Source organism: Coccinella septempunctata, chromosome 8 (genome assembly GCF_907165205.1).
Source record: "Coccinella septempunctata chromosome 8, icCocSept1.1, whole genome shotgun sequence".
Taxonomy (NCBI): Eukaryota; Metazoa; Arthropoda; class Insecta; order Coleoptera; family Coccinellidae; genus Coccinella; species Coccinella septempunctata.
Window position 1 is genome coordinate 28,804,307 of NC_058196.1, and position 66,605 is coordinate 28,870,911.

At 36.8% G+C, this 66,605-nt stretch overlaps 7 protein-coding genes across 9 annotated transcripts; all 7 read left to right on the plus strand.

The window, feature by feature from the left end:
• Nucleotides 1-13,236: 13,236 nt before the first annotated feature.
• LOC123319368 lies at nt 13,237-16,166 on the plus strand. 2 transcript variants are annotated; one of them, XM_044906286.1, is made up of 3 exons: nt 13,237-13,381; nt 13,773-14,088; nt 15,847-16,166. In XM_044906286.1, exons 1-3 carry the CDS (start codon nt 13,328-13,330, stop codon nt 15,882-15,884), a joined length of 408 nt encoding a protein of 135 aa, XP_044762221.1. In that variant the 5' UTR covers nt 13,237-13,327; the 3' UTR covers nt 15,885-16,166. The 2 variants fall into 2 exon arrangements, with proteins under 2 accessions (XP_044762221.1, XP_044762220.1); XM_044906285.1 differs by lacking the exon at nt 15,847-16,166 and adding an exon at nt 14,309-14,440.
• Nucleotides 16,167-16,680: 514 nt separating this feature from the next.
• Nucleotides 16,681-18,218, plus strand: LOC123319369. Its single transcript, XM_044906287.1, has 3 exons — nt 16,681-16,782; nt 17,381-17,698; nt 18,113-18,218. The coding sequence occupies exons 1-3, from the start codon at nt 16,729-16,731 to the stop codon at nt 18,128-18,130; spliced, it is 390 nt and encodes a 129-aa protein (XP_044762222.1). The 5' UTR covers nt 16,681-16,728; the 3' UTR covers nt 18,131-18,218.
• A 915-nt stretch (nt 18,219-19,133) lies between these two features.
• LOC123318399 lies at nt 19,134-19,943 on the plus strand (the record flags this gene model as incomplete). The annotated part of the gene is made up of 1 exon (XM_044905010.1): nt 19,134-19,943. A coding segment is annotated over one exon (357 nt), but the record flags the coding sequence as incomplete, so codon positions are not given.
• Nucleotides 19,944-20,785: 842 nt separating this feature from the next.
• LOC123318953 lies at nt 20,786-22,565 on the plus strand. Of its 2 annotated transcripts, none has more exons than XM_044905734.1 (2): nt 20,786-20,942; nt 21,487-22,565. In XM_044905734.1, the coding sequence occupies exons 1-2, from the start codon at nt 20,889-20,891 to the stop codon at nt 21,808-21,810; spliced, it is 378 nt and encodes a 125-aa protein (XP_044761669.1). In that variant the 5' UTR covers nt 20,786-20,888; the 3' UTR covers nt 21,811-22,565. The 2 variants fall into 2 exon arrangements, with proteins under 2 accessions (XP_044761669.1, XP_044761670.1); XM_044905735.1 differs by having other exon boundaries at nt 20,789-20,939.
• Nucleotides 22,437-28,972, plus strand: LOC123318400. Its single transcript, XM_044905011.1, has 5 exons — nt 22,437-22,490; nt 22,946-23,263; nt 23,632-23,949; nt 27,613-27,927; nt 28,819-28,972. The coding sequence occupies exons 1-5, from the start codon at nt 22,437-22,439 to the stop codon at nt 28,840-28,842; spliced, it is 1,029 nt and encodes a 342-aa protein (XP_044760946.1). The 3' UTR covers nt 28,843-28,972.
• Nucleotides 28,973-29,326: 354 nt separating this feature from the next.
• LOC123318952 lies at nt 29,327-30,411 on the plus strand. The gene is made up of 3 exons (XM_044905733.1): nt 29,327-29,504; nt 29,630-29,944; nt 30,264-30,411. The coding sequence occupies exons 1-3, from the start codon at nt 29,451-29,453 to the stop codon at nt 30,282-30,284; spliced, it is 390 nt and encodes a 129-aa protein (XP_044761668.1). The 5' UTR covers nt 29,327-29,450; the 3' UTR covers nt 30,285-30,411.
• Nucleotides 30,412-32,258: 1,847 nt separating this feature from the next.
• LOC123318915 lies at nt 32,259-33,755 on the plus strand. Its single transcript, XM_044905696.1, has 3 exons — nt 32,259-32,415; nt 32,722-33,036; nt 33,605-33,755. The coding sequence occupies exons 1-3, from the start codon at nt 32,371-32,373 to the stop codon at nt 33,611-33,613; spliced, it is 369 nt and encodes a 122-aa protein (XP_044761631.1). The 5' UTR covers nt 32,259-32,370; the 3' UTR covers nt 33,614-33,755.
• Nucleotides 33,756-66,605: the final 32,850 nt, after the last annotated feature.

Consider the following 66,605-nt stretch of genomic DNA (forward strand, 5'->3'; position numbering starts at 1 on the left):
CTCAACTGAAAAAAGGTTTGAAAGGTCGTAAATTTTCTTCCACCAGGAGGTAATAAAAGCTGTGGAGGTCTGGTTTGCAGAACGAAAAGAAACATCTTTTTTGAAAGGTCTAGAGACGTTGCAGGTTCGCTGTAATAAATGTATCCAATTAAGAAGAGAATATATTTAGTAATAAAATATTTTGACATTAAAATTTTGTTTGGTTCTATAGTAGGCCTCCGCACAGAACGTCTTGGTGACTGCTCGACTACTACTCGAACAGCATGCACTTTTTTGGTCTTAGGTAGTCCATGTTCTCGTCCTCGTCGTCTACTTCCAGTTTCCTCAAGTTGGCGATCCCAAGTTTCGATTGGGACAGAAAAGTTGACAGGAATATCCAAACGTCACGGTTACAGAATGGTTATTTTCGTAAAACGGATGAACAGTGAAGCCTCTATGCATTTCGATCCAAATAATGGGGCAACTAAAAACTACAGACCCTAAGGAACACAAAGAGCCCTTTTGCACCTACCTGGCTTCGCCATAGCCCGAGCAATAACCCTTTAAAACTCATCAATTAGCCCTATCGCACCCTGTATTCTGTATGATTTTCGTTTCACTGTCAAATTAGGTTTCTTCTTTCTTTCTTAGCTTATTACTACTGCTACTATTTTAAATTCAGACAATATGAATGCAAGTGTTACTTCGAGGGTGTAGCTTTCCAATACACTTCAGCATTCCAAGGAACGAAGGAACACCTTGAAACCTATCATTTTCCCACAACGGAAACAACTTCTCGAAGTGATAACTCTTCGACAGCTTATAGCTCTCTTTTGAAAACACAGAAATTGATTCAATATTTCCCGCGATACACGTATGCGATACAACGAGTCGTGGGACAGGAACTTTTTCCTGAATATCCTTATCGTTCCTGAGAGCCAGAGACACCACTCAAACCGATGTGTTAGGTTCTTGTCCCCAAGGCTGGAAAAGCACTCAGCTATCGAGAGTTGGAAATTGAAAATCCTCGCATCTCTCAGGCTCTCTCAGGCGGTGAACTCGCCCACTATTTTAAATTACTCTGCCTGGGTCCCATATTGCGTACAATTCATCATGGACTCGATGTATGAAGCGAAATAATATTAGGGACCCTGGAAAAGTTTTCACAAAAACTCGATATCCTTTCATTGAGATTCGATATGTCAATTCGATCTTCTCAATATTATAACGTAGAGGAATCTGATGAAAGAAATCTAAGGAGGCTCTGAACCATTAGCACAATTATTTATTTCGAATTTTTAATATTGATATCATAATGAGAAAACTGGAAGACGTGGGTGATATCTTGTGAAATTCGGTGCAAAGGCACATTAGGATCTGGTTCCTAATATGAGCTCAATCGACCAAATCAAGTGGAACTGCCTGCCACGAATGGAATTAAAAAAGAATTCTCGAAACTCACCGAAGATTATCATTCCTCCTTTCCACTGTTTCACAGCCTATCCTCCTCTCCTTTCGGGTCCATTTCATATTCATAACGAGGATTGGAGCTGTGAAAAGTTCAAGAACGAATGGCTTATAGCGAACCGGAAAAATCCGGCTATCGAGAAATCATCTTAACAGCAGCGGCTCCTTCTGAAGATGGATAATGCTATTAGCTGTGGATTATCGTTCGTGGGAATCCAGGGAGGCTGCGGTTTGGCATACAAACGCCGCAATTAAAGGCGTTACGCTTCAGTGAGGGGGTTATGTGAGAAGTTATGAATATATAAGTTGGGGCGATGAATTAATTTGTTGTAAGTAGACGGGTTTAGTGGCGGACAAAATTGTAGAGATTTCGGAATTAGAATAACCTAGGGAACGCGTGTTTCGAAGGCTTTTACTGCAAATCTGGAGAGAAACTGACAAAAACTACTTCAAAAATCTGATCAAAAGTATACAATAGCGTTTTCAAGCTGTGGTCATACAGTATGACCATAGCCATGTTGAAAAGTATATATTCTCTTAATCTGACAATTTAAGCGTGACGAAAATGTGTGGGAGAGCGCCGAACATGCAAAAAAACAACGTCACGTATATATTCTCCAGGCCCTAAATGTCACGATAATCAGTTTTTTTTAATTATCTCATCTCCTGGGATTCGAATCGTTTTCCCATTCATTATAAAAGTTGTAGAGCATAACATTCTCTACAAATTTTGTCTGAAGCATTTTTTTCTACGTTTGAACGTTTTTGAGATATATGGCGATGAATGAACTTTAGACTGGGTTTCTACATTGACCTTGGCCTTTCGTATGTGTGGCTAAGCTCCTTGCACTTATCTCGCTCTAGCTCGAAAACGGTTGAGAATAATTTGCCATCGTCGGGACAACTAAATGGAGAACGTTACACCAAGAAGAGCAGATACTTCTACCAATACTACAATTCAAAGCGTTTTTTCATCGCAGGAGGAGCTGTGTTGCTCTGACGAGGTCATATGGGAACGAAACTGTAGTAGTTTCGATCTCAATACATATAGATGTGGAGCTCAAGAGGGAAATTCGGGATTCACTCGAGAGATTCAGGTTAATATAAGGGGAGAAAGCTCTACCAAAAGTTAGAGCTGTATATAGGGGGAATTGTCTAGGTCAGCTTGTCAAAATAGTAAAAAAAAACGATCATTGAACGTACTTCAGCGTGTCAGATTGAGTTATATTTGGCCAATTACATGTTAAAAAGTATATATTCTCTTAATCTGACAATTTAAGCGTGACGAAAATGTGTGGAAGGGCGTCAAACTTGCAAAAAAAGTGTACATTCTCGAGCGCGGTGGCTTTTTTTCTTATATCGAAGCTATTGATTCAAGAATGACGGAAAAAATATAATCTGACAGTTTCAGCAAGCCGAAACAATAAAAATCGGCCATAAATGTCACCAAAATCAGTTTTATTGAATTATCTCCTCTCCTGGGCTTCAAATTGTTTTCGTATTCATTATAAAAGTTGTAGAGCATATCATTTTCTACAAATTTTGTTCGAAGCAATTTTTTCTACGTCTGAACGTTTCTGAGATATATGGCGATGACTGTACATTAGACTGGGTTTCTACATTGACCTTGGCCTTTCGCATGTGTGGCCTAGCTCCTCGCCCTTATCGCCCTCTAACTCAAAAACGGTTGAGAGTAGGCAAAATTGCTTCAGACAAAAGTTGTATAGAATTTTATTATCTACAACTTTCATAATGGACACAGAAACGATTAGATGTACAGGAAGGGAGATATTTTCACAAAATTCCTTGTTATCATCTTCAAACTGTCAGCTTAAGCAAACCTCGCCTGATTAGTGTCAGATTAATTAGTCAACACGTCTGCAACACCCAGATTATCCATCTATATGGCAATCTGACACGCTCGAGTATGTACAAGTAACTTATTTTGCATTTTGAAAGGACCACTGTTACCTTGCGTCAAGTCCGAATTGTCAGTCCCTTGAAAAGTAGCTTCCTTTCGTGCAATTAACATATCCTCTAAAAATCTGACACTTTTTTTACCATTTTCAACTTTTTCACACGGCCAGCCCCACCACGCAAACTGTCAGATTAACATGAATTTATTATCAGAGACACGTAGAGCATATACAGTATCTTAATCTGACACGCTGGAGTATGTACACCTGACGATTTTTTTCTACATCTTTGAGAACCTGCAGATTCTTTCTCCACCGCTAAAAGTGCATACATCATAGAGCCTTTTTTTCTTTCTATCATCTAATCTTCAAAATCCACTAGGTCTCCACGACGATCGAGTAAATCCTGATTTAGCATCGTCGGCGTTCAGTATTCAAAAAATTGGTGAGAAAAACATTCACAATTGTTGAAATAGTCTCAAAATCTCTACATTTTCTCATGTTTTGTGGAGCAGTATATATTCGAACCACAACGAATTGGCGCTTTATAAACCTGTACTGAAAATCTCCCTCCCCAGCCCGAGCTCATTTTATTTCATAAACGAAAAATGAGCGACTGACGTACAGGAAAAAAATAATTGTGACGGACAGCCCGCAATTCGTTTATCCTACTTTGTTTTCCGAATTGTGGCACGAAACTGACGTTCGTGTTCACCTCGAGATGCTGAAATTAGATTATCTTCAGGTCGGGACATGCATAAGTAAATATTTCGGAGAAAACGAGATATTCATCTTGAAACACGAGGTTCTCAGCTGAAGAAAATTCGATTTTCCGAAAGAGACTTTTCTCGTGACTGAAAGAATGTCCACTTTTTGTTCGGATCGAATAATAAACTTATCCCTCCATGTTTCATCTAATTTTTTCCGACTGGTAATCCCAAATGTTGTGTTGTGTTACTTGTAGTATGGCCAGAAGATTTAATTCTTGTCACTTCTTTCATATCCTTCATATCCCCTACTTTTCGAAAGCTTCCGAGTTCGGAAAACGCTAAGTATATAAAAATCGTGGTTGTTTTGTGAAAAAAACTACTAGGTATTTCAGATATCTACAAGATATATAAAGATATATCGTTCTTTTTTCGCAAAATCTCTTTAACACCATGTTATTAATCAAATAGACCTAAATCTCACTCTGGGGATAGAACAGAGTCGGGTTTGCAAGTTTATTACATACTTTACGTCTTTGGCGTTCGCCCTTTCATAAGGTTATCGATTAGGAGCCCATAAAATAACCCCAAGGCTCTGCTGTTCAACAGAAAAACACAATGTATGATAATTCAGAATGTGTGAAGACCATTATCCGAGTTTCTCAGTTCGTACAAACATTTTGAACATCCCGTTTCATCCTGTAGGAAAAAACCCGCACCATAAAATTTTCCCGAAGTAAAAAAAATTCCGTATTGGTTCGCTACTGAACTACAGCATCTGGGATAGTGTGACACAATATTGTTAGTGTTCCGAACTCACATCATCTAAGAAAAGCAACGTCCTATAAACCATGTTCCGACTCCATCACAGAAAATATGCCTAGTCGCCTAGTAGAGTGCAAAAGCCATCAAATCTGATGGAGCATAAGGAGATTGGAACAATCTTTCTCCCGATCAGGATTTCACCAAGAACTGAGGGGTCGGCGCCTTATTCGTAGTTTGGAGTTGTTATTAGTGGATTATCTCGAGAATGTCTCAGAATATTATAAGGTTTGGGGTTAATTTCGCTGAAAGCATCTTCGCGTTTTACGATCTCGCTTTCCTGTGTGTATATTCCGGTTCATCTAGCAATTCGAAGTTTCTGTGTGTTGTACTCGAGTTGAATTAGTGGCGATAGGGTATCAGCGAGGATCGTTCCTCAAGAGGGTGATGTTGAAGGACGAAACAGAGTAATGGAGTCAATATTTTCTACCTGACTGTTGACTATATCGTGTGAAGGGGTCAGGAACTGGCTGCGTCAACCACACTGATGATTACATCAGTCAGTTCCTGAGGTAAACACGAATATTTCTGAACAGCTTTTCTCTTTAAGTTTTTCCTTTAGAGTGGTCAGTAATGTCGAATAGTATTCTCTGGTTATTGTTCTACCCTCATCCAAAAAATCAATCATGATTTCTCCATGGCAATCCCAAAAAACTGAAGCAAGAATTTTTCCAGCAGATTTTTGGACACGAAACTTCTTAGGTCTTGGAGAACCAGAGTGTCGCCATTCCATCGATTGTTGCTTTGTTTCTGGATCGTAGAAATGTACCCAAGTCTCATCCATAGTAACAATTCGGTTTAAGAAGTCTACATCGTTTTCAAATGGAGCACAGATCGAACGCGATGCTTCTACACTTGCACGCTTTTGGTCAACATTCAAACATTTGGGGATCTATTTTGCAGCAATTTTTCTCAGGTCCAAATTGACGTGAACTATATGATAAACGCGTTCGTATGAAATATTCAGTGCTTCAGATATCCGTTTTAGCCCAATTCGACGGTCTGATAAAATCATGTCATGAACTGCATCGATATTTTCAGGGACTGACACAGAAACTTGCCTTCCCGATCGGTCATCATCTTCAATGGAAAATTTACCTCTTTCGAAGCTTGCAGTCCAATTTTTCACAGTCGCATACGAAGGACATTGATCACCAAGGATATTATGCATATCTTCATAAATCTGCATATCTCTTAACCCTTTTAAATACAGGTACTTGACGATGGCTCGATACTCCAATTTTTTGATTTTCACAATTTCCTTGGACATCTTATTTCTTTTAATTTATTGTGAAACTCTGGTTTACTTTTTTGACCTCAAACTTCACACTGACACTTCTAAAGAGTTATTGTTCGTTGATATGGTAACGCATTATTTTTTTTATTCATGGAACTAGTCAAGGCTAACTAGATATCAATACATCTTCGTAGACAGGACCAGGCTCCCTGACTTTCAATTCTGTTATTACCTATACCCTCCCTATTTATCACTAGATGTTATGACCTCAAGTACTGATATGATATAAGTGGCAGCACTGGAAACACTGGCTTCACCGCAACATGGCAATTGGTCATTTCCGAGTAACGAAAGGTTTACAATTCATTCCAACGGTGGTTCATGGAAAACTGCAGTTCACCCTTCGCGAAGAAAGGATCTGCCACTGGCAGAAGCTTGCCTGAAAGTTATCTCTTAAATGCTGTACCTACTTTTGAAATAGATGAGGCATTTACTGGGTAAAGAGCGTAGAGGCTAGTCTGTAACCATATACTTCGTGATGTGGAAGTGAGATCGATACACAAGGCTAATGAGATGTGATATATTAGAAACGATGAGAATTCGTGGACCGATAGGAAACCAGGGTATTGTATTCTATTGTTGTTCTAAATATTGTTGTCTAAAATATGAAACGTGATAGTGAAATATTAATCAGAAGGAGGATAAATTCAGATGCATACCACCCGCTGTTATACTGGGTGGCGCTCTGGTAACTGTATAGTACTCAGTAGTCGCTGTGTTACTGGATATTACTCAATAGCGCTTGCCAATATATAATAAGAATAATGCTCCTCAACAAGAGGTTTACAGGCTGGAGTACCCCAAGGGTCAGTGCTTGGGCCACTTCTGTACAACATATACATTCCCGATATTCCGAAGAATCCAAGAACCCTGCTAACGTTATATGCTGACGACACAGGCATAGCAACTCGACACCGAAACCCAGAAGTAATTGAACGAGTTCTACAAGAAACGATTGACGAAACAAATGACTGGTGCATAAAGTGGAAAATCAAGCTCAATGGACAAAAGAGCCAAGCAATATTATTACAGAAGAGAAGACTGCGACCGACAACGAATCTAGAAGTTGACGGCGAAGAAATCGACTGGAAAAATGAAGCCAAATATTTGGGAATAACGCTTGACAAAGGACTTACCTGGAAAAGTCATATCAAACAAGCAATCGACAAAACGAAAGCAGCGATGAATAGACTCTACCCTTTAATAGGAAGAAGAAGCCACATGTCGAAAGAGACAAAATTGAAGATAATCAAAGCCGTTGCTAGGCCTCAACTGACTTATGGATCAATTGCCTGGGGCTTCGCGGCAAAAAGCTACATCAAAAGAATTCAGCCCACTGAAAACAAGCTGCTACGATGTGCAATAGATGCACCTTGGTTTGTCAGGAATAGACAGATTTATAGGGACCTAAAATGGGAAACCATAACGGAATTCATGAACAGAAAAGCAGAGAAATTATTCGAAATAGCGAAAAACCATCAGAATCAAGAACTCAGGAGACTAGTGGACTACGACCCAGAGGAATACAAAAGGAGAATGCGAATTTACCGAAAGAGACCAGGAGATCAATTAAAATAAGATTAAAATAACAACAGAAACTTATTGAAAAATTCAATAAAGTGTTAATCCAATAGAGGATAAACACATAAACCCCAGCACGATAGTGTGCGAGAAGAAAACCGACTAAGAGATGAACGGTTTATAGGCAAATGCCCGGAACCACAATTCAAGAAGCAGTTAAGGGTTTTTGGTGGGTCTCGAGCTCAGAAGAGTGAGAAACCCCACACTTGTTCCCCCTCAGGAGAGGGTGGTTCGTCTGATTTGCAGATTTTCCCCCTGCTACACCAAAAAAAAAAATATTGAATAAGGATCCATTAATTCCAAACGTTCTCCATCAGATAAAAAAGCTATGTTGCTCTGATGAGGTCAAATGAGACCGAAACCATGGTCAGCATCTGCTTTTCTTCGATGGGGCGTACTCCATTTGGGGCCTTGACGATGGCAAATTGGCTAGTTCAATTCAGATCGTAACACTTGTTGATATTCATATCAGCGGGTGGTATGCATCTGAATTTATCCTCATTATTGTATTCATTGCCTCCCCGTTTAGGCGTTATCATTCCTTATTATTATTTATCATAAGATACCTGATGAATAGGTGAGATTTTTTTATTCTATTGGCGAGGCACTGCCTCGTCTGCCTCTAAGGACCAGCCGCCGCTGATGGAAACATTCATATATGTCGATTTAAGCTTCGTCCATATATTCTTAAGGCATAAAACATAAAAATGAAAAAATCCAGTGCGTGAACTCCGCATCCGTTCGTCGACTCTGCCTCTGCCATTCCGTAATTGAAAGTCAGCGGGTGAAAGAATAATAACCCGATGAAAAATCGCAATCAATTCGTTACCGGAATAATTCACGAAAACCGCGGGACCACTTCATAACCGGCGTATTTCAAAATCGCGGACGCCTTTTCTAGTGGGAGAATTTTTCATTGTGGCGAAATAATAAATGGGTTAAAAGCCCGGACAGAGTATTAAAAAAGGAGCGGCGATCGCAGGATCTGCCGGCGCCAATATAGCACTTCATTGAGCAGCTGTCTCTGAGCAGCTGTTCGGAGACTAATTTGTTTTCGGCCCGAAATTCATTACCGTCTTTACTGAACGCCCAATATCGAGATCTCTCTCGCAGAGCCTTTCTCGGGGTGTAATTTATTGGAAAGGTCGGAAAATAATGAAATTGGCCGCTACTTCATCATGCTATCTCGTTGGGGGATACTTTAATGGTGAGATTTGTCTGCATACGATTCATTCTTCATTTTACAACTATACTGCATTCACTTTTATTTTAGCACTCGGTTGGTCATGGAAATTTGACATATTTCACTCTGTATAGTACGAAAATGTTGGGTTATGAAGCTTGTCAAAACATTTTTGGGTTTTATCAACGCTATGTTGCCCGTTCTACGTAAAACTTTCTGTTATTACGTATTTTATCACAATGTCGAATCTCTTCGGAAAATATGTGATGAACATAATTGAAGTTTATACAAACTGATTGAAGGCATAACAAATCCAGTTATTTGCATGGAAAATACAAGAGATCAGTATAATATCATAATATGCACTAGCTTGAGGGGAGTTAATGTTCGTTATCTTCTTTGGCTAAAGTTTGACTACGTCACATCAGTTGTAGATTTCAAAAATATTAACCCGAAGATGAAATGCACATGATGCAGTGGTTGGGAATGGGTATCTCTCGAAGGAATTATCAGATAATTACAAGAATGTTAAAGCCTTCAACAAATATCATCTTTCATCAATATAAGTAAAAGGAATTAAGAGAACTTTCAATCAAGATGAACTTTGAACAGAAATTTCACATGAATAAACAATTAATAGGACAACTTGGCGCGTATTTGTGGCTGTTCATCTTAATACATTGATATGATAATAATAATAATTAGGTTTATTTATTGGTACCTTAAGACATTTACAATGTATAGGACAATTCAAATTAAAAACAGAAAAATTAATTTTCGGGAACTTATTCTACGATGACATTCATCGAAAATCCTGTAATGGATTTTTCGCATTAATTCACCCAAACATAAAATTCTCAAATGCCATCACTTTTTTGGGTCTACCAATAGAAGGAAATTCTTCGTTATCCTCTTCATTCACAATCTTTCTGATTGTGGAAATATTCAGCTGAAATATAAGTCGTTTAGATTCAGATGAAACATTATATGAATTCTCTTACATTGAATATGTTCGCTACCGTCTGACGTATTGTGGATTTTAGAATATCAGGGTATAACTATTTGAATGAGCGGACATGAATTCTAAATAGCAGTTCCTGAAACCCTGCCTCTTTTTTCAATCACTTTCGGCATTTTCGTAATGAAAATTGATATTAGTTGTGGCAACAGCGTAATGACATTAACGACATTTCATGAGTGCCAACCTTACTCCGTTCTAGTTACAAAAACTTGAGAAAATTATTTCATGGCCAACCGACTGCTAAAATAAATGTGAATGTTCTGTATGGAATGTAGACTACCTTGGAAAAATTAATAGTGAAGACCACACGACGTCATTGAATACATTGACGGCAGAACTCAAGAAAACCGGCCCTAAATAAAAGCTAAAGTTCAGTTTAACCCGTACAATGGCCTGTATCACAACTCATAAAACAGTGGTTAAATAAGACTACTCACGATTCGAATTGCTCCCTGACCTATCGTACTTTCTCCAGAGACTACTGGATTTTTGCTGACGTTGAAAAGATACTCCGGTGAAAGAAATTCGCTTCAAATGAACAAGTGAACTGAGCTCTATTTTAACGACAGGATGTTGTAGACGACATCCCCGTCAAAACAACCCAAACTGTAAAACTCAGCTGTAAAAAGTCCCACTTGTATGAAGTCGAGCTTCAGACACCCAGAACTGTTCGATACGACCGCTATACAAAGAGCATTCAGACTTTGAACTCTTTTTGTATTTTTCGCCAAAAACTAGGTGAAATGAGAAATCAACATTGTTAACTGAGGTGATGGATAAATTAGTAACTGGAAAACGAAGTTTTTTGTCATTTCTAGATGCACAACCCCTCAATTGATTTCAATACTGGTTGATAGACTGAAGTTTGTGTATTCTCTACGTGCTAATTTCGTCTACACCAGTCTCATTATTAAAGTTTTCCACCCTAGACAGCTCACTAATTAGGGGAAGCTGTAGGCTATTACGACCTCGAATAATACTGAAGGCAAGCTTATAAAGAATTTTATGCTTTTCAAACCGCGGGGCAGAGTTAGTAATGATTTAATATTTCCGACGTTGAAATTCGTATTCTCTGATGCAAAATGAAAATAACATACAGGTTGGACATAAATATAGCTCTATATAGATATTGGGTGAGTATTTGACTCGTACAAACATTTCAACAGTAGATTTTTGAGGTCAAGAGAAACACTTTTTTGTCATATCATGTTTTCCGATTCAAACATGACAAAAAGATATAGCCATTTTAAGTTTTCATAATGAGCTATGCAAACCCTGGAGGAACAAGATTACCTTCAGAATAACTAGCTGAATCTATGACACTACACATCTGTGGATCATTTAAACAGAGTTGCATTCAGCTAAAGTGAGATCATAATGAGAAAGCTGGATATCTTATAGAGGAAAAAAATTCATCAAATAAATAAAAAACTATATTCCGAAATTGATTTCAATCGATAAAACTGTTTGTGAGAACTAAAAATAACATTTTTTTCATGGCTTTCGACAGCCTGTATCTTTCAAACCGAGCCGACTTGGAAAAAATGGTAAATGAAACAAGTTTTTTATTTGACGTCAAGAATCTTCTGTTAAAATATTTGTACGAGTCAAAGACTCACCCTGTATATCTATCAACAGTTATAAGCAAAAAAAAGAAGTGCTAGCATACTGGTCGCATGCATATTTTTTGGCAGTAAATTCGTCCTACAATGTTATATTGAATAAATTGTCGGAATAGGACCATAGGTCAACATTTCGTTTCATTATGCATAAAGTTCATCAGGGTCTTCGATAGTAACAATAATCATTTCCAATAAATTGTTATCTGCAAATACAAAAATGAGTCCATGTGTTTGTCTATCAAGGTGAAGGATCGTTACATACTATCAAAAGAAACAAATCGGACTGAAAAATACGATTTCAACAAAACGAACGTAAATAAAAGAGCAAAAACTGTCCTGGGCAGTGATATGCCATCTACTTTCCGTATCTCATTCAGTTTCCCAGATCTCTTCATAATTCAATTAGACATCCTGTACCACCACACGATTGATAACTAATGAATAGATTACCATGTTCACCAGCGAACAAGAAGGAGACTCTATTCATCAACACATGCTGCCATTCAAGGAAACTAATTAATCTCACTCTCAAAATCTGCAAACGCACGCTGTACCTATGTATAGCCCCCAATTCGCGCGTCTAAATATCCTGACTACCGTGAAGATGCACCGTTTGGCAAGTTGCAACTCTCTAGTGCCATTATGTGCACAATCGGTCTTGTCAGCAAGAAATTAACAAAGAAGCCTCTCGTCACAACTTCGGGCTTATTAAAAGTTCAAGGTTCGCGTTACCGAAGAGGATTTAAGATTCTACAGATAATTTCGAATGGGGAATGCTGAATACCGGGATTTCTGATATCTTTCACGCTTTCCACGCCGTCGGGAGTGAGGTCAGAAGGGTCGTTGAGGTTGATAATGCCCGCATATACAGTAGGCGCTGGGATTTGAGCAGGGTTGGATTTGAGATTTTCTCATTCTGTAGGTTTGAAGATTTACGATATGAGAATAAAATGGCATGATAATACGGTAACAATAATATCACATCGACCATTAACAATTCTACAAATAGGTTCGATACTGTCTCTCAATTATCTTCAATTTAACCTCAATTCAGTAGATACTATAGGTACTAGTGATTGGCAGTGTGCAAGAGCCTCCACTCTGACAACACCGCTAGAATACAGCATAATGGCTCTACAACCGACCATTTCTTCACCAACTCTGGAAAAAACAAGGCTGCGTGTTAGCGCCTTTACTGTTCAATATTTTCGCCATAGCTGTCTAGATAATTGCTGACATGAGTTAGCCTGTAAGAGGTGTTGAAATAAGATTCAGATTTGATGGAGGACTATTTAACCTGAAGAGCCTCAGAGCAAAAACCAGTACAGATTTTATCACGGAACTTCAATATGCAGACGACTGCGCACTTACGGCTAGCAGTTCAGAGGATCTACAGATAATGTGTGTATGCTACATCTATGATGTTTATTAATGAATATCTCCTACGGATCGTAATCATTGTTTTTATTGATGCAGATACTTTTTAATAAATTTTTCGAATATCTTCTTTGAACTGATAACAATGATGTTTTTCAGTTAGTATGTTATTTATTTCTTCATAAATAGGTACTTTAGTTTTGAATATTAACGGAAAGATAAGAAATGAAAGAATGGAATTTGAAGAAAGACCTTGGTGTATGATCAATTTTTATATCCTAAAATGTTATATATCTCTTGAAGAAATATTTCAACAATCAATCGTCAGTTGTTCAATTCAAGTTCAAGCGTCGCCATGCTTTCTACAAAATCTTTATGTTTTTTGGTTGTTTTAGTAGCCAATGTCGCTGTGAGTATGGGTTTTGTATTATATTATTTTCTTCGTAAAGTAAACGAATAATTATTATTATTATGTAATAGAAATTACATTTTTAGGTACATTATTTTTCATTTTTGATTCAAGTTTCTCTGGTTGAATTCAGTTTACTTATCAATACTATCTAGTTGACTCAGAATTACAGGTTTGCTGGAATTCTTCAAGATCTTCACTTGCTTTTTATTGTGAAAATTTTTATTATTGCTGATGAAGTTCTCCAAGAAAAATTCACTTCACAGATCGAGAGAAAGGTTGCCAAATAAAATAATACCCATTTTATTGGAATTGAGGATGGAAGGATGAAAAAAATAATGTTTTGTTGAATTTATGTATATATAAAGGAAAATCTTTGAACCGTTCACAGGCTTCAGAGAAAGGTGAATGTGCGAAACAATTCAACGTAGACAAACCAGACTTTGAGGAATTAAAAAAGAATCCAACTGAGCCTGCGGAAAAAATGCTGTGCTTTCTCAAATGTGAATATGAGGATTCAGGAGTACTCAATGCGGACAAAACTGTTGATGCAGACAAACTGATCGCTCACGTTGCAAAGTTGAAAAATCTGGAAGAAACTACCAAGAAAAATATTAAGAAATGCGTTCAAGAAATGACAGTTCCTGTTAACAGCTGTTCAGATATCAAACCTTATTATCTCTGCGTCCACAATGAAGGTGCTACAGGTAAGGACACAAAAAAGTATCATCAGTTACTTTTCGTAACAAGTTACGAAAAGTGAAACGTTTCAAAACGTCAATGAGTTTTACAAAGTGTCACCTTATATGTCAAAATAAAAAAAAATTCTTTCAAAACTGAGAGACCTGTTAGAATTTTGCTCAACATGGTCCAATTCAATATCCAGATATTGTATTCATCATCTCTTGAATATGATTTTATTTCCAGCCATCTGCATTTTGGCGAAAACCATCATTACTACAATCGCCAATCTTCTTTGGAAAAGATTTTGTTAATGAAGTACCTATGTATTGTGATTGGTCAATTATACAAGTTTTTATGAATAAACCTTCGAAGGAGTACTGTGTTTCACATAATATGTATGTTCCACTCCTGTGGAATGTATTGAGAAAATATATGTTACATAAATGCATCTAGATATGTGATAACTTCAATGAAATAGAAGAAAGGTTGAAATAGTGTTCTAAATGTGTACTCATATCCAAACTTCTGCATTATTCAGTATTTCGTCTATCCAAGTACCTACTAGCGCTGCTTGGCTTGATAGGGACCATTAGGTTTATTTTGCAGCTTTGTGATAAAAACTGGTCACTCCCATACCAGGTGAAACGATTAAGAAACTCAAAAAACTCATCAATCAAATTTTACGTAATGGGGTATTTTCCTAAATTTCAAAATATATATCAACGAAATCCTCATATCTCAAATATATGGAAAAGTATTTTTTTTCTATTTTAACAGTTGTATTTTGCCTGTTTTTAATTACGGAAATTCACATCGCGGAGGCATTCTCCCAGAAACATTCTACGTCACTTTTACAATCCGGCATCGTTGGAACACTCATCAATGTTTCTCATCAAATTTTCTGATCTGCATATATTATTGCGTCTATGGTTGTGTATTGCCATCAATGACTCTCATCAATGTTTTCTGATCTCCATAGACTTGATAATATATTATTGAGTCTATGGTTGTTTATTGTCAGTTAATATTCGATCTTCCTTGGGCTGTTATTGTTGATGAAAGAAGGCATTGCTGATATATTTTATAGGTTCCTAAAGTCATCAATATGAGAAAGTTTACAGGTGGTAAATTTTCACTGCTTGCTTTTGAAAAATTCGACTTCATTTCCACAAGTTATAACAATCTGACAAGAACGTTTAAAACAATGTCAGATACTGTCATCGGTTTCAGGAAGATATAATTCTGTATCTTGGAACATAAATACATAAATGCATTTATGTTCCAAGTTCTATATAATATCCTCTTGATCAGTTCCGATGTTGTCGAATTCACAAAAATTACTAGACTCAAGTAAAGGCATTCTACGTCACAAGCTCTCACAAATTTTTTTTCAAAGGCTATATTTTTTTTCCTACTGAATTTTGAGTGGAACCTTTTATGTGGTGACTAACCAATGGAAAATGGTTTCCAAAAATAATTTTTAATTCTTTTTTTGAGTTTTAGGAAAATACCCCATTTATATACACATTCATGAATTCCAGAAGAATGAACCTTTATAGGGATGTATCGTAATCGTTGTTTTGCTAATTTGTATCGGAATCAATTCGAAAGTGTTTTCGTGATGGAATTTTCAAAATTTTATTTTACAAAATAGATTATCCTGAAATTCTTCAGGCAGTTGAGTTTCATATTCCTGTTAGCCATCATAAGAATCATGTACCTACTGGTAAGTCATGAAGGTAATATATGCGAATATAAATAATGTTCAGTGTATTTAACAGGGTCATCGTTTCCCATTTCTATGATGGTTCTCAGCTAATGCCGTAGGATGATTTGAAGAACTTTGAAATTGGCAATGACTCGTCATTCAACAACTACACGAATTCCTAGAAGTGCTGATTAATTGTTGATACAACCTGAGTTCAAGGACTGGACACTTTTCACATCTAATATATAAACTAGATGAATTATCATCAAATCAGACAGAACAGTCTTTTGTACATCATTTTCCTTGCCACTTGCCACTAGTTGAAGATTTTCAACAGAAAGAAAGAGAATGTACTCAAATAACTTGTGTTGAATAAAGAACAAATATTTTAGTGGTTTTGTTAGAAATATATAGGTAACCTAGTGGCTAAATAATCATCCTAGTGTTATAATGTAAATTCATTGTCCATTTAAATTAAACATTTTTATCAAGTATCACAACATAGGTATATAGCCCATAATAAATTTCATGAAAAATATCAGGCAAAAATTAAATATTCCATAGATTGACTTGAAATTGTATGAATTTAAGGCAATTAATAATTCTTCATTGATTTTTTGGGTGTATGTCTGCATTATCTATGATGTTTATCAATTAATGTCTATCTTCCCGGAGTAACATGAGAGTTATCATTGTTGTTTTAATGCCTATATTTATTGATGAATTTTTCCAATATTTTCCATAAGAACTGATAATAATGTTACTATGTGATTAGTCTGCATAAATCATCTAGTTTTTAATATTAAAAGAAAGATAAGAAAGAGACAAATCATGGAATTTAACGAATGACTTTGGAATCTGATCAATTGATATAGGTATCCCAATTTATTATATATCTCAAGAAGAAAAGTTGAAATTATCAATCGTCAGTTCAAGTTCAATCGTCGGCGTCGTCATGATTTCTACAAAATCTTTATGTTTTTTGGTTGTTTTAGTAGCCTGTGTCGCTGTAAGTAGTGTCTTTTCTCTTCGTGTTAATCTATTTGTTCCTCTAGTAACTTGGGAAAGATTATCCTCGAAATAATCATTATTGGTGATACGTTTTTTCGTTCGCTCTCTAACAATTGTTCGCTTCAATGAAATTTTTTTAATATTCCCCATTGTATTCCTTTTTTATAAATATATTTTCGATATCAAAATTTTAACATAATCATGTAATATTCATGTGTTGATTAGATCGCTTTGATGTGGCAAAATGATTCAAGTATTCTTGTGAATATTTCACTGAAAAAAAATCCTGTATCCTAATCATTACAGGTTTGCTTGAATTCCTCAAGATATTCAATTGCGTGTCAGTGTAAAAGTTTCTACAATTTTAAAACCTTCTATAATTGCTGATGAAGTACTCAGAGAAAATTTCATTTCGAAGATGCGAGGAAAGATTGCCAACGAATCTCAATCTTGTATTAGTGGACTTAAACTTTTCCATAAAATACTTCATCTTATTGAACTTGAGAGGAGAAGGATGAAAATGTTTCAATGTTGTCGAATTTATGTATAAGGAAGAGAATCTCTTTATTCGAAAACAATATTTTTATCGTTTACAGGCTGCAGAGAAAGGTAAATGTGCGAAGGAACTCAACGTAGACAAACCAGACTGGGACGAATTTAGGAAAAATCCAACCGAACCAGCGGAGAAATTGTTGTGCTTCTTCAAATGTGAATACGAAGGTTCAGGAGTGTTTAATGCTGACAAAACTGTAAATGTAGACAAACTGATCGCCCATATTGAAAAGTGGAAGGTTCTACAGGAAACTACCAAGAAGGAAATCAAGGAATGCGTTCAGAAACTGACAGTTCCTGTTAACAGCTGTTCAGATGTCAAACCTTACCATCTCTGCGTCCACCATGCAGTTAAGAAAGAGGTAAAGCTACAACAGGGGATTTAAATCAAGGCAGATCTTATTTTTAGATTAGTCTGGGCAATAATATCTCCTAACACCCTCTTTGGATCTAAAAATGAACTGTGCAATATCATCCTGATATTATCATTACTGAATTTTTTGCTCTCACTCATCCTGGTTTTTTGATGTAATGAATTATTTGAAGAAATATTCTTGTTTCGCAAATTTGAAGACAACACTCAATACCTACAATGAACAGAATTGAACGGATAATGTTCGAATAGACAAAAAACTCAGCGTTCTGCGATGAAATGGCAAAATCAAAATTCGTTTCATTCAATACTGAGAAACCTGTCTTATCAGAATTATGAGAAACATGATCAAATAAGATATCCAGATATTGTTTTCAAATCCTGAATATGATTTTATTTTCAGGTGAGTGCAACTGCTTGAAAAACATCTATACCCGATTCTTCAATCCTCTTTGGATATGTATCTGAATAATACTTGTGTGATAATTTCAATAAAATAATGTTCTAAATGTGGTGTACTATCTCAAACCTTCTGTACTATTCAGTATTCGACTTCCTCAGTCCAAATGGAGAGTTAACGTTGTTTATTTTAATTCCTATATTTATTGATAGATTTTTTCAACTTTCCCTAAGAACTGATAACAATGACGTTTTGCTGTTACTATATGATAGTATGCACAAATCTTCCAAATTCGAATATTAAAGGAAAGATAAGAAAGGAAAAATCATGAGATTTAACGAATGACTTTGGAATCTGATCAGTTGATATATCATAAACTGTTATATATCTCTCCAAGAAATGTTGAAATAATCAATCGTCAGTTATTCATCTGATATTCCAGTTCAATCTTCGTCATGCTTTCAACAAAATCTTTATGTTTTCTTGTTGCTTTAATAGCCTTTGTCGTGGTAAGTAGTGTCTTTTATTCTTCTCGAACTAATCCATTTTTCAACCCTATAGGAAATTTAGAATGATTATTCTCATAATAGTGAGATGATAATCATTATTATTGGTGATATGATTTCTTATTCGATTTTTAACAAATTTTCGCTTCAATGAAAGCCTTTTTGTTATTCTCATTATATTTTCTCCTCAAAAAGAATATATTTTCGAGAAAAATCTCAGAATTTCAACAATATTCCTGTGTTACATAACTAGGTTGTATTTTTTCGACGTGACCAGAAGATTCAAGTATCTTTGTTTATATTGTAAATATTTCTACAGTTTCTAACGTTTTTTCTATTGCTAATGAAGCTCTCGGAAAGAATGTCACTTCAAATATCAAGAGAGATATCAGAAAACATCCAAACCTTAAATTAGTGATCAAAAACTATTCGATAGAATTTATTTTCCATTAATCTTCATTTTATTGAAATTTAGAGAAGAATAAAAATATTTAAATGTTGTATTATATTTATATATATATGGAAGAAAACAGTATTTTTATCGTTCACAGGCGGCAGATGAAGGGAAATGTGAGAAAGAACTCAACGTAAGTAAACAAGACTGGGACGAATTAAATAAAAATCCAGCCGAGCCTGCTGAAAAATTGTTGTGCTTCTTCAAATGTGAATACGAACGTGTAGGAGTACTTAATGCTGACAAAACTGTTGATGCAGAAAAATTTGTCGAAAAAGTAGGAAAGTATAGAGATCTTGGAGAAACCGAAAAGAACGAAATCAAGAAATGCGTTCAGAAACTGACAGTTTCTGTTAACAACTGTCCAGATACCAAACCTTACCATCTTTGCGTCCACCAAGTACTTAAGAATGAGGTATAGCTACAAAAGTGGATTCAAATCAAGGGAGGATCTTCAAATTTGTCTATGTTTGGGTTATTATCAGATTCTTAATTCTGGAGGGTATATCTCCCTTATACTCCTCTTTGGATCCGCCCTTGGTCTAAAAATGGTAATCTGTGCTATATCAACCTGATATTGACATTCTTCTTTTTTTCTTACTTTTCCAAATTTTTTGTTTTGATTATTATAGAAGGAAATATTCTTGTTTAGTGAAGTCGAAGACAACATCCAGTTTCGAATAGACAAAAACTCAGTATTCTGCAATGAAAGAGCAACATTAAAATTTGTTTCATTAAATACTGAGAAACCTGTAATAATGCAGATGAGTGCAACTGCTTGAAGAACATCTAGATATACTCAATTCTTCAATCATCTTTGGAAATGAACCTAAATAATACTTTTGTGATAATTTTAATAAAATAGCGTTCTAAATCTTGTGTTTTATATCGAACCTTCTGCACTCTTCAGTATTTAACTTCCTTTAGTGACCATTATGTATATTTTGCAGCTTTGAGATGAAAACTGGTCACTTTATACGATAGACAAACTTCCAATGCCCGACAGTTAGAATTAACAAGGCTATAAATGTACAGACCTACGAATTTCACAATAACTACCTCATAGTTTGAAAAGTGTCGTAGTCATGGTTCTGCTAATTTAAAGTGTTTTGGTTATGTCATATAAAAATAGATGAATAGACTCTCTTTGTGAAGGATTCATGTTCTAGGATAATCAAATCAGTCAAAAGTAGAAAAAAGTTAATATATTAAGAAACAAGAGTAATACCAAATCCACATAGGTATATTCAAAACAAATGAGCCAAACAGGTGGTTAACCTTCTATGAAAAGACTCTAAGGACAGTAAGTATACAGATTCTTCATGAATCTTTCCTCTATTGCCAAATTTATTCGTTAACTTGCTGGCATAGCTCTCTGGAACAAGCTGGAAAGAATATGAGTGAAAGATTTTTAACATCAGGCAAAATTAGATTAAGGCAATATTGAGTTCTTTATTATTTTTTTTCGGTTCTGTGTATGCATGACTTATGATGTTTATCAATTATTACCCATCTCCTTCGGAGCAAATAGAAAGTTATCATTGTTTATTTCAATCCTTTTATATTTATTTATACATTTTTCCAATTTTCTCTAAGAACTGATAACAATGACGTTTTTCTGTTACTATATAATAATATGCACAAATCTTCCAGTTTAGAATATTAATGTAAAGATAAGAAAAGAAAAAATCATGAAATTTAACGAATGACTTTGGAACCTGATCAATTGATACATCTCAAACTGTTATATATCTCTCGGAGAAATGTTGAAAGAATCAATAGTCAGTTATCCATCTGATATTCCAGTTCAATCGTCGCCATGCATTCAACGAGATCTTTGTGTTTGTTTGTTGTTTTGATAGCGTATGTCGCTGTAAGTAGTGAATTTTTTCTTCTTGAAGTTATCCTTTTTCAACTCTATAGGAGATTTGGATATCCTCACAATATTGAGATTACAATCATTCTTGGTGATACGTTTTCTCATTCGCTGTTCAACAGTTTTTCGTTTCAATGAGAGTGTTTTTGTTGTTTTCATTATATTTTCTTATCAAAAAGAATATATTTTCAAGAAAAATATCTAAATTTTAACATAATCATGTAATATTCATGTGTTACATAATTAGATTTTATTTCTTTTGACGTGGCTAAAAGATTCAAGTATCTATGTTTATATTGTGAAGGTTTCTATAATTTTTAAAATTTTTACTCTTGCTGATGAAGTTCTTGGAAATAATGTCACTTCAAAGATCAAGAGAGAGATAACCGAATACATCCAAATCTTAAATTAGTGGTCAAAATCTTTTCGATAGAATCTATTTTCTATTAATCTTCATTTTATTAAAATTTAGAGAAGGATAAAAATACTTAAATGTTGTATTTATATATATGGAAGAAAACAGTATTTTTATCGTTCACAGGCTGCTGAGAAAGGTAAATGTGCGAAAGAACACAACATTGACCAACCAGACTTTGAGGAATTGAAAAAAAATCCAATCGATCCTCCTGAAAAAATGCTGTGCTTCTTCAAATGTGAATACGAGCGAGTAGGGGCACTCAATGCTGACAAAACTGTTGATGCAGACAAACTTGTAGAAGAACTAGTAAAGTGGAGACGTCTTCGGGAAACCGCGAAGAACGAAATCAAGGAATGCGTTCAGAAACTGACAGTTCCTGTTAACAGCTGTCCAGATGTCAAACCTTACCATCTCTGCGTCCACAATGTACTCAAGAATGAGGTTTAGTTACAAATGGGGATTCAAATCAAGGGCGGATCTTCAAACTTCATGTTTGGGTTATTATCTGATTTCTGTATATCTCCTTATACCCCTCTTTAGATCCTAAAAAATACTAAATTCTTCAATCATTTTAGAAATTGACCTTAATAATACTCGTGTGATAATTTTAATAAAATAGTATTCTAAATGTGTTGTATTATATTGAACCTTCTGCACTATTCCGTATTTGGCTTCCTTTATGTATATTTTGCAGATTTGAGATGAAAACTGGGCATTTCATATCGAGTGGAACTATGGACAAACTTCCAATGCTCGTCATTCACAATTAACATAATATTGAGTGATGTTCCATTTTTGGAATACATTTCAACACTTTTTTGAATATCAGAATTATGAGAGTTATCGTTGTTCATGTATTCGTGAATATTTTTCCAATATTTCTCAAGAACTGATAACAATACCTTCCTCCTGTTACATTGCAATGTGATTAGTATATTATGTAAAAACACGCCAATTTTGAATATTAACGGAAAGATAAGAAAGGGACCAATCATGGAACTTATCGGACGACTATATCTGGAAAAAATATTAAAATAAATCCTCAGTTTTTCAACAGAAGTTCAAGCGTCGCCATGCTTTCTACAAAATATATATGTTTTTTGGTTGTTTTAGTAGCCTATGTAGCTGTAAGTAGTGCTTCTCTATTTTCCTTCAGTCGTGAAATAGAACTTATAATTATGAGATTATAGTTATAAAAATTATTGGTGCCTTATTTTTCCTCACTGAAATCTCCTCAGTTCATCGGTCTCTTTGATTTATTAAAATTCTCTCCTTTGATTATTTGTTTCATGTTTCATAATGAAGGGCATTATTCATTCAATCATTATGCACTGAATTTACTTAATTGATACAAAAAACTCGCATGAAATTGAACTGCAGATAAAATTTTAGTTCAAGGATCAAAAGAAATATTGACAAATAAATCTGAATATCTAATTTGTGGTCCATAACTATTTGACAAAATTCATTCTCCAATTAATCTTTATGTTATTGAGATTGAGAGGAGAAAGATTGCTATGTTTTCTGTTATGTATAAGTGTATGGAACTTTGAACTCGAAAACAATATTTCATCGTTAACAGGCTGCAGAAAAAAGTAAATGTGCGAAGGAACACAACGTAGACAAATCAGACTTGGACGAATTGAGAAAAAATCCAATCGACCCTGCAGAAAAATTGTTGTGCTTCACCAAATGTGAATACGAAGGTGCAGGAGTATTAAATGCTGACAAAACTGTAAACGCAGACAAACTTATCGAGCGAATGGAAAAATGGAAAGTTCTGCAGATAACCACCAAGAAGGAAATCAAGGAATGCGTTGAGAAACTGACAGTTCCTGTTAGCAGCTGTTCAGATGTCAAACCTTACTATCTCTGCGTCCACCATGCAGTTAAGAAAGAGGTAAAGCTACAAGAGATAATTTAAATCAAGGGTAGATCCAAAATTTTCGTGAGTTTGGGTTATTTTTAGATTCGTCTAGGGGTAATTTTTCCTAATACCCCTCTTTGGAACCGCCCCTGGTCTAAAAACATCTTAAATTCTGTTCAATATCAACCTGATATTATAACTTCCAAATATTCTTCTCCTACTTTTCCTCCTACTTCAAAGAACACAGAAATCTGCAATGGAAAAGCAAAATTCGCATTTATTTTATTCAATCTGAGAAATCTGCTCAACTCGATCAAATGAAAATGTTTAAATGTTGTTGAATTCATGTATATATGCAAGAGAGTCTCTGTACTCGAAAACAATATTTTTATCGTTCACAGGATGACAATAAATCTAAATGTGGGAAAGAACTCAACGTAGAAGAATCAGACTGGCACGAATTAAAAAAAAATCCAACCACGCCTACGGAAAAAATGCTGTGCCTCTTCAAATGTGAATACGAGGCTTCAGAAGCTCTTAATGCTGACAAAACTGTTAATGTAGAAAAACTAATCGCTCATGTCGAAAAGTGGATGATTCTGCCGGAAACTAACAAGAACAAAATCAAGGAATGCGTTAAGAAACTGACAGTTCCTGTTAACAGCTGTTCGGATGTCAAACCCTACTATCTCTGCGTCTACAATGGAGTTAAAAAAGAGGTAAGACTATAAATGGGGATTCAAATCAAGGGCGCTTCCTCAAATTTTTCTATGTTTAGGTTATTTTCAGATTCTTCTGAGGGGTATATCTCCTTATACCCCTCTTTGGATGCGCCCTTGATCTAAAAAAAACATTTGTGCAATAAAAACCTAATATTATCTTCACTTAATTGGAAATCAATGATCAAATTTGATATCAATCGATATTCATCATCTCAATATGGTTTTTATTTGCAGACTGCTTGAAAAACATCTTTACTCAAGTCGTCAACCTTCTTCGGAAATGGACCTAAACTATAAGTGGAACAAGTACTACTGCTCCTGATGCTGCTAGGCTTGCTTAGATCATTATGTATATTTTGTAACCAAATGAAAACTGGTAATTTCAAACCAAGTGAAATGATAAACAAATTCCCAAAAACTCATCATTCAGTCATTCATAAATTTCGCCAGAACAATTCTCTATTGTGACAAGTGTAGTAATGGTAATTTTTATCAAAATCAATTTGAAAGTGTTTTAGACTCTATCTATGTAGTGGTCCACATTGTGTTTGATTCAGGGGAATCACCTAAAACAAATTAGGTACAAGTGGACGTTCTATGCGGAAATGAGAAATGATTCATCTCCAATTTTCCCAAATTATTCCTTCTGAACTGAGTGTAGATATGTGTTAATTCGGAATAACAAGTCCCTTGTTTTGATAAAAAAGTGAAGATCTTTTCCGTTATACGCCATTGTATTTGCCCGTTAAGTTTCACAAATATGGTCCTTTTCATTTCGAAGATATTCACCTGTTTCCACACTTCTAACCAAGCCTGTATATTAATTATATCAGGACGTAAATAGTAATTAATCTCATGTTTCTGGGATGAGAATCTATTTAGGTTTTTTGTGAAAACATCCTTAATTTACCTCTTGAAAAGGGTACCGACCATAGCTTTCCATATTACCTTCATGCACATCATGTATTTTGTTTTGAATCACCCTACAGCTAAATGCAGAATTAGGCGGTAATGGAGCTCAATTGGGGTTGGCAAAATTACTCAGGTTGTATACAGCGGATTTATTGATTTGAACTTATGGTCCATGATTAATTAGATAGAATTATAGTGGATGGGGTGGAACATCATTATGCCCTTATTATTCGCCATTTCATAATTTGTATAAAGTTTGATATGATGAAAGTAGAAAACTAGTGTGAAATCATTTTTATATGAAAAAATATGCACTAAAGAGTGTGATGAAGATAATAATTGCGAATGGAAAGACCTGTAGTTATTTTTGTGCAGTGTATTCTGCAGGTTCATCGTTTCCCACTGCTATGATGGTTGTCTGCTGATGCCGTAGGATGATTTGAAGAACCTTGAAATTGGCGATGGCTTGTCATACAGCGACTACACAAATTCCCAGAAATATTGATTAATTGTTGATACAACGCGGGTTCAATGACTAGACAGTTTCACCTCTAATATATATACGAGATAAAATATGATAAAATCAGACAGAATAGTCAGTTGTGAATCGTTTCTCTAGCCACCGATATGAATTCTCACAGGTATTTTGTCATATCCGCGCTTCTATTGGCTTTTGCAGCAGTGAGTATTAATTATTTCTACAATTACTTTGAATGATCATCCAAAATATAGAAAATTGAGTCTACTCCATTTTGAATAGGCCATGTAATTTCCTTGTGCCTTTGTAAATCCATCTCAAACCTCCAATGGTCATGATTTCAATCTATCGGTCTAATCAAAACTATCATTAATGGAAAATTACATAATATTATGTCAAAATTTCATTGATAACCTGACTTGGATAATGATAGTGAAAACATAAACAAACTACTTAATTGATTAATCTCTTATCAGAATATTTTTAGGAACTACATATGTTATTATTCTCATTTTCGATCAACAAAATAATTTTTCATTTTTATCTAGTATCTCCTACAATATACCTACGATCAAAATTTCAGTAGGTACTGTTATTTATATCAACGGAATCGCAACTTATCGAAAAAAATATTTAATTCTCTACTAAAAATAAGTGACTTTTCTCAAAAATTATATTCTGACTGACAATCTATATCTTTTTTTTTATGTCTCCATGCCTACCCAAAATTTCCTACACAGCAAACTAAACGAAATTATTTTTAGAAAACTTAAACTTAAACTTTAACTTAAACTCCCCAAATTGAAAATTTTGGGAATAAACATTTTAAATTTAACAAACTGAATTTTACACACACAAAAAAAATCATCAATTATTAACCTAAATCTTTTTTTTTTTTTTAACTTTTTATGATTTCTCCATTTTTTTCTCTTTTTTCTTCTTAAATAACTCTCTCCAATCCATTCCACTCCCTCTCTCACTCTTTGGATGATATTCTCCCATTTTCTGTTACTTGTGTGATTCCACTTTCTTATATATGCTCCTTCTTCATCATTGAACCATGACAATGCTCGATTTACCGATTGCTCAACATTCCTAATTAATGGCACCAGTGCAGTATATTTTCCTTTTACCTTTCCATTGAAATTCCATTCTTGATCCCCCAACTTGACTATTCCTGACGTAGAATTTTCTTTGTTCATGACTCCTTCTGATGTTTCATTTTGTTTGTCTATATTCTCTTTAATTTTATTTATATCCATATCTAATTTCTCTCTCACCTCCCTTCGAATGTTATTTTCTGTTGTTTCCAAATCTTCCTGACATTGTCTCATCATCATACCCATTTTCCTATCTATTTTCTCTTCTGTTTTATTGACTCTTTCATTGAAAATTTCATTAATTTTCATGAAACCTTCTTCCATTCTATTTTCAAATCTTTTTTCTATATCTTCCAATCTTTCTGCTGTTACTTTCATTGCTCTCGAATTTTCTTCCATTTTATTTTCAATTCTTTCCGCAAACTCTTTAAAATCTTCTTTCATCTTCATTAAAACATCCAATATGTTTGAATTATTATTTTCTTGTGCTCCAGCTGAACTCTTGTGTCTGGATTCAATATTTTGAGTATTTCTTTCACTCAAATCGCCCCACGTTGGGCGCCATTTTGTTATTTATATCAACGGAATCGCAACTTATCGAAAAAATATTTAATTCTCTACTAAAAATAAGTGACTTTTCTCAAAAATTATATTCTGACTGACAATCTATATCTTTTTTTTTATGTCTCCATGCCTACCCAAAATTTCCTACACAGCAAACTAAACGAAATTATTTTTAGAAAACTTAAACTATAACAGTACCTAGACTTAGCTCTAAAATAAGGTTGGAGGTTCAATTCAAAATTTGAGCGACAATTGGAACATAGTTTCTGAGAAACAAAATTCTTCTATGTTTAGGTTTACGATCACCACGAAATTTTGTTAAATCGACGTTCAAACTTGAATTCGACTATTATAATATTAAACCATTATGTATTCAAGACTTATAGGCACTGAAATTCCTGTTGCTCCTATTGAAGAAACGTTCAGATCGAAGAAAAATAGGCGTTCTTCAACAATTCGAAAAAATCAAACCCTACGTTTTCAAATTCCAAAATATCTTCAGACACATCAGGATCTAGCCTAAATGACAGTCAAACTAACTCTTCTCATCGAATACTCAGCCAAATTTCAACCTATTCAATCCTCATCAAGAATTTCTTTATATAGGTAGCAAAATCCGACTGTGCCACTGATTTGAATGTCACGAAAAGTGATTGGGATGAGCTTAAGAAAGACACTGCCAATCCTCCAGAGAAGATATTATGCCTCTTCAAGTGCGAATACGAACAGGCTGGTGCATTGAAGGCTGATAAGACTATAGACGCTGACAAACTTGTGCAGAAGGTCACAGCTTGGAAAAAAATGGACGATCCTATTAAAGCTGAATTAAAAGAATGCGTAAATAAAGTTGCCATTCCATTGAATACATGTGCAGATATGAAACCGTACTTTTTGTGCGTCAGAAAAGCTGAGAATGAACAGGTAGGTTCACCATGAGTAAAAGATATAAGGTTCAATGAGATTGAGATGAAGGGTTCAAGAGTGAATCTGAAAAAGAGATTATTTGGAGTTATGCTATTCTAAATCATTCTGGATTAGGATGATAGACTATTTTACATTAGAATTCAAATGTGATTGTCAAGTATTCAATATTTCCTTCCATAATATTGATGTCAAGTCACCGTAAAAGTGAAGCCAAACCTCTCCATCGTTAGCTCTCTGAACGCAAGCTTATATCAACTTATACTCAAGTATATACCTCATACTGAAACAGCTTCCCACTAAACCTAGAGTCATTGTACTTCTGAAATAGTAATCGGAAGATATTCAAAAATCTCATTCATTAAACATTCAATGATTCGAGTCGAGAAATTAAGATGGCTACGGGGACTTCAAGTTTTCACTCATCATTTTTTTTATTGGTGCAAAAAAACTAGTTCCTAATACTCATACTTCAGGTTCCGTTTGATCATATTCAGTTCGAAATGATTGAATAAAAAATTAATATCTGATAGTTGATAGTTGGATCTGCATGAGGTGCATTATTCTGTTCAATGATGTGAATGAAAATATCGTTTTTTTTTAGAGGAGAATTCATAATTATACATAAGTTATTATGTCATTATCGCTTCTCTGCTGAATGTTAAAATATTTTCAATATTGTCGAATGATTTATCATCGATATGTTCTTCGATATTGAAATTCTCCAAAAATTTATTTATGTTTCTATCAAACTCCCAAAGAATAAAGGATAGACGTAAGATTGCAGATACTCTCCTAATTGGTTTAATGAAACAATTATTTTTTGATGTCTTTCACTATTATTCACCGAATCATTGATGCCATTTATTTCATGAATGTTCTTTATTTCAGGATAACAAACCATCAAGTTCCTAAACCTAATGCTTACATCGTCAGGATTTGAAGAAGCACGGACTTTTGAAACTGGTTTAAGATATTTGAAAGTCGGGAAAGAGTATGCACTCAAATAATTTGTGATGAATAAAGAATAAATGTTTTTGTAGAAGTTCTTATTTTTGTGAGAAATAAATAGGTATACCTTCACCTAACTGAAGATGTTTTTGTGAACACATGTACTTAGTGGTTGAATAGTCATCCCAGTGTAATAATGTGATTCGTTATCCACTTGAATGGAAGTACCTACTCTTTCTTCCTCAACTACAACACTTGCCTTTGAGAATTGCAAGAGTACCATTGAAACGTCGCAAAGACTTTTTGTTTTTCGAGCAGTATATGTGGCCATGACATGACCAGACGGTTATAATGCTTGAGTCGAACGAAATGTCCAGAGATTATTTGAAGAACCTTGAACAACTTGTCATTGATCCTTCGTGAACATTTTTGAGAATATTGATTTATTGTTTATACGACAGTCGTCCAATAACAACTCACCTCATCGCTGATATAAATTCAAGAAGAGATAAATCTGTATGAAATCGAACTGAATGGTCAATTTGTTGTGAATCGTTCTCTACGCCTCTAACATGAATTCCCATAGGAATCTTGTGATATTTGCGCTTTTATTGGCTTGTGTTGGTGTAAGTATAGATTTATTTTCTCGCTGGTGTCATGAAATGCAATAAGAGGTTGAGCATATGGTCAGTAATTCGGGAAAAGTAAGCCAAAATGATGGATAAGCAATGCAAATTCCGATTTCTTATAGGCGGCAAAATCCGACTGTTCTTCTAATTTGCACGTCACAAAAAGTGATTGGGAGAACTTGGAGAAGGACTCTGCAAATCCTCCAGAGGCAATATTGTGCATGTACAAGTGCTATTACGAGCAGCAGAGAGCATTCAATGAAGACAAGACCGTCAAATTAGATAAACTTCTGAAGGGAGTCGAAGTACGGAAAACATTGGACGATGTGACAAGAGAAGAATTGAAGGAATGCGTTAAGAGGGATGGAATTCCTGTTAACGAGTGTGCCGACATAAAACCCTACTTCTTGTGCATCCTAAAAGCTCAAATCAAACAGGTAAGTTCATCATGAACGTGAAGAATGGTTTAGTATGGAGCTGCCAATAACCTCAGTTGAGATTGAAGATTGAAGGTCTTCTGATATAGTAACAAGTCCATGTATTGATGAACCACAACTCCTCAGTAAATTTTTGGTAGATATTATTTCTAGGTAGATTGATTTCCTCTTCAGTAGATTCACTTTTTGGAGTAGATTCACCAAAACGAATTAAATACAGAGTTTATTTGGGAAATATTTCAGAATTATACAAAATACAAAATAATTCAGAATAACAGTGAAGAATATACCTTTATTTTTATAATTTTGTTTCTTTCAGGTCAAGACTGAAAGTTCTTGATTCCAAATCTGATCCCATTCTCAGTGAGGCACAAGAAGGGATAGACTTAGCATCAACAAAGAGGAATACAAATATATCTGAATAATTTCAATGTGAACAAAACGAAGATTAGGTATTTTTCAGTAAATGTGTGTTTCATTTGGATATTACCTTATTTTCTACTGTTCAGAATATATAGTGGAAGTCTGAAGTTAATTATCGAAAAGAGATAGAAACTATATATCATAGAAATGTGACATAGCGATACAGCTACTCGCAAGTCATCCTAAATCTCTTAGTTCAGATTTTCATCGTCGAAATTGGGTTTTTCAAAAATTGCAAATTGCAAACTGAGATATCTCCTGTCATTCTTATCCGATTGTATTGAAATATTCGGCTTCATAATCAGCACAGGCCAGGCTAATACCAGAAAACATTGAAATGAAAATGTTTCATTTTGGTGTCAAAAATGGGCAAGAGGTTTGACCACCTTGAAATCTCATATTTTCCCCTCTCTCTGAAAGGTAGGGTGTTTTATTACTATCCTAGGATACGGAATGCATAGAAGTCGTTTTGTAGATTCCAAAAAAACCAATAGGTAGATGATTCAATGAAAATTTGCACACTAGAGAGCCTTTCAAAGTGAAAGAAGTAAATTATGTTCGCTGGGGATTACTAGATTTGCTTTGAAAAGAATTTTCAACTCTTATCGTGTTTTCAAACACCATGCTTTATTATCAATTGAATAACCCAATATTTGATGATGCTCCACAGATATTCCAAATCAAGAATTTCAATAGAAAACCCAGAGTATTATCATAACGGTGAAACAGAGTGTCTTCTATTAAGTATAATGAATTTCGTGCTCTTTTTAGTCATTGTGGGTTTACTCGAGAGTCTGGTTATTGTGAGTATCAATTCATTTATTTTTATTCGCCTTGTGTAACTCCATTCGTGAAAAATTTTGAAGCTTTCACTCTCAATCTTCGAATTAATAGATAGCATGGAATGTTGAGGTCATCACCATCAGAAATATGGAAAAAATTCTCACATTTGAAAAGATACTATAAACAAGACCGAAAGATGACTGAAACACATTTTGGAATATATACTCTACTATTTTTAGGCAGCTGAAAGATCTGGATGTGCTGTACAGCACAACGTTGGGAATAATGAAAGGATTGAACTAGAAAAGAATCCACACAATCCCTCACACAAAATATTGTGTTTCCTCAAATGCGAATACCAAAAAATTGGTGCCCTCAATATCGACAAAACAGTCGATGCGGATAAAATTATAAAACATCTCAAAGCATGGAGATCGGTGAATAACTCTATGGAAGCAGAAATTTACGAATGTGTCAAGAAAATAACGACCTTGGTTTATAGCTGTTACGATATAGAACCCTACTTCCATTGTGTTCGGAGGGCTATACAGAAAAAGGTAAGATAATAAAACATGCTATTTCTTGATAATGCCAACGAACAGAATTCATTCAGAAAAGAAGCTCTGCAGCTATCAGAACGAATGATCTTTTTCTCCCTTCAAAGTCGATATAGCTAAATGAATAAATTTTTGTTCTGTGGTGGAGCTAGGGAAAAAACAAGTAGCAGACGAAATGAGTCCCAAATTTTTTTTTATTTATTTAGCTATATCGACTGGGGTCATTTTACTTATTGGTTCGAGGTCGTAGATCACGAATATGCATTTAGTTTTATTGTAAGAAAAAAATATTCCAAGAAACATATATACACAGCCAAGAACATCAACCTGCAAAAATCGTAGGCTGGTTTGTTTTGACTAACATTATAAGCTTGATTCCCTGGCAGTAGTAATTATTTTCCATTTTATTCGCTTGTCTGTAATGAGACTCCTATAAAAATTGCTTATCTCTGAAATATAATATACTAAAAACAAATAAACGTTCATTAATTAGTTGCATCACGTGAATTCATCGATATGGATTTCGATAATGGGACAAGTAATTCTGTGTTATCGTTTTTTAATATTAAAGTTCTTCGAAAAATTGATATGGGTCGGAATAAAAAGACAAATAATAATCATCGGTAATTTCAGTCGAAATAACTCTTTCAAAGTGCAGCCATAATGTTGAAGACCTTCATTTTAATCTCTTTTGTGGCGATAGCAGTCGTAAGTGTAGATTTCAATTATTTTCACGCATAAAATATTAATTTCTTGTTGTTCAATTTCGAAAGGTTCTGACACTAGAATTCTTCAACCAATTATTTTTGGCGGGTACCTTATATTTTTTCAATGCATTTGTCTGATATATCCGATAAGATATTGATGTCAAATATACTTTCTTTCAATTTAGTTGGTGAAGACTTCAGAACAAAGAAAATAAGTTACAAAATTGTATGAGAACAATCAACTTAGAAAATCTCAGATCCCTACATAAGACGTTCTTCTTTTTCATCTAATAAACCTTTTTCACAGGCCAGAGAGAAGTCCCAATGTGAGACCAAACACAACATCGTAAAAGAGGACTGGGATAAGTTGAATGCAGATCCTAGCAAACCTTCCGAAAAGATGTTATGTCTCTTTAAGTGCATATATGAAGAACAGGGATCTACAAACAGTGATGGCACAATCAATGCCGAAAAACTGATCGAGAACGTCAACAAATGGAAACCCCTGAATGAAGACTCCAAGACCTACATAAAGGATTGTGTCAAAAACCTTGGTCCAGTAAAGACCTGTGAGGATGTTAATGCCAGTTTCCAATGTGCTCAACAAGCCATAGATAAACAGGTGAAGTTATAAAGATTATTTTAATGAAATTTGCATTACATTCTACATGAAAATTTCAAATTTTTTTCATCTAACCTTGGCTTTTGGGAAGTTTGTGAAAGAGTTCTTTTCTATTGGAGGAAATTAATGTATTTGAACTAAAAACATTGAAGAAAAGTGCTGTTTGAAAAATATGCTGAAAGAGAAACTTAAAAACACCGTTATCATTTGCTGTCCATTTGTCCTTCTAAGAACTATGAAAAATATCTTCAAAAAAATAGTTTTTCATATTTTTCGAAAGAAATAAATCAATTAACAAATTATTGAGCAATCCTGCTGCAAACAGAAGCACAAACTTTGGAAAAATATTTCGTTTTTCTCAAAGGGATAATCGATTTATTTCAACGACAATCAGAAGAAAAGCTTTTCTCACCATATTCTTGAATATTTTCGTGAAAAAATTCCTCGCTTTGTGGAATTTATTCCGTTCGTATTTCATCGAAGAGAAGTTTGCTTGTTATGAGCAACTCGAAATAGAATGATAATCTTCAGTTGAATTTGTATCAATTAAATCGAATTTTTCTTTCAGAAACAATAAGGAACAGCTTACTTGTGTAGACAGATCGCCCTAAACAATGACATGGATGAACTGATGAGGGAAATGTAACGTTTCTTTGAATTAAATGTTTCATGCACCTGAACGTCCTGAACTGAGAAATAAATATATATTTTCTTGAAAATGAGCAGTACACATTTCTAGGTATCAAACTAGTAGACCACCCATTCAATAGAAAAATTCTTGAATGCCAATTCGCTTGAGAAAGTAAAAAATGAAATGGATTAACATTGACGCCAAGAAAACAAAAAATGTTCGCCCTGCTCTATGAGTCAAATCGAAGTATATCAGTGTGATCCGTGATCGGTGCCTACGTCAAATGAACCTTAATCTATTGCAATTTGACACAAAAATTTTACTCTTCGACGAGTTGATTCAGTCCGTGTAATTTCTAAAGGTTTTTCGTGAATTTATGTCAATATCTAATATATAAACTTAGATGTAAAGACATAAAGCTTTCGACACTGGGAAATGCATATGGAAGACAACACTTTCAACCTAAATCAGGAAACAAAGCACATAAAATGAACGAAACTGGTATTGTGGAAACATATCATGTATTTTACAATATATATTTAGTAATTATGTGTGACCAAGCCATACTTAACTGAGTGGCATGGTTCGAAAAATAGTGATTACACTATTATATTATTATAGTACAAATATAACACGTTCAGATATAATGCAGAACTCAAAGTACATTCACAATCACCATATGATATAACAATATCAATACAAGAACAATAGATGGGAAACATCCCAATAAAGCCTTTTCATTGGTTGGTCGGTTGCCGATGATCGTTGTCATTTCAATAACCTAACTTTATTGTCCTGTCAGTCAGTGTCAAGTAAACTATTATATTATTATCAAAGAGTGCCAACTTTTTGTTGCTGAATTAGCATTATTATTGATAATGAAATGGGATTGTCAAATAAAAGGTACTTGACGTTATTAGAAAAACCACAGCAGTTCTGCAGCCAGTTTATGAGTTCAACAAATTATTTTAGGTTAAAATCCCGCCCTTAAATACCTAAGTGGTCATTACAGGAGCGATTAAATTTAAGGCTAGCTTCAGCCATTTAAATGTCACTTAACAGTTGGTGCAACGTAATTTAAGTTAAGGGTTCATTTTAAGGGACACTTAACACTAAGTGCGTTTGGTGCAAACGGGTCTTAGAGCTATTTTTCCATGGTGAATATGTTCAAGTTCTAAGGTCGTCTTCGAAATGACGAACACAACTCTCATATTACTATCTATTTTAAAGAGAAAGGGGTGTACCATTTGGAAATTCCCCTAGAGCTACATCTGTGAAGCGCAGAATGAAAACGTAATAAAATTGCGTCAATCGATTTAATTTGGATTCCCTTGTGGATTCATCGGCTACCTCCCCGATTCGGTTCTTGAGCACCAACTGCAAAGGTAATTGAGTTATTCCGCTATAAAATGTCTTCGTTTCCACCCTTCCATTTCGACTTCAAAGTTGGAATATTACGTTAATATTTCATACTAAATGGGGCATTCCCGAACAGAGGAAAAACACCCCGACTTCCGTTCATGCAGAGTAATCAGGAAGCCTTCTCGGCGACTATCCTTTGTTTCGGAATTATGGGCCCGAAATTGTTGACAAATGTCAGTAGGATGTTGGACAGCAGATTACATCAGACATTTTTATGTGCTCGATTCAAACGGCACGCGTCCATATTCGTTGATGTATAATACTGACAAGTTGGCTCTGAAATCCATAATACATATTTCACAAAATAATCAGTATAATAAAAGAATAATAACCATCATCATGTCGAATCACGAAGAATGCAATTTGATAAGGTGGCTCTCACACACCTTGAAATATCTGAAAAATGCTTAAAAAGTTGGAAATTCTGACATTTCATGATCCTGACAAACATCGAAGATCAGAGAAATTAACGTTGAAAATCGATGTCAGATTGTAGAATGTATATAATCACAGAGTACAGGGTGTCTTACAACTGTCGGATTCATAGAATAGAATTTTGACCGCAGTATTTATGAGATTAAAATGTTTCATGAGTTTCATGTAATTTGTCAGTTATTTTTCCGGAATGAAAAAATGCAAAATATATCGTCTTTCTGATACAAAACTATCTGACGAATATCCACGTTCCTCCACTCACAAATAGAAAAAAATTTCCCTGCTTTTTTCCGTCAACAATCAATTTTACAAAGAGACAACCAAGATGCTTGTTCGCTGAAACGTCGAAACCAACTCCTGAAGCTCGTTTATCCACCTGTCTCTCGAAGAAAAATAAGGTACGAGTTATCGAGAACAGTTGTTCATCGAATCAGCAAAAACGTCTTTTCCCGGACGCTTACCTTTTAGAGTTGATAAAATGTATCTGAGACGATGCTGCCAAAAAGATGAACGAGCTCTGATCTTTCCGGGAGACTGCAGATCCTGCCCGGATCGCATGGCTCCTAGGACTTTACAAGGTCACGATGTGGGGGTGCGTTAATAGGCTAAATCTGCTTGATGGTTTCAGAGATAGTCACTTGAGTTTTATTCTTTCGGTATTCAGCATTTCGATCGCATCATTGAACTATAAAATATGGAAATCGAATACAGGGTGACATTTTGCCAGTCCAATTATGTCACGATAAGGATGATTTCAGAGAAAATGCCGGAACAGGTCAAGTTATATTCATAGGAAAACATCCTTGTCGAGAAATAATTGGCCTGGCAAGTTTTCAAATTGTCAGCCCCTGTAACTACTTCAAGGAATCAATAAAAATTGGCAAACCATAGTATTCATGTAGAGGGTCAAGTGATCTTTCAATTGAGGTAAATCTCACCCCCTATTCCCTATAGAGAATTTAGGGGTGATAGCCCCTACACCTAGGGTTGAGAAGATTTTGGCTTACAATTCTGCTCAAAATATGCCCCTCTCCGAATAAAACTTGACCTGTACCGGCTTTTTCTCTGGAAACATCCTTGTCGCAACATAATTGGCCTCAAGTTTTCTAATTGTCACCCTGTATACGAAGTCAAAGTAGTGCTTGGGAAATTACTGGTGTTTCCACCCCATTTTCCCACAAGACTATATGGGCATCAAGCTTATGACGACAACTTCGAGCAATTTTTGTAGATGATTTGATTTATTATTTTTTAACTTATCATATTTCATTTTCCAAAGCGTTGTTTCAATACTTCTAACAGTTTCAGCAATAGTTAGGGAGCCCAAGAGGAAAATTCGGGATTTACTTGAGCTTGTCAGACATGGACCCTATAGAGTACCTCTTCCAAAATTAGACCTGTCTAGGACCATCCTGTCAGAATTGTTAAAAAAAAAGATTATTATACATACTCGATGGACGCAGATTAAGATATATGTGGTTACGAAACTGTTCGTAGTTGTAAAGGATCAATCTATCATTAAAAAAATCAGCATATGTCTTATTCACTTTTTCTGGCTGCTACAGCTCCTCAAAGTTGGCTAATTTTTTCGAAATTTTCCACTAAATGTCATTTATTTCCTAAACTACCGATGCTACAAAAAATCTAGTTGCAGATTCGTAATCTGCTGTGGTATTTTTGTGTGGTCGGTATATGCCATAACAGGCTATTGCAATTCGTTTGATGTTGGGAAGTATCAATTGGGAATTCATAGTCACGAGTTCAACATGCGTGCAGAAGACTTCCACATGAAAAACGAAGGCTTAACCCAACAAAAAAATGCTAATTTTCTCGTGGTTTCGAGATGTGTAGTTAGTGGAGCGTGGAATTGCTATCGTACTAGTGGAAGTGCTGCATGTAATCGTGGTGGAGGAAGGGCAAGAGCTATCATCGTACAAGATCGGTTGCACGACAAAATCCTTTCGTCACAGCAAGCTGTCGGTAGCATAGTTTCTGGTCGAACAATCTGAAATAGGTTGCACAGTTTCAATTGAGGGCGAGGTACCTGAGATGAGTAGGGAGCAGTGGCGTGTAAGTAGATATCCACTCCAATTTTTGAGCGGTGTACTTGAAGAAAATTTGACAAGAATGCATGGGACAAAAAAAAAAACATTTACTCACGATTCCACTACTCGATCTCCCGCAGTTTTTCGATCTATTGTCTCCTCGAAATCACAATACCTTGGCCTCTGCAATACCTCCGCTTCTTCTTCGACAACAGACACTTCTCCTACCAATTTCACGCCCGCTAGTCAGTCGCTTCCTCGCACCTCAGAGATCGCGCATAATAGCCATCAATTTTTCCCATCCGGAGAAAACATCGCAGCTACAGCCGTTCCATCATCCGATCCCCTAACAGTTTCAATTTTCCTCCTCATAAAACATAAATTCGGCATAATCCGGGAATGTTGTGAACAAGTGAGAGCCCTAACATTGTTTTCTCATTTCATTCAATACCGTAGAAATTTCCCGGCAGAAGAAAATGATGCTCTGCCTTCATGAATAACACAAGACGTTTTCCGTCGCCTCCAGGCATCCGCTTACAAGATTTTTGGGGGCTTAATACGAGAACTCCGCGGAAGTTCCGGAAAAAGCGGGATGCGTCCTCGGCAGTATTCTGTGTTCCGCACAGTGCATGAATATTGAGCACTTTAAATTAGTTGCGCATTGTTTTCGGAGGTAGGAAACGGATGCGTGAGATATGTGGATGCGGATCAGGCCACTCGCTGAATGATAATAATCGCTGCCGAGGAAAAGTTTCGTGGAATTTCTATATCCTCAGATGGCGAGGAAGTTTGGAAGATGTTCCTGATGCGTGCCTGCTAGTTGAGGAACCCACGATGTTGTATCGGGATCTACTCTAGCGTCGTGGAGACCCAGTGGATTTTGAAGATTAGATGGTAGAAAGAAAAGAAGTTCTATGATGTATCGACTTTCAGCGGTGGGAAAAGCGTCTGCAGGTTTTCAAAGATGAATTAGAGCGCGTCAGATTTTCAGAGGATATGTTGATTGGACCCAAAGGGAGCTACTTTTCAAGAGGACTGACAATTAGGACGTGACGCAAGGTTACAGCAATATGCAAAAAAATCGTTACCTTTACATACTCGAGCGTATCAGATTTTCATACAGATGGTTAATCTCGGTGTTGCAGACGTGTTGACCCACTAATCTGACACCAATCAGGAAGGTTTTCTTAATCTGACAGTTTGAAGAAGATAACAAGGCAATTTTTTCAAATATCTCCCATCCTGTACTTCTAATCGTTTCTGTATTCCTCATGAAAGTTGTAGATAATAAAATTCTATACAACTTTTGTCTGAAGCAATTTTTCATAATCCTAACCCTTTTCGATTTAGAGGGTGATAAGTGCGAGTAGCTTAACCACGCATGCGAAAGGCCAAGGTCAATTCATCGCCAAATGGATCGGAAATTTTGGACCTTCGCGGAAAAAATCATAAAATCTAAACTGTTTGTGGTAGTTGGATGAAAATTGAATTTTTTCATTAGCAAAGGATAAATCTACCACCAAAAAAATCAGAATATGTCTAATAACCTTTTTCTGGCTACTATAGCTCTTCAAAGTTGACCAATTTTTTCGAAATTTTTCACGAAAAGTGATTCATTTCCTAAAATACTGACCCTAGGAAGAATCTAACTGTATATTCGTAATCTACGACCCTGACTTAGTCAAAGAATGACGCGGGTTCATATAGTTGGAAAAAAAATTCGGATATAGAATAATTTTGTCTGCTACTAGTTAACCCGTCCGAACAAAAAATTGTTCATTCAGCTATATCGACCTGGGTCATTTAACTGACTAATTCGAGGTCGTAGATCACGAATATGCAATTAGATTCTTTCTAGGATCAATATTTTGGGAAATAAATCATTAAGGCCCGTTTGCACCAATCCCCCTTAAAATGAGTACTTAACTAAGCGTAGCTTAAAATTAATGGACGCTTAATTTTATTTCCAGTTGCACGACTGCGGCTTGACAGAATCTTAAGTAAGGGGCCCTTAAGTTTTGATATCTAGTGATATTTCAGTTTTTTATTTTAGTGCAACTTCATTCTAGTCCAATAAAGCCTTTCCATTGGTTGGTCGGTTGAAGATGATCGTTGTCATTTCATTAACCTAACTTTATTGTCCTGTCAGTCAGTGTCAAGTAAACTATTATATTATTATCAAGAGTGACAATTTTTTGTTGCTGAATTAGCATTATTATTGATAATGAAATGGATTGTCAAATAAAAGGTACTTGACGTTATTAGAAAACCACAGCAGTTCTGCAGCCAGTTTATGAGTTTAACAAATTATTTTAGGTTAGAATCCCGCCCTTAAATACCTAAGTGGTCATTACAAAAGCGCTTAAATTTAAGGCTAGCTTTAGCCGTTTGAATGTCACTTAACAGTTGGTGCAACGTAATTTAAGTTGAGGGTTCATTTTAAGGGACACTTAACACTAAGTGCGTTTGGTGCAAACGGGTCTTAGAAGTTTTTACTGCTCTGTGTCTTCTCTTTAATCATATGTGTAGGCGTAGGAGCGGCAAAATCTTTAGCTGACGCGGGCGGCCTATACCCAAGGGACGGCCCTGCCAATTCCTGTCGTAATTTTCACATTGATTCACTACATATTGAGTAGGTTAGGTTAGGTTAGGTTAGGTTAGCCCTGCCAATTCCTGTCGTAATTTTCACATTGATTCACTACATATTGAGTAGGTATTGGCTTAAAAAAATCAACTTTAACTTCGAATTTCAGTTTCATGACTCAAAAAAAAGAGTCAGCTAATGTTCCAATCCCAAACGCTCAAGAAGGCACATAAGGAGTTCTTCCGCACAATACTGGATGGGGAAAAATAAACCCCACAACCCCAAACGCATCAATCTTCCCCGCAACAAATGCTCCCCATTCGATTCATTACCGTCTCCCCAAAGGGGGAACATCATACCTTCATATCATAAAAGATCAACGGAAAATAGCCTACCCGAAGAGCAGTGTCATCCGACGAAATTAAAGCTTCCAATATCCAGCACTCGAGACGTTTCCGCTTTCCATTAATCATGGCCAGTATTTCCGTTGTCCCCAAAAAATTAATCTGAAACTATTGCGTTTCCTGGCATTCTTACCAGTGAGGAAATTCTTATCCTCCTTCGGGATATGATTGATGATGAGGAATCATTCGTAATTGATGAAGGGGTACAAAGGGAAATGCCATTACTCGGTTATTATTTGGAGGCTATGGTCCAAATGTGACATTGTGGAGTTAAGAAATGAATCACGCCTTCAACAGTAAGGCAGGTAAATAATAAACAAATTAATTCAGATGCATAACATCCGCAGATAATTAAATCAACGAATGTTACGAATTACAACGACAAACGAATGAGTTTTGTTGCTCTGACGAGGTCAAATAAGACCGAAATCATGGTCAGCATCTACTCTTTGTCGACGAAATGAAAATTCTGGTAATACTTCGAGCGATGGTAGTTTGTTAGTTCGATTTAGATCGTAAAATTCGTTGATTTAATGCAGGTTTTCAAAGATGTAAAAGAAATCGTCAGGTGTACATACTCGAGCGTGTCAGATTGAGATACTGTATATGCCCTACGTGTCTCTGATAATAAATTCATGTTAATCTGACAGTTTGCGTGGTGGGGCTGGCCGTTCGGTTGAAGATGGTAAAAAAGTTTTTTCGAGTGTGTCAGATGTTTAGAGGATATGTTAATTGGACCCAATGGAAGCTACTCTTAAAGGGACTGACAATACAGACGTGACGCAAGGTCACAGCGAAGATGCAAAAAAAAATCGTTACTTGTTCATACTCGAGCATGTCAGATTTTCATACAGATGATTGATCTCGGTGTTGCAGACGTGCTGACCCATCAATCTGACACTAATCAGGTGGGTTTTCTCAATCTGACAGTTTGAAGATGATGACAAAGCATTTTTTTGTAATATCTCCCTTCCTGTACCTCTAATCGTTTCTGCATTTATTATGAAAGTCGTAAATAATAAAACTCCAAACAACTTTTGTCTGAAGCAATTTTTAATACCCCTCACCGTTTTCTAGAGGGTGATAAGGGCGAGGAGCTTAGCCACACATGCAAAAGGCCAAGGTCAACGTAGAAACCCAGTCTAATGTACATTCATCGCCATATATCTCACCAACGTTCAGACGTAGAAAAAATTGCCTTGGACGAAATTTGTAGAAAATGATATGCTCTACAACTTTTATAATGAATACGAAAACAATTTGAAGCCCAGGAGAGGAGATAATTCAATAAAACTGATTTCGGTGACATTTATGGCCAATTTTTATTGTTTCGGCTTGCTGAAACTGTCAGATTATATTTTTTCCGTCATTCTTGAATCAATAGCTTCGATATAAGAAAAAAAGCCACCGCGCTCGAGAATGTACTTTTTTTTTTGCAAGTTTGATTCCCTTCCACACATTTTCGTCAAGCTTGAATCGTCAGATTAAGAGAATATATACTTTTTACCATGTAATTGGTCAAATATAACTCAATCTGACACGCTGGAGCATGTTCAATGATCGTTTTTTTTACTATTTTGACAAGCTGACCTATACAATTCCCCCTATATACAGCTCTAACTTTTGGTAGAGCTTTCTCCCCTCATATTAATCTGAATCTCTCGAGTGAATCCCGAATTTCCCTCTTGAGCTCCACATCTATATATATTGAGATCGAAACTACTATAGTTTCGTTCCCATATGACCTCGTCAGAGCAACACAGCTCCTTCAGCGATGAAAAAACGCTTTGAATTGTAGTATTGGTAGAAGTATCTGCTCTTCTTGGTGGAACGTTCTCCATTTAGTGGTCCCGACGATGGCAAATTGGCTAGTTCAATTCAGATCGTAACATTTGTTGATATTTCTATCGGCGGGTGGTATGCATCTGACTAAATTCTTATATTCAAGTAAATCTGGGCTATCAGTTCAGATTTTGATTTCATCGGTGTCATGAATTCAATATTCCACATAGAACCCGAGAAATATCAGTAAATTGATATTACGTCCATCGAAGTGATCTAGACGACCCTGAGAAGTCTACGCCTGGAATCCTCAGAACTCTCAGAAGACTATCAGGAACGAATATAGTCATTCCGATGGGAATGAAATCGAGTTCGACGGTTAAAGCTACCGTTTTATCCCTTATTCCTGTAGGATTCACGGGAAACGTATCCGAATTACGTATCCTCGTCAATCTCCCCGTGAACGATCTCAATGTCCGAAGGTTAGCACCTAGAAGTTCCTCTTGCTCACCCTCATCACGTTTTATCGGACATACATGAGTTGTTTGCCGAGCTACTGCCGGATATCGTTTTGTCCATAGAGACGTCTTGAATGGGAGGACGATTGGGTGTTGATAACTTATTTTTATCGAGTCGCCCGACACTTGTCAGGAGTTTACTGGATGTTTCTGACCTGCAGATCGCAAAGTGGACGGATTATGGCGAGGAAATCATCCGAAAGTTATGTGACCCCTCCCTGATACTCATCGGAGTTGCAGCTAAAACTTAAAAGCTTCCGTTCTGGAACAACCAATGTTTTTCCGAAAATTGACGCAGAAAATTCACGTCCTTCGCTGTTTGGGATTCTTGGATGGAGTCATTAGGAACTTTTCACCTTGTATATCCCCATAATGTGTCTCTTAGCTGATTCTACTCAGAGCTAATCGGATACCTTCAAGTATCTAATCATCGTAACAGCTGGCAATAGGGAATACTCCTTCTGACGAAAATGATGTATTTTTTATGAAATACTTTGAAACGTCACATTTTGTAATAACCATTTCAACCGTTTCCCAAAAAAAAATTATTTTAAGCACTTAAAAATGAAAAAAAAATGGGTGTTTAATGTTTAAAGCGTTTTGTGAGAATTGCACAAGCTGACAACATCGACTGAAATATGCCTTGATAATAAAGGACAACAAATGCATTTTCTTGATGAGATAGACAAAGATGGCTGTCTATGAAGTCTCCGACGAACAAGGAAGGTCGTAAAATTTTATGGGATTTTTATAGCCGGATGCAGTTGAAGCTCGCCAGTAAGCACGCGCCTGTAGATCAACAGATGTTATTTTATAAACAAGCTGATCGGACATTGTTCTTTTCATTGTCTTGTATGCGCCAAATCGTAAACTCCGCACAAAGCGATTTGAATTTTAAAACCCCATATTTGAAGGATGATTTTGAATAGTTTCCGCGGTGAATTTGAAGAAATCATGAATGAAACTCATAATTATTCAGTTTAAACCTGCATGAAAATGAAACTTCTCAACAGTTCGATCTAGGACAGTGGCAGAGAAGGTGTTCTACAGATTTCTCAAGCTCTCTCAATCAATTTCAGTTTTGCATCGAATAATATTCTTGTCAGGAGTTTACTGGATGTTTCTGACCTGCAGACGGCAAAGTGGATGGATTATGGCGAGGAAATCATGCGAAAGTTATGTGACCCCTCCCTGATACTCATCGGAGTTGCAGCTAAAACTTAAAAGCTTCCGTTCTAGAACAACCAATGTTTTTCCGAAAATTGACGCAGCAAATTCACGTCCTTCGCTGTTTGGGATTCTTGGATGGAGTCATTAGGAACTTTTCACCTTGTATATCCCCATAATGTGTCTCTTAGCTGATTCTACTCAGAGCTAATCGGATACCTTCAAGTATCTAATCATCGTAACAGCTGGCAATAGGGAATACTCCTTCTGACGAAAATGATGTATTTTTTATGAAATACTTTGAAACGTCACATTTTGTAATAACCATTTCAACCGTTTCCCAAAAAAATTATTTCAAGCACTTAAAAATGAAAAAAAAAATGGGTGTTTAATGTTTAAAGCGTTTTGTGAGAATTGCACGAGCTGGCAACATCGACTGAAATATGCCTTGATAAAAAAGGACAACAAATGCATTATCTTGATGAGATAGACAAAGATGGCTGTCTATGAAGTCTGCGACGAATAAGGAAGGTCGTAAAATTTTATGGGATTTTTATGGCCGGTTGCAGTTGGAGCTCGCCAGTAAGCACGGGCCTGTAGATCAACAGCTGTTATTTTATAAACAAGCTGATCGGATATTGTTCTTTTCATTGTCTTGTATGAGCTGTTGCCAAATCGTAAACTCCGCACAAAGCGATTTAAATTTTAAAACCCCATATTTGAAGGATGATTTTGAATTGTTTCCGCGGTGAATTTGAAGAAATCATGAATGACACTCATAATTATTCAGTTTAAACTTACATATGCAGTGATAACCCAAATTGAGGAGAATTCCCCATTCTTTCGATTTCCCTAAAATGAAACTTCTGAACAGATTCCTCAACCTCTCTCAATCAATTTCATTTTTGCATCGAATAATATTCTTTTAAGTACAAAAAATATTTATATACAGGATACTTTGCTTACTTTGCTAGAGACTGATAGAGGAATGAGGAATCATGCTGTACTTATATCAGTGAAGCCTTATACAATCCCACATAAAAACCTATCATTATTCAGACTGCCATGGAGAAAAACAATAACGAACTGATATTCAAATGAATATCGTCTTTGACTTTATGAAAAACTTTTTTTTTTGCATAACACAAACTCTGTATTGATTTTTGTGTTATGTTCATTGAAGGGGCGTTAGAGATTTATTGTTGACTTGTAACCATAGTTGAATGAGTGTTTCGAGGAATAGTTATAAATTTTTTTTCGACGTCCTTTCATCAAATAACGACTCTGTGTCAAAAACCATACATTTTCGCTTCACAAAGGGAAAAAACGATTTGACCACAAATATGCCCATTTCCGCTTATTTACGTAAAAAACTGAATATATTACTTTGCACCCTTTGATATTTTTCCGAAGACCTTCTTACTCATGGTTCACTGTGATCAAGGTGTACGTGCCATTTCATAATCAACTTTAGGTTGGGATTTTATTCCAGTACATCTCCCTCATAAGCCCTTCTGTCAAGCAATGTTGAGGAGACGTTATATTCATTAATGGAGTCAGTGTTGGACAGAAAGATTTCATGTCCCCCGGTAAAAAACTATTCCAAGATTAGGATATTTCATTCGGTTTTTTTGATATTTTTTCGACTTATCATGTATTCACGTATTTGCTTGCCTCGGCTACGTCGACGTAGTTGTCAATTCCCTTAGCTGGAAGAGTGTAAAAATAATTTGACAAAAATAAACAATTATCACAGACAGTTATGTAGATATTAGTGAAAAGTGTATTCACCAGAATGACTCGGAATACGACGTAAAATGTAATTTCTTGTTGAGATCGACAAAACACACTTCTTCTATCTCTTCATTACTGAAAAGTTGAGAAACTGGTTCTTATCTGAGATGTATCCAAGAGAATACAGAAATGCTGGGGTAAATGGGGAAAGGAACAAAGGCAATAAAAAATATAAATCGTCTTCTATTTCAGATCGAAATACGTCCCCGATCGCATATAATCTGTCGCTACTAAAAACTTGGAAACGATTCGATAACCAGGGGTGAATAATGATGGATCCTGATGCCGTTTCTCCCGATCCCTATTCGCCCCAAATTGATATTCGCGAAATGTCGACTGATAACCATTTAACTAGACCATATTTTGGTCGAATCAAACACGGGTTGAATATCAATGCCGCCAATCGTATAATGCAGACCACGTTGGCAGTACCTCATTCAATTATTCTATTAGTTCACTTGTGCGCCTGGCTGGAAGAATAATGATACTAGAAACAATACATTCGGCCAGCTTTTCGTTCTACAGAGCGAATACAGAGCTACTCTGTAATCTGTGGAAGCTCGGTTAAAAGTATAACACAGAAAATTGATGAAATGGATTTTTATGTTTTCTGAGGTCAATGATATGAGGATGTATTGATATCTAGTCACCCTAGACCAGTTTCATGCATAAAAAGAATATTGCGTTACCAAAGCAACGAACAATAACTCATTAGAAGTGTCAGTGTGAAGTTTGAGGCCAAAAAAGTACACCAGAGTTACGCAATAAATTGAAACAAAGAAGATGTCCACCGAAATTGTGAAAATCGATAAATTGGAGTATCGACCCATCATCAAGTACCTGTATGTAAAAGGGTTAAGAGGCAAGCAGATTTACGAAGATATGCTTAATACCCTTGGTGATCAATGTCCTTCGTATGCGACCGTGAAAAATTGGACTGCAAGCTTCAAAAGAGGTTAATTTTCCATTGAAGACGATGACCGATCGGGAAGGCCAGTTTTTGTGTCAGTCCCCGAAAATATCGATGCAGTTCTTGACATGATTTTATAAGACCGTCGAATTGGGCTAAAACGGATATCTGAAGCACTGAATATATCATACGAACGCGTTCATCCTATAGTTCACGTCAATTTGGACATGAGAAAAATTGCTGCAAAATAGATCCCCAAATGTTTGAATGTTGACCAAAAGCGTTAGAAGCATCGCGTTCGATATGTGCTCGATTTGAAAACGATGTAGACTTCTTTAACCGAATTGTTACTATGGATGAGACTTGGGTACATTTCTACGATCCAGAAAAAAAGCAACAATGGATGGAATGGCGACACTCTGGTTCACCAAGACCTAAGAAGTTTCGTGTCCAAAAATCAGCTGGCAAAGTTCTTGCTTCGGTTTTTTGGGATTGCCATGGAGTAATCATGATTTAGTTTTTGGATAAGGGTAGATCAATAACCGGAGATTACTATTCGACATTACTGACCACTCTACGGGACAAAATTAAAGAGAAAAGACGCAGAAATCTATCCAAAGGTGTTTTGTTTCTGCAGGACAACACCCCTGCACACAAATCTCATGTTGCCATGCAAAAAATTCGTGATTTAGGGTTTGAATTACTGGAACACCCAACTTATTCACCAGATTTGGCATTACATGCAATACCGTGCTGAATTTTCAGTTAACCACTCTGTATAACAGATTCATTCGAATCGATATATCCTATGTAAAATCCATGTTCTATATCGCCTAATCAGATTGTTCACTCTGATGGAAAATGACAGGGCTTGTCGAGTTGGTGAAGCTTTTACATTAATTTTCAATACGTCGTATCGAATGCCAATGATGAATTGAATTTTTCCATATTCGCTGATCAATTTTCATCAACGAATGCCAAGCATCGAACGTTCTCTATGTGGTTCTCCAGCATTTGGAAAGGGAGATTATGAAATGGTGTGCTGTGATGGGGTTTTAGTATTTCCAAGAAAAAAAGAACTAGAATTTGTTCTATTCTTATATCCCTTGAATGCAAAAGTAGGGGATGATTATCTTGCATTCGCTATGTACAGGGTGTACATAGATCGGACTGTAGCAAGGCAGGTAGGTGCGGAAGGGCTCTCTCTGTTCCTTAGGGTCTGTAGTTTTTAGTCGGCACCAAGATTCGAGGTGGAATGCGTCGGGGCTTTGTTTTTCCTTCATTTTAGAACGTTTCGGCGACATAAAGTTCTTTCAGCTCCATTTTTTTCATGAAATTTTTTTCTCATAGTAGTCAGACGTAGGCAAATCCAACGAAGCAATATCATAACAAATAGTCCAGCCAATCTCAAGGTTCAAATGGTGTAACTAACGAAATGGCTACCTTTTCTATATATTCGGAGACAGAATTGTCCCAAATCATTCGAAACACGAAAAGCATTCTACACTATAAGGAGTTTTTGCGCATAATAACCAAGGAATGCTCTCTAATATTAATGCGCCGCTCTAACATCCTTCCGAGAGGAGACTTCGTCCTTTCTTTGTGTCTTGAATTGTATAAATATTTAAGATAACGTTTAGAGCACACCTAGATAATCCCCTAGGATTCTCAGTCCTACGCTAAATCTAAATAAATATCCCATTCATGAAATTATTAACAATTCATTACCTCACGGCTTCCGCACATCTGTATACATTTGGAGATCAGATAAACAGTAGTGAATAATTCATTACGGCCAAAGAAACAGAGACGTTGGGATGTTTTGTCTTTTTAAAGGCCTCTTCAGGAATCCGTATATGGACTACAACCTGAAATTCCGGATTTTGATATGCCGAAATTTCAAGAATATGAAAAATATCTTGTCCTATCTATGTATTTACTCAATTTCAATGTTGAATTCCGATAAGTTATTGATTTTTTGTCTGAAAATAACGTCCCTACATTTATCCTATTCAATTCGTGGGATGCTTCCTAATCCAGTCCAAACAATTCAACCGCAATCTAACTTTGAACAGGAAGTGATTTGTAAATGGACCCCAGGAGACGTGTCTAGTTTCAAAGTTCACCACCGGTTTATGCACATCGTCCATAATAATTCACAAAAACAGAGAATTTCACCTGTCATCAGGTAAATGGCGCTGTCAAGTCCTTGTTACTGGAGATTTACGTTCACATTTATCTCCCTACGAAACTTGAACTCCTTTGACGTTCACCCCATTCAAGTGCAACTTTAATGGGCAAGTATAAAATTTTATGGCTTCTTACGATCCAAAAATCCGCGTAAAAGTGAAGAAATTGTATCATTATCAGAATTTAACGATTGTAAAAAGTATGTGTGGAAACCCAAAAATGTACCCCATCGAAATACGTATCTACGAGGATGTATTGATATCTATAGTTAGCCTATACCAGTTCCATGCATAAAAAAATATTGCGTTACCATAGCAACGAACAATAACTCATCAGAAGTGTCAGTGTGAAGTTTGAAATCAAAAAGTGAACCAGAATTACGCAATAAATTAAAAGAAAGAAGATGTCCACGGAAATTTTAAAACCGAAAAATTGGAGTATCGAGCCATCATCAAGTACATGTATTTAAAAGGGTTAAAAGGTAAGCAGATTTACGAAGATATGCTTTATACCCTTGGCGATCAATTTTCTTCGTATACGACCGTGAAAAATTGGACTGCAAGCTTCAAAAGAGGTAAATTTTACATTGAAGATGATGACCGATCGGGAAGGCCAGTTTCTGTGTCAGTCCCCGAAAATATCGATGCAGTTCATGAGATGATTTTATCAGACCATCGAATTGGGCTAAAACGGATATCTGAAGCACTGAATATTTCATACGAACGCGTTCATCATATAGTTCACGACAATTTGGACATGAGAAAAATGAGGTAGTGAGTTTTCTTCCAACGAGGAGGTAATAAAAGCTGTAGAGGTCTGGTTTGCAGAGCATTTCTTTGAAAAGTCTAGAGACGTTGCAGGTTCGCTGTAGCAAATGTATTCAATTAAGAGGAAAATATATGTTAAGTAATGAAATATTGTGACATTGAAATTTTGTTTGGTTTTATAGTAGGTAGGCTAAGAATTTATTAATAAAACCTCGTATATATCGATTAACAAGATGTGAAAAAGCAATATTGAATTTTGGTGATGTTCATGTGCCATCATATGAGGGCTGGGTCTAAACAGGGGTGGCACAAAAACAAAATTTTATATGAAAACTCCACACATTTCTCGGCCTCTTGAATTTTTTGCAACTATTCATTTACATCCTTAAAAGTGATGTTTTTACAAGGCTCAGAAAATTGGTATATCAAATTTTGGTTGAACACAAGTTACTAGTCCTGTCTTGTTTAAAATCCATTATCCTCGTACCCCCTGAACCAAACCTCCAAACCCTCATTGTCCATCTCCAAATATGACTCATCCAAATTTAGTGGAGAATAAATTTCAGAATGAAGCAGTCGAACGCGAACACTGAAGGACCATCATCCCTTATTTGTCGGATATATGGATGAAGGAATAATGAGGTTCGAATTTTCAACCCAGAGATACATTTGAAAGTCCCCCAGATTGGCAGAGAACTCTCGCGACAATTCAAGAATTCAGAATAATACCCTTGAGGTTTTTTGAAGCGAATTGAGAGGGTCCTTCGGTTATTCTTCAGATTTGTCAATATCCCATCCAGGGGAATTTTAAGAACTCCGTTTGGATAACTGTAAAGTGGGTAACAAATGTAGATTAATAATCACTAGTTCACATTGCGTTTAGGGGCCTACCAACTGAAACAATCAGTGTGTTGGTTAAACGAAAATTTAACTCAACAAGAATTTGCTAACCATCTCCGTGTTTAGACAACTGTAGTTGGAAGAGCGTGAAATCGCTATGGTAATGGTTTCAGAGCTTCATATCTATATAGGGGTGGAAGAGCAAGAGCTACAACAAAATTTGAAGCCTAGATCTGCCAGGAAACCCTTCACTGATGAGTCTTTAGGCAGAGAAGCCAAGAAATGGTGAAATTAGTAAACCGATAATAGAAATAATCCCGAAAAATGAAACTTATAAGGCTGCCATGACCGTCCAAGGACATATCGCTCATTTTGGCCAACCAGAGAGCACAGATAATTTCATGTTATCGTTGGCAAACTCTTCATGTGAAATCATCATTAAATTACGGGCATAACTATATGAGTCCGTACGTGAAGCTCCAATTGATAAGGTTCCCTTTAAATTCGTTTCAACGGAAACGGGAGAATTTCATGCTTCGTTTTATCAGGCCTCAGTTGAAGCGAATAACTCAATTAAATACCGTAGAATTTCCAGATGTAACGAAATTCAGGAAAACAAAGAAAACCGTGCACAATCTATAGGAATGTTCCGCGCAATGATATTTGTAGAGTAATAAATTAGTTAGGAATGCCTTAGAGCCGTACGAACTCGAATAAATAACAACAGAAGGAGTATAATAAAGAGAAAACAATCGTGTTCCTTTTAGAAATAATGCCATAGTGGTTCCCCAAACCCAATCGCAAATAGCTCCCGGTATCGTATATTGTAGCAAAAATATTTTATCGCTAATTTATCGATGGCAATTGGGGAGGAGGATAATACATGGAGGATGGTGTGAAAGGAATCGTAATATTCATATATCGAAATTTATATTACGGGCTAAACGTGCATTTATCATAACGATATTCGAATTGCTGAATTAGATACCTACACAAATTGGTAAAGCGTTGCCTCGAAATGAGATTTTGAATTCATTCTATACGTATCTTCGATCTCATTAATTCTCTCTACATTGTGCAAAGACCCATAATGTTATCACAATATTCATTTTGAAAATTTTAATTATTGAAAATTCGGTTGAACTTGCAGGTACATTCATTCATTCATTGCTGTATCCCGTTACCGAGAATAAATCTACAAAAGGACCCAAAAACGAAACTATGGGTGCGATCAACATTATAATTTCTTAGGACTACTTGAGACTGTGTACCCTCCTGTGACTGGAGAGACCCAACCGTGACCTACAGATCCTTCCACACTCCGAGCATGGATTGTCACCAACCAGATCTGGCCGCCGCTGTATTCTTCTCGAGTCTCCATTATAACTGTGGACCAAAGACCTCCACTGTGATCTGTCTAATGCTAGTTGTTCCCAGTTATGATTGGAATCAACTGATTTTAGGGATTGATGCAGTATATCCTTAAACCGCTTATACTGGTCTCTTGGTTTCCGACCTCCCTCTGTGAATTCGCCATACAGAGCTATTTTGGGGAGTCTTGTGTCTTGCATCCTCAGAATGTGGCCACTCCATCTGAGTCAGGCCCTCGTTACTTGAGTCTCAATTGTTATACAACTAGCGCGCTGCAAGACTTCTGCATTCGAAACTTTGTGGAACCATGTGATGTGCATTATTTGTCTTAGATGACATTGTTGCGTTTGTTCAAGCTGTTTAATATGTCGCCTGTAGGGCTTCCAGCTTTCGCTTCCGTAAAGAAGCGAGGACCACTGCTTTGTAAACAGATGTCTTGGTCTTCAGATTGAGGTCGTGATTTTGAAACACTCTGTCTTTTAGCTTCCAGAATGCCCGTGATGCCGAATTGATACGGTTGTGTATTTCCGTGTCCAGGTTAGCCCTAGTATTTATGAGGTAATAAGTATTTGAACTGCTCGACCTGTTCTAGAGTTTCATCCTTCAGGCTGATATCTGTTTGAAGGCTTTTTGGCGGAATTACCATGGTATTTTCAGTATTGAGTTTAAGACCTAAGGCTTCGTATATATGTTTATAGGTGTCCAACATTATCTGTAGATCCTCTGAGCTGCTAGTGATGAGTGCGTGATAACCGTGATAACCTTTGAACGGGTTTTTGCTCTGAGGCGCTTCAGGTTAAACAGGCCTCCATCAAATCTGAATCTTAATCCAACACCTCTGACAGGCATACTTATGTCAGCAATAATCGTGACATTTTTTTTAGTGGGTAAGTTAGTGACCTCAATTGTTGATTGTGTTTGCAGAAGGGACAAAAACAGGAAATTCAAATTGACGCCGAAACTCCCACAGAACAGTAATCTTCGTAAAACGTACGAATGGGAAAGCCCCACTGCAATCAGGTCAAAATCATGGTGCCAACTGAAAACTGCAGACCCTAAAGAACACAAAGAGCCTTTCCTCACCTACCTGCCCTCACCACAGCCGCAGCAACGAAACTTCGAATCACAAATGTCTGTGCCGTCCCTATACCAAGGCATCTAATATTTTTCACAACGAATATATTGAATGCCTTATTCATTCCGAATGAAAAAGCCCTCGAATACCAATCGGTTCGACATTGGGAAAAACACAGAAGCTCCAGATTTTTTCATTCGACGGCAACCGGAGTAAGTCAGTAAGCTTATTAGAGAGATAAGTGTCTGAAAGGAATCAAAGGGCTGCATTGTTGATATCTGCCCTCTGAAAAATGAGCCGATTGAGAATTTCGTTCCTAATTTTTCGACTCCAGCAGCAACGTGGCATTAATGAAAAGTTAAGGACCTATGGAGTCTTCCTTTTGATTCTTATTCCCGGCATTCAATGAGTCTCAGTTCGTTCCACTGCTCGGCTGGGGTTTTTTCATCGTTGCTGCAGGATTTCTTTGATATTGGGATACTTTTGTTCAGAACGAAGCTGTAGATTCTCTCGGAAAAAGTTCAGCTACACTTCAATGGAGAGTATTTTGTTGGAAGATCGATCATATCTAGAATTTACAATAAATGATATTGTCGGTTCGATTGAACCACAACAACAGCTTCTTTTTATATTTTGAAACTGCTCCCCTCAAATTATACATCTACTGGATTGGTCTCTGACTCGTACAAAGAAACAGTAGAGTCTTGAACAAAAGAAACTTATACTAGGTCCTGATAAAAAGATATAGACATTTTAAGTTTACATAATGAGCTGTGCCACTCCTGAAAAAAAAATTCCCTTTGGAATAACTAGCTGAATCTGTCACACTACACATCTATGGATTTTTCAAGAGAGTTGCATTCGTTCAAAGTACCTCATTTTTCGACTGTGTGCCCTCCTGTGACTGAAGAGACCCAACCGTGATCTACAGATCCTACCACATTCCGGTCATGGATAGTCACCAACTAGATCTGGCCGCCGCTGTATTCTTCTCGAGTCTCCATTATAACTGTGTACTAAAGACCTCTACTGTGACCTGTCTAACGCTAGTTGTTCCCAGTTATGATTGGCATTAACTGATTTTAGGGATTGATGTAGTATATCATTAAACCGCTTATACTGGCCTCCTGGTTTCCGGGCTCCCTCAGTGAATTCGCCATATAGAGCTCTTTTGGGCAGTCTTGTGTCTTGCATCCTCAGAATGTGGCCGCTCCATCTGAGTCGGGCTCTCGTTACTTGAGTCTCAATTGTTGTACAACTCGCGCGTTGCAAGACTGCTGCATTCGAAACTTTGTGGAACCATCTAATGTGCATTATCTTTCTTAGATGACGTTGTTGCGTTTGTTCAATGCAAGCTCTTTAATATGTCGCCTGCAGCTAGCTTTCGTTTCCATAAAAATACGTTGGAAGGACCACTGCTTTGTAAACAGCTGTCTTGGTCTTCAGATTGAGGTCAACGTTCCAACATTCATTAGATAGCGATCAACTTGATTTCAAGGGTTGGGTTCTTTGAATTTTTTGTATTTTTATGATACGTAATGTTCCTAATGAAGAAATTGGAAGACGTGGGTGATATCTTTTGTTCGAAAAAGATTCATCAAATAAATGAAAAACTATATTCCGAAATTCATTCCATTCGATAAAATCGTTTGTGAGATAGGACTAAAAACATTTTTATGGTTTTTCAACAGCCTGTATCCCTCAAACCGAGCCGATTCGGAAAAAATGGTGAAGGAAAAAAGTGTTTCTTGTGACCTCAAGAATCTAATGTTTAAATATTCGTACGAGTCAATGACCCTGTATATTCAAAAACCTATTTAATTTTCTAACTCTGCGGCTTCAGTCCGACAAAATTAAATGATAACAGACTTTTCCTTTAAGGGAAGAGAAGAATTATTGCGTTTCTGTTTCTATTGGTTTATTTATTATGACAATCATGGACAAACACATAATGCGCATATCTCTCGATTTATGCATTTTTCAACTGGACTGCAGCCTCTAGTTATGACTCCCTCCAACTGAGGCCTCGGGAAAAACCATGACCGAAAACAAATTCCAACTGTAATATATACATCCACTCACAAAAATATGTGTTTCCATCAACAACAGAATGGATATTATATTGCTCCATCTCTAATGCAATCCGGATATAAAGGTAACATCAGCCTTTCATAATCCAGTCTGACGCAAACCCACTAAAACATCAACGGTGTTCTTTCTCGCATCTCGATATAGCGTAAAAATAACGGTATCTGTTTTTAAACAGAATGGACGTCCATCCAAACGATAATGGCGTACGTGTAAACGCCAATACAGCCGTTGTCTGCCTTCCCTGGGGCCATCTAAAGGAAAACCCGCGATATTCTGAGGCCGATATGACCATCGCTTGCCGGTGTTCGGGATTGATATTGCAGTGGAAAAGCGACGGGATAAGATGCGACGTTGAATATTGACTTGGAGTGAAGGGAGCGCGATGTAGAGAAGTCCAGGGCCGTTTTCAGGATGAAAAAGGCAACCGACACTCTGAAAAACGATTTGCATCAGGAAATTTGCCCTGTAGAAGATGCCCTGTAGAAGATGCCCTGTAGAATATGCCCTGTGGAAGATGCCCTGTAGAATATGCCCTGTAGAAGATGCCCTGTAGAATATGCCCTGTAGAAGATGCCCTGTAGAATATGCCCTGTAGAATATGCCCTGTAGAATATGCCTTGTAGAATATGCTCTGTAGAAGATGCCCTGTAGAAGATGCCCTGTAGGATATGCCCTGTAGAAGATGCCCCGTAGAAGATGCATCTTCTATATCTCGGTGATTCCCAAGTACCTCAACTATTTATAAGCGAAGTTGGAGTCATTAACATCAAACACGAAATGTAATATGCGTTAATTAGAGTTGAATCAAAGTGTATGTGAAATTTTCGGAGCCAAATGGTTTTTCAGAGTCTGAGTTGACTTTTTCATCCTTAAAACGGTCCTGCACTTATCTACGTCGCCGTTCCTTCACTCCAAGTCAATATTCATGTCACTATTATAACATCTCACTTGCCTGACCAACTCAAAGAAAAGTTGTTTGATGGTTTGTAGAAACCAATTTGAATTCTTCGATATCAAATGTTGCCTCCACATGGAAATTTTGTCAGTTTGATTGTCATTCTTCGACTCTTCATCTGAAACACTTCGCTTTTTTACAGGATTGTTGCCTGTAAATGTATCAAGGAATTTATTGGAGAAAATCGGGGACACACCCTTTGTTCGAAATTCCTCTCCAGTGACACTGGGATTAATCTGCTTGGGAAATTAATTTTCGGTTACGTTAGAATAAATCTCGGCATACCCAGGCATCTCGTTGAGTAGTTCTCATGAAAGTAGCGCGAAAGCATTAGAGCCATCTGTGTACGCTACAAATGGTGCTATAATTCACCTCAACCAAATAAAATTGCGGAATGCTTGAAGGGAGGATTCTCACAAATAATGCAATTTAAATTGTAGATACTTAGAATTTAATTGGTGATTTATCGATGTTCCTTATTAGAAAAGTATAGACGCATATAAGGGCGGGAAGAACAAAAATTATCATTAGCTGGACAAGTGACAAGTTATGCAATTCGGTGGTCTGTTGCTAATTTAAATATGAGCTTCATCTCACCCTGGAGAAGAGGTTATAATCTATAGCATTCCTTCTCAAATGAGAACATTCTGTTCAGGCATGGAAAGGCGTGAACTGTTTCGTGAAGGATCTGCCACACTCGTATTTTGAAGGTTGGGCAGGACCCAAAAATTATCAACCCACAGTTTTCACGCATAAGTCGCATGTCCACATTTCCATATTCTTAATTGAATTGTCATCCACAGGCCGGCTCAACTATGCATACATTTTCAGTGATGAAACGTAATAGGTCAACAGAAGGGAACTCAATTTCATTAAGTCGTCTGGTGTCTGACTTTTTCTTGAGTGCAGAGCAAATATTATGCGATGGTCGAATACGCATCGGATTCCACCCGAATGGAGTAATTTCTGATGGAATTGGTGGAAGGTTGAGTGGTCTGACTGACGTTACAAACTTCATCAGCAATTTCATCGAGATATGGCGAAAAGGAAAAATATTTACCGCAGGGTTAAGTTTTCAGAAGAGTAACTGAGATCGTCTTGTGGTTTTACGTGGATAATACGAGGATGTATCGATATCTAGTTAGCCTAGACCAGTTCCACGCATAAAAAAAATATTGCGTTACCATAGCAACGAACAATAACTAATCAGAAGTGTCAGTGTGAAGTTTGAGGTCGAAAAAGTAAACCAGAGTTACGCAATAAATTGAAAGAAAGAAGATGTCCACCGAAATTGTGAAAATCGAAAAATTGAAGTATCGAGCCATCATCAAGAACCTGTATTTAAAAAGGGTTAAGAGGAAAGCAGATTTACGAAGATATGCTTAATACCCTTGGTCATCGATATCCTTCGTATGCGACCGTGAAAAATTGGGCTGCAATCTTCAAAAGAGGTAAATTTTCCATTGAAGATGTTGACCAATCGGGAAGGCCAGTTTCTGTGTTTCGATGCAGTTCATGACATGATTTTATCAGACCGTCGAATTGGGCTAAAACGGATATCTGAAGCTCTGAATATTTCATACGAACGCGTTCATCATATAGTTCAAGTCAATTTGGACATGAGAAAAATAGCTGCAAAATGGATCCCCATATGTTTTAATGTTGACCAAAAGCGTGCAAGGGTAGAAGCATCGCGTTCGATCTGTGTTCGATTTGAAAACGATGTAGCCTTCTTAAACCGAATTGTTACTATGGATGAGACTTGGGTATATTTCTACGATCCAGAAAGAAAGCAGCAATCGATGGAATGGCGACACTTTGGTTCTCCAAGACATAAGAAGTTTGGTGTCCAGAAATTTGCTGGAAAAGTTCTTGCTTCAGTTTTTTGGGATTGCCATGGAGTAATCGTGATTGATTTTTTGGATAAGGGTAGAACAATAACCGGAGATTACAATTCGACATTACTGACCACTATACGGAAAAAAATTAAAGAGAAAAGACGAAGGAAGCTATCCAAGGGTGTTTTGTTTTTGAAGGACAACGCCCTTGCACACAAATCTCATGTTGCCATGCAAAAAATTCGTGATTTAGGGTTTGAATTACTAGAACACCCTTCTTATTCATTAGATTTGGCTCCATGCGACTATCATCTCTTTCCTCAACTGAAAAAAAGTTTGAAAGGTGGTAAATTTTCTTCCAACGAGGAAGTAATGAAAGCTGTGGAGGTCTAGTTTGCAGAGCAAGAATAAACATTTTTTTGGAAGGTCTAGAGACGTTGCAGGTTCGCTGAAATAAATGTATCCCATTAAGAGGAGAATATGTTGAGTAACAAAATATTTTGACATTGAAATTTTGTTTGGTTCTATAGTAGGCTAAGAATTTTTTAATATTTCCTTGTATTTCAGAGATATGAACTGATATTGAAATCGCAACATCGAAAAATAAAAGGGAAGTCGACAGAATCCAAAGGTTATCCTCTGGATAATTTTGTGGTGATATGCTTCATTTCGATTAGTTCTATCTTACCTCATAATGAGAATCACTCACTTCTGAGCTCACCTTGTATGGAAAAATCGGTTCATGTTCATTCTATACTGTAGGGAATTCTCTGGAAGTAGGGTAGCACCCACTTATCTATATTTATCTCCTTGAAAATTCACACTTCCACTCGAATTGTTTCCGTGACCCTTTTCGATCTTGCTCAATCTTCAGAGAGAAATGGTGGACGGAAGGGAAAGTGAATTCCTATCAGTTGGTCTGGTGCCAGGTTGATATTTTTTCGCTCGGAAAATTTATGAAAATTTATTCCGCTGGGAACCATCGATCGGTTAAAAGTGTGGAAACGTGTTGGCATTTTTATTGGAGTTTTATGCAGTACTTATGGCTTGTGTTTTACAAATGGCTGATTTCTTGATTCGGCTTGAGGGGGATGTTCGGTATTCTGGTCGGAAGGGGACGAATACTTCCCCAATTCTGTGGCTTATTGGCTTATGTTTCCTTATGTTGTCGTGATGGAGATATTTGTAATTGAGTAGTCGATTTCTTTGAAACTTATGCAGGATGTATGACTGATTGAACTAGTTATATTCATTTCAACCATATTACATAATTGGTGCCCAAGCAGGGACCCAAAAAAACTCCCTTTAGACTTCGATATTTAACGGAAAAGCAACAGCATTAAATTTGGCTGACATCTACAGTCAAACGGACTATTATCAACTCTTGGTTCGTGCTGAACTGTAACTGGACTAACGAACGCCTATAAAACTTACTTAACTTCAACTGCATCTGAGCTAATGTCATTCGAATTCTCTCTGCATTCGATTCATTGACTGAGTGTTGAGGATTTCACTCCTACTTCAGTTGACTTTTTCAGAAAAACATTTCAATATTGATTTTTACCAATTGGGAAATATAATCTGACATTCCAACGGAAAACAGACCGCTCAACTACCAGGAATACACAGGCTACAGTGCCGCCATTCAGGCCCACTTAAAACAATAAAAGTTCGAGTTACTGCATTAACGGTACCTGGTTATTGAGCCGTAAAAGTTTGTGACTCTTCGGATATGTGAAATGGGGCAGGTTTCAAACGTAATTAAGGGTGGGTCTCCAGTTTCAAACCAAAACATTGCCCAACGTCTACGAACAATGTTTCTGGTTATCAAGCAAGACTCTTATAAAGTACACTGCGCAAAAAAATTAACGAACATTATGGAAATCTCAAATTTATTCTACAACTGAAGGTGTTCTCAATGATAATTATTTTTATCAGAATTATGCATGCATATGTTATCCACTTTCAACGATTTTCTTCAATACAGATGTTTTTTCCCAGCAGGAATAAAAAAAGATGATGTTATCAGATTTTGAATGTATTGGCTCCATTCTAAAATCAGTTGTTCTCGATCAATTCTAGTGATCAATAGTTTCTCTTTCGTTTGATTTTCTACACTCGATCGCTATGCAACGCGAAACACGCAATTTGACCCAAGAGGAATGTGCCCAAGCGGTAGTTTTGCGAGAGGAAGGGTGGACATACACAAGAATTGCAGAAAGGTTTGGAGTTTCCCATACAAGTGTGTCCAGAATGTTGCAGCGATTCAGGGAGACAGGTATGAATGTCCGAAGACCAGGACAGGGTAGACTACGGATAACAACTGCCATTCAAGAACGTTACTTGAGAGTTTCTTCGTTGAGACAACGGTTTGCAACCGCTGGCCTCCTTCAAATTCAGCTTGAGTAAACTCATGAGGTGCAAATTAGCACTCAGACCATAAGAAATCGCCTCAGAGAATATGATTTGAGGCCTCGTGTCGCGGCAAGAGGCCAAGCTCTTACCCCAGCCCATCGAAGGGCGCGTTTGGTTTTTGCGAGAGAGCATATCCATTGGGAAGAGGCCGATTGGGAAAGAGTTCTCTTCACAGATGAGTCTAGATTCTGCCTCTACCATTGTGATCGACGTTCCCTTGTATACAGACATCCACATGAAAGATATGCTCAGTGCAATTTCCTGAATACTACTGGTTTCAAGGGAGGATCGATTATGGTATGGGGTGGAATATATTTGACTGCTCGCACAGACCTAGTGGTCGTTGATAATGGAGCTATGAATGCTGATAAGTATATAAGGAACATTCTTGAAGAGCATGTAGTGCCATTTGCCTCATACATTGGTGAAAATTTCATTTTTATGGACGATAATGCCAGACCCCATCGGGTTCGCGCATCGTTCAGGAGTACCTTGAAGAGGTTGAAGTCCCTCGAATGGAATGACCAGCAAGAAGTCCAGATCTCAATCCGATTGAGCAGGTTTGGGACAACCTCAATAGAAGGCTGAGAAGTTCAGAAAATCCTCCAGCTACTCTTAATGACTTAGTAATCCAACTCGGAGAAATCTGGGAAGTATTGGATCAGAACATTTTAAGATCACTCATTTTGAGTATGAACCGTCGTTGCCGAGCTGTAATTAACGCAAGGGGTGGAAATACCAAGTATTAAATCACTTATCAGCATTTCAGTATTTTGAAAATTGTTCATTTCTCTTCTTTCACATAAGATTCGGTGAAATCCTGAATTTTTCTTCCATTTAATGTGTCTTGTTTCGTTCAAAACCTTCCCGAGAGAACATAAAACATATGTTATAAAGTCAATGTAGAGTTAACTTTCATTAAAATTGAGATTTACAGAATGTGCGTTTTTGCTCAGTGTATAAAAAGTCTTCGATGACATATGTCTATCTTTCGAGGATACCCGATGATAAGCAATTTTAGCAGCTCCAATTCAAGTAATCTTCCATTTCTCCGGAACTAGATGTCCGATTTTGATGGGAATTTCACTATAGTGTAGAGAATTTATTCGAGTAGATTTTTGTGTACCTACACCTCATTCCTTTATAAAGAAAAAAATTTAGACTTTTGTCATCCACAAGTGCCACAAGTTTTAATGTATTAGAAAAGGAACGATCATTTCAAATTGGACTAGGATTTTGATTGCTGAGTATTTTTCTTCTCATTTTCGGTTCTGCAATGAGTCAAAACGAGTGCGCATAACCCTGCTAACTGCGAAATCCGTAAAATTCATAAAAATACAGTCTCCCTCTCGCAGTCCCACCAACGGCCCTGTTTATTTCACTTTATGAGCCTCTGGTGTGAATTTGAAATTCAAATAGATCGCCACAAGTACTTCACGGGAAATTTCAATTCAGTGTTGGCCAGATTAAAGCGCAAACTTTGTTATACGTTGCGTTGATACATATTTAAATTTTCTCTGTGCGGTCCCATATATGAGCGATTTATTTTTCGCGAGAATATCCATTAACCGACGGTGCTTTAGAATGTTGTTGTAATGAGAACCATTTAGTCGACGGACGCTGTTATTTGTGCAAAATAGTTTCCAATGAATTCTCATATCACATCGCTCTGATATTCCCATTATCATTTGAAGAAATATAATTAATATTCTGTTTATAGCAGTGAAGCTTTTGTCTAATCAGGTATATGGGGCTATGCCACACTGATAAATGAAATAAATAAGACGTTGCATAATCAAATGCATCCAGAAGCGTTAATGGTTCAGCAAAATACGATAAAATACGGCCCTGGCTTTATCAGTCTGAGATGCTCTTTCAGAATCTGTATCACATTTGGGGCCTGTTCCGATATTGCTGCTAGTACTGGCCCGCAATCGAATAACAATAGAACTCGAACGACTGGGCCAATAGGCATCGTTTCTGAAATACTGACAGTACTGTTCAGGAATATCGGAACAGACCATTAGATGTACGATTATTTTTCTGGAAGATACGCGTGTCAAAACTTGACAGAAGATGAGGTCACTTAAAAAATCGTCAAGACCTAACGGTTGCACCGAGCTCTATGGCATTTCGAGATTTATATCTCGAAGAGCTGCTCTTTCAGAAAATGTATCACATTTAAATTTACCATCATTTTTTTAAGAGATACGCCCGTCGAAAATTGACCCTCGAAAAATTCCCAAAAGGGGTCAGTTAAAAAATCGTCAAGACCGAACGGTTACATCGAGCTCGATGAAATTTCCAGATTTATCACTAGAAATCACTGCTGGAACCGCCTCTGGGTAGAAGCCATGCTTGGCAAGCCGCTACCAGAATCGTCCGTATCCCTACACCCCAGATATGTACTGAAATCGACATTATTCTGAAGCAAGCAAGCATAAAACTAAACTGAACCTCCCAGACCCCTTCAAAAAATTCTGCCCACGCCAATGTTTCCATAAGACTACTATCCCTTTATTAGAACATCAACGTAGGGCACGCCAATTCCTGAAACAAGCCACATGTGTAACATTATCATTTTACGCCGCGCTCTTTCTTTCGGCAGCTTCATCAAAAACGTATTACTGTTGCCGTTTCGTTGCAAACAGGCGTCTTTTTTCAAGGAAAAACGTTACGTGAACTGAGTCAGCGGTTATGTTCTACCCGAAGCTGTCCCTTGTGGTGGCAACTTCAATTGGAAAAATGTAGGACAACGAGGATATGCCTGACTGCATCATTATTCTATTTTGTAACCTACATGGGTACGGAAAAATACCTTGGCACAAGACGAATGTGCCACGTTTGGAAAAGTATCATGATCTATGTGCCTCCATATTTCGCATCCAGTTTCGGAATGATTGGGAATAAACCATATCCACTCCATTCGGACGATGACGTATATCGGGGTAGAGAACTCGTTATCCCCAGTCTTGTGAATTCAGATGTGGAACGAGGAATGGCCAATAATGATATTTGCAGTTGACCTTTTGGGACATTCGTCCCCGAATGTTGTCCATTTCGTCCCAATCCACAAACGTCGGTTCAGATTCTGGAGCGATCGTTGTTTGGAACTGGAAAAAGTAAGGTTGTTCCCGAGGATTTTGTCGCTATAAAATGCTAATTTCTATTGCATCATCTAGAACACGTTGCTCGTCATTTTCATGTGCTAGTTTCGTCAGTTTCCGTAGAAACTGTTTCCATTATCCTTCTCAATCTAGTGAACGCCTCTATTGATTCTTTCTTCAGCTGTCTCTGATTGATCCTTCTAGGTTGTTTGATCCCTAAATACTTGTACGTAGCTTCCTCCTTCAAAGCTTTCATTTCTGCACCTTTCCTGAATCTGAACTCATGACTTTAGCCTTGCGTTCCTTGTTGGAATCTGATCTTGGATGGCGAAGATGAAACCCTCTGTCTCCGGAAGTAAACCAGTACTTCAACGCAGATATGTCGATGTAATCATGGTTGACCTCGTTCTGATGCCTTCCATGCAAAGGTCCATTCAATCAATTTCTGCATTTTGCTTTCTGCAGAGTGTCCTGTTGTAGCTTTAACGAAGTAGAATTATCAGCAACACAAACTACTTAATGGAGTTCTGACAAAGCAGCCTTGTTCAGGAAATATTCTCGAAGTCCTACAATTCCCTGAGACATAAGGTTGGACAAATCAACAATTCTTCTACCCCCAAGGTGTCGTGGCAGTTCTGTCCGTTCTATTGAGCTTTTGGTGTGATGTTTATTGTGTTTTGTCAGCATCGTCTTTATTTTTCTCTCTAAGGCTGCCAAATTGGTGGTGGTCCAAGAGATGACACCGATTGAGCAACTCAGTGCTGAGTAAGCGTAGGTATTAATGGCTTTGATCAGATTCTTCTGTTCAGACCAGTTTTCATTATCCTTCTCAATCTTCCAGTGAACTTCCCCGGTAATTCTTTCTTCCTCTGGCATCTGATTCTAGCTTGTTTGATCCCTTGATACTTATGATTATCCCTCTTCTTCAAAGCTTCCATTTCTGCACCATCCTTGAATCTGAACTCATGACTTTAGCCTTGCGTTCCTTGCTGGAATCTGATCTTGGATGGCGAAGATGAAGCCCTCTGTCTCCGGAAGTAAACCAGTACTTCGACGCAGATATGTCGATGTAATCATGGTTGACCTCGTTCTGGTGCCTTCCATGCAAAGGTCCATTCAATCAATTTCTGCATTTTGCTTTCTGCTGAGTGTCCTGTTGTAGCTTTAACAGAGTGGAATTATCAGCAACACAAACTACTCGATGCAGTTCTGACGAAGCAGCCTTGTTCAGGAAATATTTTCGAAGTCCTTCAATTTCCTGAGACATACGGTTGGACGAAATAACAATTCTCCTACCCCCAAGGTGTCGTGGCAGTTCTGTCCGTTCTATTGAGCTTTTGGGGTGAAGTTTACTGTGTTTTGTCAGCATCGTCCTTATTCTTCTCTTTAAGGCTGCTAAATCGGTGGTGGTCCAAGAGATGACACCGAATGAGTAACTCAGTGCTGAGCAAGCGTAGGTATTAATCGCTTTGATCAGATTCTTCTGTTCAGACTAGTTTTCATTATCCTTCTCAATCTTCGAGTGAACTCCTCAGGTAATTCTTTCTCCATCTATCATCTGGTTCTAGCTTGTTTGATCCCTAGATACTTATGAGTATCCCCCTTTTTCATAGCTTCCATTTCTGCCCCTTCCTTGAGTTTGAACTCATTATAATTATTATTAAAAGCCATGGGGACCATGTTTTGTGTGTGGATAGGCAAACATTATGCCTATCTACTTCAATTTCTGTCTATCCAGTGTATATCATATTACATGGCATGGGGCTACCATATGAGTATAGTCGTTTAACATCACAAAACAACGAAGATACTGAAAAAGCGAAGAATCTTAAACCATGTCTACTTCCTCAGTACCAAAGCTTGAATTCCTCCAGGTCTTTCAAAATGTAAGATCTGCGACCAAGCAACTCCACGCGTCGCATCTCCCCATCTCCATAGCATTAAATCATTATTAATATGCCTCCCACCCAACGAACTGAAACGTCAAGATCGTCGCCATTGTATATTCCTTAAATCAAATCAAGGAATTAATTCCAGATATAAACGCAAACTGTGAATAATCGCATTGGGAGCATCCAATCCTCCAGTACAATTCCGAGTATTGTATTCACGGGATCGCACTCAGCCATCAGGCGTAATTGGTTCGAGCATTACGTGGCGGAGACACCGGGGTCAGCAGATCGCTCTATTTCTCCAGTTGCCGATCCCAAGGAGCCCGTTCCAAAATCGCTCAGATCCTTATTCGGGACTCAACAAGCCACCTGACCCTTCCGCAATCACATTGCCGCATTAGTTATGGTTCCTTGATACAATTAACATAAAGGGTCGACAGTCCTGGCTTCGTAAGTTGTAATGGAATTCATCAAGGGCTAGAAACTACTTGAATTTCCTGCCAGCGTAGGGAGATTAGGGGTGGCAATCACACATCCACATATCGAAAACATCGATAGTTGGAATACACAATAAGTGATACTCTTTCTGACAAAAATGATGTATTTTTTATGATATATCATTGAAACGTCACATTTTGAAATGACCATTTCAACCGTTTCCCAAAAAAAATTATTTTGAGTACTTGAAAATGAATAATAAAATGGGTATTTAAAATTTAAAGCGTTTCGTTTCTATTGCACAAGTTGGCAATATTGACTGAAATATGCGTTGATGATAAAGGATAACAAATACGCTATCTTGATGAGATAGACAAAGATGGCTGTCTATGAAGTCTGCGACGAACGAGGAAGGTCGTAAAAATATTTGTACGAGTCAAAGACTCACGCTCTATCACATTTAGGTACCTAAGTGAATTATCTTCTTCTTCTTTTTCTGAACAGTGTTTTTCTCAAGTGTCAACCATTCTATGGAGTACAAAGATGCTCTCGGTTGATTTTGGACTTGGAATCATCAGAGAGCAAAGAGAATCCCACACCGACAGAAGAATAGCTTTCCAAATATTCGTCGACCCGATGTTTTCCTGGAACTTGCCAGCCCTAGTTCCTACCCGAGGTTGACGAGATGTAACAGTATTCATCAACGACCAGGAACAACTTAAACTTCCTGCCATCTGAGTGGATGGAGACCGCGGATAAATCAACCCAATGTCGACACGTTCCAGTAACGTGTTCCCACTAATTATTCAGTACAAATGCGAATTTCCCATTTCCAAAAGCGTTTCAGCATTCTGGAACAATGGGAGACGGCATCAACACAAACTTATTTATGCTTCTC

What these genes read in the sequence shown, in the direction of transcription:
- LOC123319368 (XM_044906285.1), top strand. Translation starts at nt 13,328, where the DNA reads ATGCTTTCTACAAAATCTTTATGTTTTTTGGTTGTTTTAGTAGCCAAT. An exon ending in TTTTAGTAGCCAATGTCGCT is followed by an intron (nt 13,382 to 13,772) that starts GTGAGTATGGGT and finishes AACCGTTCACAG; the next exon opens with GCTTCAGAGAAAGGTGAATG. An exon ending in CCACAATGAAGGTGCTACAG is followed by an intron (nt 14,089 to 14,308) that starts GTAAGGACACAA and finishes TTTTATTTCCAG; the next exon opens with CCATCTGCATTTTGGCGAAA.
- LOC123319369 (XM_044906287.1), top strand. Translation starts at nt 16,729, where the DNA reads ATGATTTCTACAAAATCTTTATGTTTTTTGGTTGTTTTAGTAGCCTGT. An exon ending in TTTTAGTAGCCTGTGTCGCT is followed by an intron (nt 16,783 to 17,380) that starts GTAAGTAGTGTC and finishes TATCGTTTACAG; the next exon opens with GCTGCAGAGAAAGGTAAATG.
- LOC123318400 (XM_044905011.1), top strand. Translation starts at nt 22,437, where the DNA reads ATGCTTTCTACAAAATATATATGTTTTTTGGTTGTTTTAGTAGCCTAT. An exon ending in TTTTAGTAGCCTATGTAGCT is followed by an intron (nt 22,491 to 22,945) that starts GTAAGTAGTGCT and finishes CATCGTTAACAG; the next exon opens with GCTGCAGAAAAAAGTAAATG. An exon ending in ACCATGCAGTTAAGAAAGAG is followed by an intron (nt 23,264 to 23,631) that starts GTAAAGCTACAA and finishes TATCGTTCACAG; the next exon opens with GATGACAATAAATCTAAATG.
- LOC123318915 (XM_044905696.1), top strand. Translation starts at nt 32,371, where the DNA reads ATGTTGAAGACCTTCATTTTAATCTCTTTTGTGGCGATAGCAGTC. An exon ending in CTTTTGTGGCGATAGCAGTC is followed by an intron (nt 32,416 to 32,721) that starts GTAAGTGTAGAT and finishes CCTTTTTCACAG; the next exon opens with GCCAGAGAGAAGTCCCAATG.
- LOC123318952 (XM_044905733.1), top strand. Translation starts at nt 29,451, where the DNA reads ATGAATTCCCATAGGAATCTTGTGATATTTGCGCTTTTATTGGCTTGT. An exon ending in TTTTATTGGCTTGTGTTGGT is followed by an intron (nt 29,505 to 29,629) that starts GTAAGTATAGAT and finishes GATTTCTTATAG; the next exon opens with GCGGCAAAATCCGACTGTTC. An exon ending in TAAAAGCTCAAATCAAACAG is followed by an intron (nt 29,945 to 30,263) that starts GTAAGTTCATCA and finishes TGTTTCTTTCAG; the next exon opens with GTCAAGACTGAAAGTTCTTG.
- LOC123318953 (XM_044905734.1), top strand. Translation starts at nt 20,889, where the DNA reads ATGCATTCAACGAGATCTTTGTGTTTGTTTGTTGTTTTGATAGCGTAT. An exon ending in TTTTGATAGCGTATGTCGCT is followed by an intron (nt 20,943 to 21,486) that starts GTAAGTAGTGAA and finishes TATCGTTCACAG; the next exon opens with GCTGCTGAGAAAGGTAAATG.